Source organism: Embiotoca jacksoni, unplaced genomic scaffold (assembly GCF_022577435.1).
Source record: "Embiotoca jacksoni isolate LCO1_2020_lvr unplaced genomic scaffold, fEmbJac1.0.p SCAF_18, whole genome shotgun sequence".
Lineage (NCBI taxonomy): Eukaryota > Metazoa > Chordata > Actinopteri > Embiotocidae > Embiotoca > Embiotoca jacksoni.
In genome coordinates this window covers 5147670-5219758 of record NW_027185318.1, presented here as the reverse complement: position 1 = coordinate 5219758, position 72089 = coordinate 5147670, and positions in this window count along the sequence as shown.

Genomic DNA, 72089 nt, shown 5'->3' with positions numbered 1-72089 from the left:
CTTTAAAGCAGTAGTTCACGGACCAGCGGGTGGGCTGCTACTTGTTTTGTAACTACAGTAAGTTGTCTGTTTCCACACTTTTGTTCCAAAATACAAAGTTCGAAGTCTAGTTAATTTAAAAACAAGCCAGCAATCCTGGTTAACATACTGTGTACTGTAACCCCTAAATAAACAGTTATCCTGACTGCAGCTCCAAGTCAGAAAACCTCAACCTCAGCAAGTCCAGTCACTTTCAGTGCTTGACACCGCAATGTGTTTCGTTCCCAGGTTTTCAAGTTGCCCTTTCCTAAGCTGATACATCCCAAGAAATTCAAGTAACTGTGTGGCCTTTCTCTTGCTGCCGTGATCATACATAAAGTACAATCATCAACAACTTTTGCAAAACACCACAAGCACTGTAATATAAGAATTATTCTCCCTCAGAATCCGTAACATTAAAGCAAAAGTTTGAAAAACATGTTAATAAATGTCAAGAACGAAGTCAAAACTTTATATCGAAAGCTACACAACACATGCAGATATACATCTGGAAGTGATGTAAAAGACAAATGCAAATGTCATGATCGTTTAATAAATATTGTGCGTACCGGTGAAAAAAAGATTATTATCAACAGCTGTGAAAACAAAAGAATTTTCTGGAACAGAAGGTCTCCTAAGTTATAATATAAAACATTTGACTTGTAAATATCTACGTAAATATTTTGGTGTTCTACATAAGTTCCTATAAAATCACATATGGTATAATACTGTTTAAATCAAGAACATATATGGCAGTTAAACCAATAATATAAAACTATAAAACTGGAAGAGGGAAAAGTCCTTTAAATTTTCAGACCTCAACAGTTATGAAGTGGGTAAGAGGGAGTAGCATGGCAGTAACAATGCACCTCAAGAGCAATTTATTTTAAGGGGATGATATTTAGTAAAAGTAGGATGGAAATAAAAAATTCTCAATATGGATTTATTCAAGCTTAACATTGATATTTAAATCGCTGCTGCAGCGAACTCTCGGAAATACAATCTACACAGCTAAGCAGATGCTATTCATCCTTGCACATTTCAGGCCCAGAGTGCATATTACACTTAATAATCTGGCGGATAAATATGTCCCCAGCTCAGACAGTTTACAGGTGCAGGTGGAACTTAGTATTTGCTCATACGTGTGTGTTTGTGCATACGTGAATGTGCATATCGGTGTGGGAACGATAATGCAGATGTATATATGTACCTACCCAACGTGACTTAATGTTCCAGGGGCAACAGCAGCAGTGGTCTGCAAAAACGCCCCCTGTCTCATCTACGGGTGTCTGGCGCCTGGCAGCACTATCAGTGACTGTGTGCCTACATGTCCAACACACACACACACACACACACACACACACACACCAACACTATCACACAGAGAAGGCCCTGCAGCTGGTGACAGGCTGCTTCTCTCAGTCTGCTGCCAGCCTGTTCAACACACAGCTCTCTATCCAACTCTTATCTCTATTGATTTCCTCCCCTGCCTCCAAAGTTAGATATGCACCCTTTAAAAACAGGCCAACTGCCGAGTTTGGGCCCTGAGAACGATGGATATCTCACAACTTGGGTGGCGAGTCCAAGGCATCGACGCTACTGCATTTAGCTATCTTAATTTTTTTTTTTTGGTGTGATTAGCTCCAAAGCGTCAGTAGAGGAATAAAGGCTCGATGTTGCTTGTGACTTTCGTACTAAACGTGTGAACTCACAGTAACCTGAATTGGTTTGGATGAAAGCAGCTGCTAAATATGCAGCTGGGGAGTTTCCGGTGATGTATGTGTTAGAAATGCATTATGTCCATATATTGACACGGTCATGAATTTCCATGTCAAATGTCTCAGCAGGATATTGCTGAAGGCTGTGATTCAATCCAACTGAGATTGGAGACTCAGATCCCCCTCCCCTTTACCTCTGCATCATTTCTGCACTCCTCTGCGCTACTCCAAGGTCTCTCTCCTTTCACAATGCTTCTTCGCTGTCCTTCTCCATCTCCATCTTCTTCTTTTATTCCCTCTTAGATCTTGTTCCTCTTTCCCACCCCACCTCCTTCTCGTTCCCCTCCCCCCCACCTTCCCATCTACCCATCCCAACACACATACACACCCATACGCATGCACACACATACACACACCCTTTATGCCGGCAGACTTCATCGATTGATTTCCCCTCACTGTGACACATTTGGTGCAGCCGCATGTGGCCTATTAATTATATCCACAGCAGACTCTCGTCACGCTCCCCTTTTCCCAACAATGCAACAACCCCCCCACCCCCACCCACCACACACACACACACACACACACACACACACACACATAGATTTACTACCCTCAGAGCAAGCAACCACAGATCTACTAGACAGCATCCATGACCCTGCAGATCACCCTGTAACCACTGGATTTCAGTGAGAATCACACGGCGAAGGGGGAGGACTCAAACCTGGAGCAAACAGACAGTGGCAGTTGAGGCGAGGTTAGGCCCATGTTGCATGTAATCTGGCTAACATCTGTTAGCCATCATGTGTGTGGCTCCATTTAAAATCCAGAGTGGACTAAGAGCCCGAGGAGGCTCCCTGCATCCCCGCTCGCAGGCTTTTAGCGGCGTTGCTCCAAATGTTTCCCTCTGCACGGACAGACAGAGGGACCAAGAAAGAACAAGAGCAGCAGAGACAGAAGCTGACACGCACTCAGCAGAACACAACAGCACTTAGCGCATCAGACGCTTTTTTTCCTCCATTGTGTGCACATGTTCCTGTTTGTGCATTTGCCTGCGTGTGTGTGTGTGTGTGTGTGTGTGTGTGTGTATGTGTGTGTGTGTGTGTGTGTGTGCATCTGGCAAACAATACAGTAAGCCTTTGCTGCAGGCCTCTTACAGCCTCAAAATCCCGGGTTTTTATATTTAGCTCGTAATCACTATAATTTCCAAATTAGATACAGGCTGGCCAAGTACACATTCCTTCTGTACAATAGCCCTAAATGGTTGTCCTACCATCTCCAGAGACAATCTCAGAAGACAGACATTTTAAATATTAGAGTGATATGCAAAGACAATCCATAGTGATAAAAACAAGCAGAGCGCGCTAAACAGCTGCTGTTGAGGATATTGAGTGAGAGGAGGGGAGGGAGACACAGATTAAGAGCAGATTACAGAGCCTTTTCCTCTAGGGCCTCTATATTCCAGATTGACAATGTGGTGGTATTGGGAGATCAACCTGGAGATTTTCATATGAAAAGATGTTTTCCACCAGAGATTAACGGCTGTTATTATTTATTAACTTTTTTTTCATGCTTCTTAAAGCCTTGTTTAGCCTGCTGCCAGCACTGTGAGCAGAGTAACAGAACAGAACACAGTATATATTCAGTGAGAGGAAAGGGGGAGGGAGGAGAGGATGGAGAAGCGCACGTTGTACTGAGAGGCATTTCTTGGCATGAGAGCAAAATACTCAGGACCATGCTTTACATCTTACCATAAACAAACACCGGGGCTCATGCATTATTTATTAGCAAAAATACTGAAGGGTGCGTGCAGAGGACAAATACATTAATCGTAGGATCATCTGGAGTTTACATTTTGCTCATACTGTATCTGTTGGTTTGTTTGCGTTCACTCACTGATTAAAATGCTTTTTCGTTTGATCATTACAGCCTGGGTTGTCCATACAATTACATATGGGAGGATAAAAACGCAAACATGTTGTTTCTGCGATGCTTTGTGGAATAACATAATTACGTTTTGAATATTTTAATCTATTAGAATTATGTCAAAAAAATAATTAACTTCTTATCAAAGAAAGAATGAAATACTATATAAAACAAAACAGCAGTGGAAGTGAGTTCAATACATAATCCTTATATTGCTTCGTCCAAAGTAAAAAAAATAATGAAATATCAAACAAACAGAGGCAACCAGGAGTTTTCTGAAGACAAAATAAAATCCCAAACCATGTTTTAATCCTATTGACATTATTTGATTCATTTTGCAAGCTGTCAAAGTAATTATAGCGTCAGAGATATTCTTTATGGGTCCTTACCCATTAGCATGCTCTATAATTAGAGAAAACACAACAGCACAGCAGCAGCACCCAGCAGAGTGAAGGGGGTACTCCCCAATGTCAGGAGAAGTGACGATTAAATATAAAAAATAGATATGAGAAAAATAATATTAAAGGCCTCAGATCACCCTTGAGGATTGATTTTAGCCCACGTTGGTACAAATGTGTGTCTTCCATTTTTATATGTTGTGCATACATCGTTCACAGCCCTGTGTGTGTGTGAGTGTGTGAGTGTGTGTGTGTGTGTGTGTGTGTGTGTGTGTGTGTGTGTGTGTGTGTGTGTGTGTGGGTTGCACATTAGAGTGCTGGTGTGTCTTTGCAGATGATCTGATGCCAAAGAGGAAAAATCCCACAGGGTGAATCAATAGATAGTGCTGGATAATGGAGGCCTGCTCAGACAGCTGTGTTCTGCCTCTCTGTGTGCCTGGCTGACTGACTGACTGACTGACTGACTGACTGACTGACTGAGTGGATGACTGGCTGGCTAACAGGCTGGCTTCGGGACTTCAGTTAGCCCACGTAGCATCCCATACCTGCCAAGGCATTGCTTGCTATGTACCAGTCAATGGACAACACCCACTCAAAGCTCAGTTCGCACAACAATCCCAATAACAGACACACACCAGGGCATGCACATTTGCATGAGCAGAACGATGATAAATAAACTCACAAACACTAAAAAAGGATGAACTTCTCATTGTCACAGTGGTGATTCTTTTTGACAAAGTTCCTGTGCTCTTGAACTCACTATAGTTCCCGACAATACAAATTAAAGTGTACTGTCAGGGCCATAATATGAATTCTTACATGGAATTATTCTGTTTATTCTTTCCCTCATATCCTTGGTTTGGTTCCATTAAAAAGAATCTGAAATTATCCAAGGCTGGTGAAACAAAATGTAAATACAAAAACTAAATCAGCTTTTTGGACACCTTTTCTCCAACATTAATAAATACTGAAGCAATCCCCTCCCTCTTTGCCAGACTACATAATCAATACCAATAAAAACAAATCCTTTATCTAATTTTCTTAAGTGCCCTCTTTATTGATCTACAGTTTCCAACTTAACAAAACAGCCAATAAAATTTAGCAAATACCCCAACACTGATGGAAATTACCAACTGATTACAGTCGTGTATCAAAACACGCATGATAGATTCTCTCGCTTTGTAGTCCCATTAAAAAGTATTATTTACAAAGATCCTCTGACTGAAGCTTTCAATTAAATATCTGCAGAGACTGTAAAGGCATAAATGATGAAATGGTGCTGCAGCAGCAAATCTGCATGTAAGATGAAAGCAGGAGATAAAACAAGAAATGATTATGTTTCAGATGAATTTGTACAAACACTGTCCACTCTGCAGTTTCACTCTTTATCGTCTTCCCGACACCCGTCACTCCCCTTGGTTTGGAGGTTTTAGTTGTGGTGCCATAACTGATAAAGAGCTGACAAAAAGAAAAGAAAAATACTCCTTAATTAAAGAGGCATGAAGAAACGCTGAAGGTTTGTATGGTACATTCAAACACACACACAACGAGTAACACAGCTTCTGCAGGCTTGGTGTGTTGTGGCTAATAAGAAAGGACAGTGGACCACAGTTACCATGTCTCTTCCTCTCCAGAAAAAATGAATTCTTGGTTTCACATCATTATTCAGATCAACCCCCTGATTCCTAAAATATTTGCATATTTAAAACCGGCTGGCTTTTTTTCTTGCCTTGGGCTGACGCAAGTCACAGTGATACAGAGGGAGATGATAAACGGGTTGCTACTATGAAGGCAGTGCAGAAATTTTTCACATCAAATACAGTGCAGCCACAGACACAATGAGAGATACCTCAGCATCTTAAATGTCTCTCTGTGGGAAAGTTCGTCACGGGCCAGAAGAAAGCTCACCTCGATCATTTATAATTCATGGCACGTCAGTCATTGGTTGTGAATGCTACTCAGCCAACATCCTGCTAAGTCACAGTACTGTCACAGCATGGCTGTTTCAAATATACATCATGTGAATAATTTTCTGCCTACTATTTTTGACTATTATTAACACAGATAAACTGTGAAAAAAAAAGCACACAACTGGGTCGACAACATGAACTATGAAAACACAAGCATAATGTTGAACTGCAATCATTTTTGTATCTTGTTTTGTGTACTAATTACTGTTTTGATGAAGATTTTAGTCTGCAAAAGGGCAGAAAGTGGTCAAATAAAAATATTCATAACAGCAAAATCTCTTAAAGCTCAAGAAGAAATCATCCAATGTCTTGTTTTGTCTGAAAAAGAGTCCAACCATCACATCTGACAAACAAAAAGAAAAGCTCCACACTTGAAGCTTTTCGTTTGAAAAATAACTGAAAAAAATAACCAATTATTCAACTTTCCTTTTTTCTTCTGGTTGATCAACTTATATTGAACTGTTTTGATGCAAATTTTCACAAGTGCTGTGTATGGTTTGAAAAAAATGCAATACTCTCAACAGTACAATTTCTGAGCTTTCGCGATAGAACCAATATTACATTTTGTTGATCCCCTGGTTTGAGGCATACACTTTTTTCAATAGAACCAAGTAGACACAAATATTTTGGAAAAACGAAACAGTATAAAATACTTCCAATCAGATCGCATAAAGAAAACAGGTGATGAATCTGATCAGGTAGTTAGTGCCCACTTTTGGACACATTTTAGCATCAGCAGAAGTATTCACCCCTTATACTTAAGATAAAGGAGCACTGTCGCAGTACACCATCACATTACATGCGTTCAAATTTTACTCTGTTAAAAACATGGAAGTATTATTCCAGAAGTACGAAATACTAAACAATCAAAAGTTGAAATACTCATTTTGCGAAATGACCGCTTTCAGTGCCATAATGATGCATCACTCTGTCATTATTTTAATGTGTTTAACATTTTTTGCAAATTTTAACAGTTTCAAACACTGTTCTATCGAACTGTGCTTATACACAGTTAAGAAGCAAAGTAAGTAGCAACTAAAGCTGTAGCAGGACTTAAGTGGAAATAAGCTCGACATGGAAATAGTGGAGTGCAACCTCAAACGTATAGGTATAGTAACCTACTTGAGTATATGTCTGTCATACCCAAAAAGGTTTGTTTTTTCTCGAAACTGAAGTTCATTTTTAAAACTTTCTTTACTGAACTTGTAGCATGACCCTCAGTGAGAGGAAGAAAGACACGAGACACTGGGTCTCTGAGAAGCAGATCCACCACCTGATCCTCTGAATGGAGCTGATACTCAACACGGTGTCACTGTCCAAGCAGGTCAACAAAGCGCCAGGAACATATGGGTCATATTAGACGTGCCATGAATGTGTGCAAGGCACACCGTACAGTGCATTGTCCTGAGCTGCTCGAGTGTGTGCAAGTGTCTACATATCGCGTGTTGTGCGTGTTGTGTGTATGTGTGTGTGTGTGTGTGTGTGTGTGTGTATGTGTGTGGATGGCAAGTGTGTTGTTCACATCAGCTAAATGGAACATCACTGAACCATGTCACGGCAACAATCAATAGACATACAGACATCTGGTTAGTGAAGGTATGTAAAGTATGCATGTGTGTGTGTGTGTGTGTGTGTGTGTGTGTGTGTGTGTGTGTGTGTGTGTGTGTGTGTGTGTCTGTGTCTGTGTGTGTGTGTGTGAGTGTGTATGTGGGCAAAGGGTATTGTCCAGAGTCCTCTGAGTCATGTAACATTGCACTGCCTTCGTAATCAAAGAGGAGAGTTCCTATAATATTTTATTCATTGCAACATCAAAGATACATCCAAGCACAGGTGTCAAAACTCCCATATTCAATGTCATGTCCATAGAGTGCACATTAGTATAGATTTACTTCATTTATGAGACATTTTTTCTGCTACTCAAAGCAGATCCACTCTTATTTCCAGAAGAACTAAGTTGCATTAGTTTCAGCCTAGCCCCTGCAGTACACTAAACCACTAAAACATGATTCACATGTAACAAAAAATAAAATAAAACAAGAAAAACAGAGAGTGAGACCGCCCGAGAGACAGACAGACACGCACGCACAAATACAGAAGCAGAGAGAGATGAGTGCTAGTGTGAATAGGAGGGAGAGAGAGTATGCTGAATCCCACTCAGACCACCTGCTCATCAGTTCCTCTGGCACAACAGATACTGTCATTGTCCACACAAACACACACACACACACACACACACACACACACACACACACACACACACACACACACACACACACACACACACACACGCATTTACTAAGCTCAAATATAAAAATCTCCCGGTGCGCTCACAGAGAGCCTTTCCCAGTCCCTCCCACATCAGATGCTGGGCACACAGACTTGATTTAAAACTGTTAGGTGCCATTCAATATGGGCTTGGTTTGGAGCCAAGCCTCGGACATTTCTCAAAGGTTCTGCTCAGTTACCTGTTCAGTTATTTGTTCCAGCACACTTCAGAACACTAGCGTGCAGTGTGTTTGCACGAGCAGTGTCGTTTTCCGTACTTGGGCCGCCTCGGGTTTTGTTTTTTCATAGTTTGGTTGACGTCGAGAAATTATTTCGGCTTAATTTAAAATGATAGTTACCGATCAGGAGGAAACAGACCGTCTTGTCAAGGTCTCAGGCTAAAATACAACAGTGATAAAGTAGGTTGTTTCATCATAGTTTTGATCGAAAAAGATTTTAGCACATTATTAATAACATTTTTGTTCCCTGTAACAATATGTTATACAGTGGAAAACATTGTCTGTTTCCACGGTGCCAAAGCTCAATACCACATCCCCCATTTATTATTCTCCATTGAGGGGATTCCATTGAAGAGACAGGTGCAGCTATGCACCAACCCTACCCCCTAGTAAAGAAGAAAGTCCACAGTGTACATGCAGTCACACAAACACATGATGTCATACAATACATAACACACACAAGCATATGTACAAGCACCCTCCACCCCCGCCGGCTGTGTATTGTTTGGTCAGGGTGTTTGTGTGTGGGGATACTCAGGTACCCAAGGTAATGGCACCTGGGGTTATTCAGGCCTAAATGGCAGCTCTGGCTACACTGCAGCTCACAAAGTGCCTGTATGAGCACCGCGGAGACGAATGTGCACACAATGTCTCGCTCAACTACAAAGGACAGGTGTGTGCGTGTCACTAAATTGTCCCCCCGTTGTCTGGGCCTCTCCGAGTGGCAGGCCCTGTCCATTAGCCGCAATTTAACAGGATGATCAGAGTGCTTGAAAAGGGCCACATCAAACAGGTCTGGAGAATCCCAGGTGCCCGACGCAAACGCAGGCATCAGCAATAACCAAGCCCACTTACAGGCCCTAATGTATTCTGTGAGGGAAATGAAGATGTTCCTCCTCCATCCAAGGCTCTTTTGTTCTGTGTGCGGACAGACAGGAGGGATTGTTTCGAAGTTCACATGATGTCTGGGTGATGAGAGCAGTGAGGGCAATTATCTTTCTGAGATGCATATTAATATTTCACTAATGGAAGGCTAATAGTCCTGTTATGGTAAAGTAATAACATACTGTTGAGAGTGCAGAAGACAAAAGCGGATGTTAAGTACAAAGGCAAAGCAAATGCTCTGATCTTGCACCCAGATTTTCACCTTATGAAGCCAGGTTACAAGGACGTGAACTCACTAATCACTGTTGTGTTTATGCTTTCAGGGAGCTTAGGACAAAGTGGTCGGACCAGGTGCGGATTTAGATTTTACTGCGAGTTAAGAGGACAGTGAGTGAAGCTGAAAAGTGAATAGTCAATAGTTAAACGTACTGTGTATTCATGTAAAGTTCTTCTTCCATTATCCTCTTTATATAGTGGCCTGCCTGATATTTGAAGTAGATCTATTGGGTGAAGATGAAGAAAATCACACCTTTCTACTACTTGGGCCAGAAAATATCCAAGTAGTTTTGACAAGCTGCACTCACATCACGTAAAATATAAGTTATAAAGCTCAGAGAGAATCACATCCCTCTGAGCCTTCCAGGAGAGACATACAGCATTTCAAACTCAATGTTGGAACACTGTCTTGTATGATATCATTTCTCTTTCTGAATCTAGGGCAAGGCCCAAGCAGGACAGCAGAATTGGGACCAAAAGGACACCATGTCCCAAGTTACCTTGTTGATTTATGACCAGGAGCCTGCCCCTGCGGTGACCTTTATAGGTGTCACCCAGACGGGGATGCAATGCTCAGGCCGAGATGACAAAGCTTCTCTCCGAAGGTCGTGCCCTGCCCCGCAGCCACGTTCTCTGAAACTCATCACAAGCCCCGGACACACTTCTCCAACTGCATTAACTTCTTCTGGGAAAAGTGTCTAGCCGCAGGCCATAGGATTGTGACACTAAAGCAATCATAACCACCTGCTCATTGACGTGCCCCAACTGTGCTGAAGTGCACTATGCTCCATTCTCGGTTTCACTTCTCAGCTAGTATTTGTCAGGCTTCAAACAGTGCTGGTCCACATCAGCTTAGCAAGCCGTTTTAGTCATCACATGCTTTAGTAGTTTAATGTAATTTGAAAAAAGACATAAAGGATATGAAGTCATGACTACAATTAATAGAGTTTTGCAATTAAAAAATGTACAATGAAAGCAAACGAACGTGACGTAGTACTGAATCCAAAAAAACGGAATAATTGTGAATTTTCTTTGAGGCAGGATCACTCATCACGCCTGACCACAGTATGTGACTGATGAGATTCAGACACACAAGCATAAAGAGATGAAGAAAGAGGGAGAGAGCGAGAGAGAGAGACACTGGGTCCTTATACACTGACAGGTGTGCAACACTGGCTGGCCGCTTTGAAAAGCATCCATTTCCTTAGCAACTGGACGTCAGCTCAATTCAGCCAGGCGATTTTAGCAGATGGCTTGGTAAATACCTTGCCATGTGTTCCTGAGGAGAAACTATAATGCATCCTGACAAAACACGCGCACATTCACCCAAGCTCACACACAATACCCACATAATCCACACACCATCCTCACTCTTCTCCCATTTAAGGCCTGTTCGTATCCCCAAAAATTGTGTATAAATCAAGGTTTCACACTTTCTGACTCCTTTTATGGTAGCCATTCCAAAGTTAATAGTGAATATAACACGCAGCCACATCCAAAGGTCTCCTTTCATTCAACTGCGTAATCATGGTTACCATCATTTTGTCCATATTGAACAGAATCAAAGGTTGTTCTATTGAGAAAAAGAAAATATTCCAAGGTATACGCAGGGCCTAACGAAATGCCTTGAACCATGGGAGACAGACAATAGCTCCTTTCATCTGACAAACTGTGGAGACACGTAAACAGGTTTGCCAATGAGATGCAGTTGTGAATGGATGTTTCGATAGGAGAGACCAAGGTCTCTATACGAAGCATTATTCTTTGCTCCCTTTTATTTACTCTCTACCATACTGCTCTGACCTTGGCCTATTATGTTGACAGTCCTTGACCCTGCCCTTCACTTTCGCTGTAAGCACAAACATTTCAACGTGCTGCCCACTCTCTTGCCTTCACTATGTTTTCATTCTCCTACCTTTGCTGTTTTCTTCAAACACTTTCTCTAATCTATTGCACTTTATCTATCCCCTCTATCTCCTCCTCCTCCTATGTCATGTGTTGCAGCTGCGCAGGGCAGCTGGGACCAGCTGTACAGTTCAGTTCAGCTACAGACCCTGTCATTAACATTAAGCCCCTGAGTGGCCCAGTACTGGGGCCTGTGGTCGCCGTGTATGTTTGTGTGTACGAGTGTCTGTGTGTTTGTGTGTGCATGTGTGAGAGACAACGGCAGTGCGCACGTGTGTCGCTCATACAACAGGCTGGCAGCAAGGACGTCTCCAATGGCCTTCCTTTGATATTGAGTTGGGTCAAATAATAGTGCTGCTCGGCCTCCAACTTACCGAAACACATTGATATATTAATTTCAACTGGACAAATACTTTTTGGAACAGAGAGAATTGGATGTTGATTTACTCAAAAATGACAATTTGTTAATCCCCAATCCTGGTATTTCCCCAATCCTGCCTTTCCTGTTATCTGTTCCATGATAATAGTGGCAGGGCTGTATTGTGTGTTTTTAGTGTAGAGCTACTTAATAGCCAGAACAACATATGATCAGACTACTGTTTAATCACAACATACCCTTTTGCAGCTGCTTACCTTCCACATATGTATATCTATATTGCATGTTTTGACTCATAACATTGCAAGAAAAAAAACTTTGAATATGACAATTGGGATAAATGTGAGCAGAACACAATCTGCAGGAAAGTTGTCTGGGATTGTTGGAGTGTAAACTACCTCAAATCAAACAGGGTAGAGCTGCTGCTGTCACCATCAACTGTGAAAGCATCCAGGACCAACACCCTGTGGGAAAATACTACAACACTAGTCATGATCTATTTTTTCTTTTTCTTTTACATGAACTATAAACCGACAAAGGAATTTTATTGAATAGTGATCTGCCAACTCCTGGCTTTGGAAGTCACCCTCTACTTTTGGTCATAAGCCAGTCAATCGAATGTGCTGAAGAATCTCAAATTTAACATGCATGTACTGCAGAAATATTTAAGAGAAGCGTTAGATCAGAATCAGAATCACTTTATTGTCCAGGTATGTTAACACATACGAGGAATTTTACTCCGGTTTGAGCTTCGCTATAACGCGATAACCGGGTGTGTCACAGGACACTCAGGTTTGTGTCTTGCTCCGCATGTTAATGTGAGGTTTAGGCTACTAAATTAGTAGCTGATCACAATCTTTCCAACCTTACCGAACATGACAATAAAAATGTCAATTGTGTCAGTAGCCATATTATAAAGACAAAATATATCTTTTAGGTATATTTAGTGATATTTAAATGTTACAGCAGTAACCGAGACACTGAGCAGGATTGTTTTTGCAGTTTTCACTCAAGTTGTTATTTTCTCTGACAAACCTGTCAAAAATTCAGGGGTGTGGATATTTTTCAGGATTTCTTTACTGGCAGACTTTTACAGTATCATTGTTTTCTTGGTATGTTTGAAAGCTGAAAACTAGATGTCTGTAAACACAGCACAGTTGTATGTCCATGTGAGCAAAATTTAAATTATGTGCATGATAATCCAAAAAGGGACACTATATATACTGACCCAATAATATATCACTATCTCGTGAGTCCTGACATGGCAAGAGCACTTTACAATAGCACTGCTTAGTACCTAGTGAAACTAAAGGTGTCTTTGGTTTTCCTCTAAGGATCTTAGATAATGACATTTGTGATTTATATTGAGTTGTAACTTAGACAATTGGGCCATTTTTATAAGCACTGTTTGTCATTTTAGTTCAATTTTGGCACATTATCTATTTGGGTTTGTTAAAAAAAAAAAAAGATCCCCCATCCCTCCCCCCATGAAACATCATCTCTGTGTCTTTGTAAAGTCTAACAGAGAAAAATGTAGTTAAATGTTTTCAGTATAAACACAGCCAATGAAGAACCTGTCTACATGTCTATGCAGGAGTAGAGCTGGCTGACTGCTGGCTGGCTGGCTGGCTGGCTGTATGTGTGCCTATTGCTATTGTACAGCATGTTAATGCACATGAGCAGAGCTTTGTGTCTCCTTCCCTGCCCACTGCCTGTTCACCACTCAGCTCCCCATATGCCGCTCCTCTGCGCTCCTCTCATCCAGCCACTGGGAGCTTGATTAAGCCTGACTTGTCACCAAATTACACACACAAAGTTTACATGCATTCCCTGGCTCTCCAGCTGTTGCAGATTTGTTACAAAGAATAAATCTTGAAGCAGTTGACTGAGCAGGTCTGGGATGTCTGCCGCCTCATTGATAGGGAGAGATGGGAGAAGGGCGGGGCGGAGGGGTGGGGGAGGACTGAAATAAAGAAGGAGAGACAGAAAATGAAAGCAAGACAGACAGGCAGCGACTGCATGAGAGGAGCCGGGTTGATTTAGAGACTGACCTCACTTTGTACTGGCTTTGATTAGTTTTATAAAGCTCTTATGAGCAAAGAATATACCTTATTAGACCGTTATTCTCTTGTGAATTCCGAGATTACAATTAAACATAACAGAAGAGCCTTGAGTGCAGATTTTGGCCGTCACCATTTCACTATGAAGTGACCACATTTGGACGAGCCAGGGAGAAGCGAGCAGTGAATCTGGCTCGATATGATTGGGAAGCTGAAGACGCAACGCTCGCCCCATTTAGATTAAAGACAAATCTCTGAAAGCAACTATATTTGTTATTGGAAGTCATATTGGAATTGGAAGCCCATTACTCTTTGAGAAAGTTGTTCAATTAATTTGTCAAACTCGACTCAAGCCCAGATTTAGCAGCAAGAGGTCGATGACAGTTACGGGAGATTTTTCTGAAGTCAATGTACTTAAAATCTACAGTTTTTTATCCTCAGATAATGGCACGCCATTCTCTTTTCTGGTGTTTCTCCTCCACCTTTTCCGATTATGATTTCTCTCTTAGATCATCTAAATGGCTATGGAAGTAATTGCTGTGTGGGCATCATTACCCAAGAAAGCATGAATAAGACACAGTAATGAGCAAAAGCCCCAGAGCTCGCTAGACCGTTGATCAATACCATTAAACAATGTGCACTTTGAGCTGAGCTGCTTTCGAGAGCTCCGACACTCAAATGGATATTCCTCATAGCACTAATGGCTTTGAACTAGGCCTCCATTACCATGTATAAAATGCAGCTTATTAACATAATCAAATCTCTCTCTGTGTTTTTTTGCATCAGAGATAATATGAAAAGACAGGAGGTTGCTAATGTAATTAAGCGTATGCTATAATTACTATCCCCTGATCACATGACCTCTTCTCCTAACAAAGCTGAATAAATAGTCCTATTACCCTGACTACTGCGTTGTGATTTGGTGCATTGTCGGTTTACATGTTGTTTGATGTTCGTACGTAAACAACATGTAAACAACATGGCTCCATGTACCAATCCTGCTTCCAGATCACGATGCCGAATACCAAAAACGTACAGAAATGATCCCGACTCATGAGGTAGAAAATCAGCACGTACCGTATGTTTTCAAATTTTTAAAAATTCAGTACCAAAATCTGTTTCTGTTGCCACCAGAACTAGCAAGACTGAAGCAAAGCAAAAAAAAAAAAAAAAAAAAAAATCCCAAATATGATCAGTGGGTTTAATTACAAACATTTTAATTTGCATCTCGGGGCTCTATTCATCACATCCATCTCGGCTAGCAGCCCTTCTCTCCCTCCATATGCCCAATAAATAAATAAGAAGCTCAAAAGGATTCTGGGGCCTGAGAAATGATTACTATTTCTCTAACAATTACCAGGATGCTAATGGCTAGTGTATTGATTGCTCTGCCCTTTGAGATCAAGGTCATATGAAAATGTAATCAAAAAAGCTTTGACAATTCCTGCTGAGCCATGAAATTAGAAAAGGCAGTAGTGAAGCTTGGCTGAAATGTCTTTGTCGCCATTAAACCTGACTGGAATGTGTCACACTGTTTCCAGTAAACATCACAACAGTCACTTTCCCTGCAAAGATGAGCTGAATTGTCTGATTTCTGATAACTATCGTAACCTTTACGTTGAGATTCTCTTGGATGCAAATAGCATTTAGGTCTGCAAAATCACAACATGTACATGGGAGCACAAAGACAATACATCTAGTGTGTGTTGTGTCATCATTAACATGCATCTATTGTGTAGTTCAATAACTTTAATACGATGTTAATTTGATGCTAAGAGCTAATAGAATGATTGATGAGGTCGTGAAACTGATCAGTGAAATTGTGTCAGCTAACAGTCACCAAAAGCACAATGAATAACCGAACCATAATGATGCGTCCTCATAACTGCAGATGGTTCTACTGTACGGTAGAATTAAACAATGGCTTCATAAATAACCATTTAACCCTGGAAGCATTTGCTGTCATTCACATTTCGAAGTCATTTCCACAACTCAAATGTGAACCTCACTCATTAATTCACTCAGGCAGACGCCCAGCCTCAGTATATCAGTTCTGTCAACTCATTAAAAGCGCATTCTTTAATAGAGGGTTGTCCTGCAAATGAGATATAGTTTGCCAATATATTAAGATTTATATTGTTTGTTGTGCTACTACGAGTGCCTGCTCTGCTGCTGGAATAAAGATGATTGTGGCACTATCACTGGGTGAAACCAGCAGAAGGTAATGTAAGGATAGAAATGAACACCAGATATTTTCTGAGCATGGGAAAAAAAAAAAAAAAGTATCCATATGTTTTGATGCAAAACATTTCCTCCTTTGCAACAACTAAGAAATTCAGAGTACACGCCAGTCTCAGCTCTGTGCATGCCTATACCCTCCAGACATCCTCCCCCATATCCCAGAAACCTCTGTGTGTTTAGGAATCAGGCTCCACCATGACTCTGCGTAGCGCCTGGGAAGATATCGCCACACGTCCAAAAATTTCCATCAATGGCGGCTCAACTCCTCCGCAGCAACTCTCTGATAGGTTAATCCCTGTATCACACTTCAGCACCAGTTCACTAAGCGGCTTAAAAGGACACATTAGAACGATGACAATGACCCGCTAATGGTGTTACATTTCTCTGAAGCATTATGAGCTATCTTTGTCACATTTATCTTATAATGAGATCTGTCAATTGGGGGGAGGAAGATCCCATGCAGCAGCCAAGGACGTTGATATTTCTCATAATAAATAATGACCTAGAAAAGGGAGAAAACAAACCTTGATCCCTCTCCCCTGATCTGTTTTCTTTGCAGGCGACAGAGCGGGCAGCCCCATGGGGGCCTTGGAGCTCAGTGTCACCATTTAGATTACTGGCTGCTGTGCAGACCCAAGTCCTCAGGGCCACCACAACACCCCCAACCACACCATGTGTGATTGATGACTGCCGGTTCCCATGGGCGATTTACAACATTTCCTCAAGCAATGTCCCCCGAAGAAAATGTGCCATAATTCATCATGCTATTACTGTACCAAGTCCAAATAGTAATTTCGTCCCCTCTAATTTCATTATGGTATGCATTTTCAACATCCTGTATCCTTTTATGATGGAGGAGAGCACATTCTACACCGAGGCAAGACTGCCATCCCTCAGTCTGGTTTGGTATACACTGTATACGCCTGCCTTCAGCCCAAAACGACATTGTTATTATGAATAAAGTAGTCAAGTAAAGGATCTCGTAGGGATTTCTTTCTGAATAATGGCTAAACTAAATCCAATGTTAGCTCAGACTAAACAGTTTTTGCAAAGCGCAGAATTCAAAAGTGCATTTTTGAGATAAACATCAGCTGATTCATAGTGTGCATTGCAGCAGTTTCCACATCCTAACAAAGTATTTTTAAGTGTTGCTGCTCAATGACTTGTTGGTTCAACCTTTCTCCCTTATACCCACCCATATTCAAAGTATTGCTTTTAAATAACAAGTGTTTTGTTTTGGGGGGTTTTTAAGTTCTAACCTGCTCTTCCCAGAAACGTTTGACATCTAAATCCGGAGGGGAGAGGATGAACCTTCTGCAGATGCAGCAACAGCTCAGACCTCGCATGTAGTTACACATGTTTGTTTTTTTCTTGGCAAATTACATTTGAAATATAATAATAAATTCTACCATTAACGTGCCAAGTTTCAGCTTAAATTGAGTGGGTTTACTTAATGTTGAAAAGAAATGTGCGTGAGATATAGTCCTTAAACAAAATAGTGCCCGAACTGCAACGATTCAAAAACAATTGGACAGCTGGCTGCTGAATGCTACTTGGGCAGCTGTGTGTCACTGCACAGCTCGCACGCGGCATCGAGTTGATTGAGAGATGAGAGTTGACATTTAGACTGACGTGGAGTTGTCTGTCATTATGAAAAGTAAAAATGTGAATGCAAGTGAAGAAGATAAAAAGCATAAATATATCACAGAAACATTAGAAGCAGACCAAGGAGCACATGACCTCAGAGGATTAACCTGAAGATGCAAACCCCCTAGTGAGCCTCAGTAGCACAAAGACCATGGTGCAGGTCACAAAAACATACAGAAAACGCAAAGAAACAGGTAACGTCTGGAAGGAAAAAAAGAAAAAGTCTTGACCCAAAGCACCAGCTCATCTGTCAAACATGGTGGCGCCTCCGTTATGGCTTTTGACTTCTAGACTTATCAGACTTGTAAAGGAGCATTCTGTGTGGAATGAACGACTTCATCATTCAGCACCACAAACCTGAGTTTACACACAAAGCAAACAAAGAGTTTTTTGGGGTGCTGTAGACCAGACTAAAAATAGAGAGAGAGCCCAGAATAGATATCTGAAGGCAGCTGCAGGGATGAAAGGACAGAGCATCAATAGGGAAGATACGTAAGGGTCAAAGACAGAAGGCAGCCACTGACTGCAAAGCCATGTAAAACCTCCACTCGGATGGTTTTGTTATGAGTATCTGTCCAATTGCTTTTGAACCCCACAACTTTGGCCTCTTTGGGGCTTGTTGGTATAATTCAGGGAGGATGAGGTTTGAGACTGGGAGGTGACGAAGGGGTTCCTTGGAAGTTTTTTTTTCTTTACTGGAATCACGTGGTTTTCCCCTAATCGATGAAGGATCTTTAGTCCCAACCCTTACCACGTATTTTTTCCCCCTCAACCTTTAACCAAAGTTTGTTTTGTTTTGCAACAAAATATTTTTGTTAATACCCATTGATATCTACAGATATTTCTCGTTATTTTTTCCTTTTTGTTGCCAAGCCAGTTTATTAGTCTTAACAATTTACTGCTGAGATACATAACCCTTCTTTTACCCACCAAATTATTTGAATGGAACAATATAAATAGCTACACACAAACCCTAGAAAGCGACTCTCCACTGACATTAGTTAAGGCAGGAAGCTCAATCAGCAAGGTAGCTGAAATAAATTACATAAATTGTGGTTAAAATCTTTTGCTAAGAATAAAACAAATAAAGACAATAACAGACTCATTTTCTTTACAGGATCCATAAAGCAACAAAACAACTAATCATTGAGAGTAGAAAAAAAAAAACAATCCAAATTACTTGCGGAGTAGAGATTGATGGCTGAAATGACCGAGCAAAACCCAGTTAATTATGCACCATGTTTTTTACATGTCCTCTGTACATTAATTATTCTGCCTTTGTTATGCGTTTTACGTGGGTTACTGCACAGTCTCAATTAACTTTGCCCAAGCAACCATTTGGATGATTGAAGAACTGACTTAATGGGATAAGAGGACTTTGTTGTCTTGTTCTTTCTCAGATACACACACACACAGACAGAAGGTTAGGCTAACACACATTATCATTAGTTCTCAACAATATGAATGATGTGTCAGTATGTTTTTGTGAAGATCCATTGGAAGAGTAACACATGCTATATAGAGGCACATACAGTCACACACAACATTCAAGCAACATAAATAAAAACACTTCTCCAGACAGTAGTATTGCTGTCTAGGACACTAATCCAAAAAGCGCTAAGCTCTATTACTTTTAATTATCCCTGACAGCCTCTTGCTTTAATCTACACAAAGCACGTGCAAACGAGCTGTTACACTCTGCCTCCAAGAAAGGGGGACAGGAGAGGACGGCAGGCTGCCTGCCTGCCTGCTGAGAAGGCCTTCTCTGTGCATGACATGGACATGGGCTTTGGTGACCCGGCTGGCGCTCGCCTACGTCTCCTCGCCGGCTGAAGGCTCTGGGGCCGCCATGTGGCATCTGCTGCCATGGGGCTGCGCATGAGATCGGGGCTGGGACTGGCCCTCTGTTCACCAAGCCTGTCTGTGCTGCAGCACATTTCGGGGACCTGGCGCCGTGTTGCGAACCAAACCGATTCTACAGAGGAAGTGGCAAGGTCACCCCTCGCTCTGCCTGAAGGACCTCCACCTGCCACATTCTGCTTGGCTGTCATGCTACTCAGCGATGGGTGGGGAGTTAGAGGGGGGGGGGGGCACTTTGTTCAAAATTCAAAAGGTAATCCATTGTGTACTCTCTTTTCATGAACAATATTATTCACTGCAGGAATACATCTAATGAAAAAAAAAACAATGAAAAATTGTGTAAAAAAAAAATTAAGTCTAGATAGAGAACTGATGAATTTTGTGATGCATTTGTATCATCTGAATATAACTTGACACATTAATCTAAAGGCACAATGTGTACTCCCAATAGGAATGTATTAGTGCTCTCCACTATTTATCTTGATCTGTGTCACATCTATAGTCTATAGTCTGGTGAAGTTAGTAATAGCACACATCCATAATGGTAAATATTCCCTGGTGAGTGAAGGGGGGCGTGTTTACCCCTGAAGGTTACTTCTTGTAAATCCTTGCATAGTTTATTCAAATAGTGCCCTAACCATGGTCTCCAGGATTTTCCCCTTACAGCAAGCAAAGCATGACCTTTACATTTGACGCTTGACAGTTCTTCAGATTCGCCCAACCAGAACAGATTAATGCATATTTATGTGTTTGTTACTGAGCAGTGGATGCTCTTTATCTCTTGGAGAACAAAAGACAAAAGAGCTCTTTGCAGACAAACACATGTGCACAGTATGCATCCATGCACACTCACGTAAATGCAAGCGAACAACATTAACATTACCTGCAATGCAGAGAATCAACATGGTTAAAAATGTAGGGCATCCCTATTAATACTAATATAATAGGTCCCCACTTAAAATCTAACTGATAAAATGAGCAGTCTGAAATTTACAGAAGTATTAGTAAACCATACAAACTTATTCTAGTTTTGCTGCTCCTGTCCAATGTTCATTTTGCCTTGATTAGGCTGCATAAAGCAGGCAACTGTATGGTTTTTACATAGTTGGTCCATTTTACACATTGGCACCTGGTTGGGAGAAGATGCAGCCAAGATAATCTATTTAGATTGGCCAGGTTGAAGGCTGTCATTTATCATGAGTATATAGCCCCTCCTCAGATGTCAGCCTGACTGAATCAGCCAACCCGGGTCCAGGTCCAGTGGCCTTTATGTCTGTCACTGTATGGATGACTGTGAATCTCCCCAGTCTGGTCCGAGGATTAAAATTTCACAGCTTGAGGAAGGACCTGGCAGACATGTAGATTTCACTAAGACAACATCAGCCTTCTGTTTCTCGCCCAGTGCCACTCCTTGAAAAGCCCCTTGCTCAGAAGTTTTAGGCATCTCTCTTTAAAAATATTTTGGTGGAAAAAATTTGTATGGTGTCACACTTAAAACAAGACAGGAAATTGAGTTCATACACTCGCAACATCTTTTTTCTTTAAGCACAAAAGAAAATAGGAGGGATATTAGCTCTCTTATTTCAGCCTGCGCTGTTTTATTTGTGCAGCAGTAAATAATTTCTTGCCGTGTTCATGCGGTTTCTTCACGCTCTGTGTATGTTTGTGTATGTTTCTCTGTGTGTAAGAGAGAGAGAGAGAAGGATAGACAGAGGCAGCATGCATGTCAATGTGTTCACTCGTTTGTGCTCGTCATTGAACGGACTCAAGGTTAGCTGGGAAAGGTCCAAGGAAACAAGGTGCAGCAGTCTACACACAGGGAGCCTTTCCCCTCTATCTTATCAAGGTCTGAGATGAGAGATGAGAGGCAGGACAGAATTAGAAACTCAACCTCACCCTTCCAGATAAAAAGCACCAGGGAGCCAATACAGAGCTAACATGCAGTAGCAGTAGCCCTGTAGCTTTAATGCATTATGATAGCTTCAGTATTCCAGCAGGGCCCCTTCTAATGGTTGAAATGATATGGACAAAATTTTATATATACTTTTGTGTTAGAACAGATTCAATGGAAAAAGTGGTGAAATAATAAACACTACAAATGGCCCTTTCAGTGAAAGGTAAAAGTGCAGATCACATTCAGTTTCACAAAAAGCTATTTCTGCAGAAAGATTTCTGCATCATTGCCGAGCCACCCACTACCTCAGTTATTTGGACGTAGTAACCTCCACGCCTCAGTGCCACAGAGTTCTCTGGCGCAGCAAAAATCTAAGCCCCCACATGTGTGGGAGCTCAGAAATAGTGCACCATTAAAAGGTCCTGACTCACCTTGTTTTAAGCACAAGGTCTAATTGCCAGCCACTTTTCTGGAGGGCCAGAGCAGCAGCTGGTAGTATCTAAAGGGATAGCCACTAACGACGGTGGAACTAGTAAAGAAATAAGGCCAGTAGGCGCCTGGCTCACTCACAGACATTCACTCTATTCTGAGATAAGCAAACACCACAGGAGACAAATACTCAGAGAATGCCCTCTGCGACTTCTCACCGTACGTTTGACTCGTAAATGGTGCTATTATTCAAACTCCAGTCAGGTCAGGCTTAAGTGTCTCATATTAAAGAAGTCATTATTCAGAATGTGGTACTCTGTTGTTTACTAATTTAAATTAGCAACATTTAAACCCTGCTTAGTTCACAAGAGACTCATTTTTACAGGATATTAAAAGTGGTGATAAAGGTGAACAGTGGTGCGTTGTTTATTCTTCAGGTGATACATGGTTGCTATTAAAGGTTTACGGTTGCAATGGGGTTTATTTTAGACAAACTAAACAAGAACCATCAGTATTAGGCGTGCAGTGCATTATATACTGTCTTCCACTTGCTTTTTCATTTTGCCTTGTTTTGTTTTACACAGTGGTTCTCCTCATTTGCTTGTGTCGGAGGCGTTTAAAGGTTAGATTCAGTCCAATACATGAACAATGACTACTCATAAAAGACTGAAGGCAGGCAGAGACAACGAAACAGAATAACACACGGTGGACGTTGGGTAAGGTTTTCAGTAAAAATGATTTGTTTTCTATTCCAACTGCAGTATTTAGTGCTCACAGCATGGACCGGAGAATGCTCAGAGTTTGTATACGCTCCTGAGCCTCCAGGTTTTTAACCCACAATTCAAAGCGGACACCTCCTTGGGGCGCATTTGACCACATACACGTCAGGAGCAGGAGGCCATCCCACGCAGTGCAAACACAGCACACTGTTGCCTTTCTTTCCCTGCTGGCCTACCATCGCAAAAACACCCAACACAGAGGTGTAACTGACTCCCACATTGGCTTGCTTTCTGTCTCACCTACATGCACCCTCAATTACTCTCATTCCCAAAACAGCAAAGCCGCATGGAGGATCTCAAGGAGGATTTCAGTGTAAATGGCCCCAGTTTAGAGATATTTTACTCCAGCTACTTAATCTAACTTCTGCCACATTGCCGGTGGGCTGAGAAAATCTCTTAGGCCGAATAATTTAAAAAAAAAAAAAAAAAAAAAAAAAAAAAAAAAAAATTAGGCAAAAAAATAACAGCACAGATTTTAAACCTGCGGACGTGGTTTAACAGTAGAAATGCTGAGACTCTGTCCAGCTGGCCTTGTAAAAGTCATGGGCTCCAGCGAGGGCTAGGACAACGCCATTTGTCATAACGTCAGCAAATTCAATAATTAATGGGCCGTATCCTATCACAGCTCTCCAGTTTACCCCCCACAAGTCTCAGATCTCTGTCCCCCAACGTTCAGGAGCATATTGTAGGCTCTCTCAGTAGTTCACCATGAACATTTAATTCCTCATCATTAAGAGATGTCCAGTTGCATCCAGACAGTTATTTGCTCACAATGACAAATGTACACATTTGCTGTTCCCATTCACAGGGGCTTCTCATGAAGCATCCATCCTAGAGGATCCCAGCAATAAATTATATGTTAAACATCTTAAAATGTGGAAAAGATTGGGTCTGGTGCATAAAGTAAAAATATGTGCAGTTCTGCTTCTGAGATTGTGAATTTTTATACACAAAAGAAAAAGGGTGGATTTCCAAGGCTGAAGGAACAAAGACAACATGGGATGAGGGCCAGGTATGCCAACAGGGCCCGTCCCAAACACAGCTGGCACCAGGGGACGGCGAGGTGAGCTGGGAACCACCACATCCCTTTTGATTAATGTGAGAGCGAGCGTGGGAGACTGGGAGGATCGCAGTTCTGTGCCCTGCTCTGCTCTGCTCCTGCCAAGGAGGTGCATGTAGGTGAGGAAGGTTTACCATTGGCCCAAATGTCTGCCTGCTCACTGTAGCCTTGAATTGTGATACAGTTGACAATGATGTACGGTGTACATTTCATTAAAACTTCAGTCGCAACTTTGCCTCAGAATGGGACTGTCAAGCAGACAGACTGACCAATATAATATATATATATATATATGTCCTAAAAACCTGTTCTAAATGATACATGAACATGACAAATGTATTTATTCATTTATATGATTTTATCCTTACTTAGTGTCCATGTATCGATACAATATTGACATGCAAAATACAAAAAAATGTCCCCACCCTTATTTCCTAATGTAAAGAGAATGAATCGTACAACTGCTACTACATGGGTCCCCACAGGCAAATGTATAAAAGCCAAAAGCTGCACAGATACAGGTTCAGATTTGACCATTTGGATGTTTTGGCGCTATTATGTAGTTGTTTTTAAAATAACTAGGGAGCTTTCTAACTGGCTGATAATCAAGCTAATATTCTATTTAAATAAGACACATTGTAAATTAAAATGATAAGTGCGAGATTGTGCTGAACGTCTACTTTACGTTACTTTGTATTTCTGAAACTAGTTATATTATTATTATTACTAGTTTGTATATTTTCTGTGGGTTAAGTATAGTATTGTAGCATTGCTGTGTGACTAAACTATTCTGAATCATAAGAAATTAAGAGACACACCTTTGTTTACTATGTTTAAGGAAGCATCAAACAAGACCTTTATAAATCCAGCCAATGCTGAAAATTCTGTGGCTGAGCCCAGTGGGCGACCTCTCCCCTTCATCCACCTCCCCTCCTAAACTCTATGACCACACAATTCAATAGAGTCCCACTTCTGTGGGGAGAATCTATGAGCACAATCACCCGGTGTGAAAATGTCAGCCTCCCCTCCCTCAGTTTCTTTGTGGATGCTGACATTTAGCCTGACACCAGAGGGGGTTTGCTATAGAGCATGCATCAAAGACAACATTCAATGCCACTATATACAGGGTCATAAATGTGTTGCATCATCCGATATGATCCTTGTTTTTGACTTTCTATTCTCACATCCCTTTTCAATACAGCAGGAAGAAGATAGACGTGTTTTTTTCCTTCAGCATAGCATCAGTGTGCTTCGCTACAGCCGGTACCACAACTACACTGGATGCCGTCTCTAAGAGACCGCATTCCCCTCGCTGCATCTTTCCCACCTCTCCACCCCCTTTCCCCTTTCTCTATCCCTCTTCATCACCCCCGCCCCCCTCCTCCTCCACCCATCACCCTCTCCCCCAGGTGGCTGTGGGGCCGGCCTGTCTGAAATGTGATAGGCATAATCCCATTTAGCCTAATTGCATCTGCGGGAGAGCAGCCCTATGTGTCCCATCGCGTGCCTACTGAACCCCTTAGAAAACATTATACACACATATCACATAGAAACCTCCTCAAAGCAGAGTCAGATATGTGCGCACGCACGTGCACAGGCATGCATGCTCTTGTGCATACCACATATACTGCACTGCACATTTCTTTGTTTGTCCTTATTGACAAATGCTCCAAAACAGAAACACTGATCATTTCATTCGTTTTGAGACACATGCCGGTCTGGAGCCCAGTCCGCATTAGCACGGATGAGAAAGAGAAGTCAGACAACCATATTAAAAGAAGAGTGCCACAGTAAATGGCCTGATGGAAAGACTGAGGGTTTCATTTGTGCATGTGGATTTGTGTGGATCTGCCTTCGGGGGGTCTGTGGTCCAGTGGGTGAAGGGAGATCGTCATTGCTGTAGGGAGATCTGGGGAGTGGTCCACTGCATTGGAAGCTATAATGAGACTCTGTGTTCTCCCAGGCTACTGCTCACATATTATCACACTCCAGTGGAGAGGCCAGAGGCATTCGGGCCAGTGGCATAGCAAGCAGCACATTAAGTGGGTTTGTTTACGGTCGCTCATAACTAGCTTGTAAAGCTGGATCTTCATAGAAAGCATTTCGGTCACGTTTTTTAATCATCCATTTCATGTGCAGCTAATCAAAGATACACACTCCTATTTGAAATAATATAATCCGCAACATCTGCAAGTGTATTTCCTGTGCTTTGGGTGCATAACTGCAGGGATTGTGAACATATTGGAAATATGTTAATAGTTGTTTCGAATGGCCACATTGAAATGCAGAATCTGAATCCTGCCGTCACAGAGAGGGGGAGATGCAAGATCATTGCAACAAGAATACATCACCACCTCGTACAGGAGAGGCGGTTTATGAAGCTATCCAACAAGTAGTGTGAAGTGAGTATAAAGCTTTATGATCACGTTACAGTCCAAAGTCGCATTAGCTTTAGTCTGAGATACATGCTGAAACCTGTATTTTTTTTTATTTTTTTTTTTTATGACATTTGATCCACTCTGCCCTTTTTTTATTCGAGTGCATGTTCATGCATCTGCTTTTTATTGTGGCCCTTATGCAGGGAGGCTGTGACATATTGAGCTGTAACAGGCCACAGATCAATCTGCAGCACAAAGGAAATCAATGCCCCGGAACTGAGTTACTCTGACAGGCTGAGTGCAGATCATTAGATTTGAATGGAGGAATGAAGGACCATTACAGTAAATGAAAATAAAAACAAGTTTCCTGTAGTGGAATTTAGTTGCGTCTCAGGAATAATAATAATTGTGTTGAAGATACAGATCATCACAAAGATTGTTTCTGGAGATGGATGCTAATCAAAATAATGACTACTTTGCTGTTTTGGTATTTTATATTAAATGGCACGCATCACTGCAGCCAAGCTTTGTGGAAAAAAAATATCCATGTGAGTCACAATCTGCAAAATGAAACTATTATCTCGAAAATAATAAATAGACCCACTCTGCGCAATGTGATATCACACATATAGAGTGCCATTCAGTACATCATATTGAAATAAGTCCCATATGGCCACATTCCTTTGGAGACAGGGACAAGGGAACGCTCAATCACCTGTTATTCTTAAGTATGGATAAAACTGCAACGGCGGTTTTCAAATGAGACAGCTTGGGTGTACCTCTACTGTATAAGAATAGCCACTACATTACAGCGTCTCCAGCTGTTCCTTTATCCCCTACTCAATCCAGTCATTAAAACTTTCACATCTTTTCAAAAATTGTTGAGAAAGCTGCCAAGCCATGCTCTGATGTCTACGCGGTAAACACATTTCATAAGAAAGAAAAAAAAAAAAAGTTTGTGAAGAAATGAAAATATATGAAGGAGAGGAGAGTTAAAGGGGGAGCTAGAGAGCTTGAATATAAGCATCTGTACATCTGTGTTTTCTAAGTATGTGTTGTGTGTGTGGATTTGCGTATTGTTATGTACTGTACATCATTCCACATGCATGCCCTCCAGGTCCTAGAGTCAAGGTGTGTGTGGGTGCAAATTTGATTACACTCAAGTTAAAGCAATTTCCTGCAGAATTCAATTCTTGTCCTCCGTTGCAGGTGAGCTCCCCGCGGACATCTGTGTCTTCTCAAAGAAATAAAGCACCTATAAACAGCAGCCTTAAAGGGGGAGAGGGGTTGGGGGGGGTAGAGCCAAAATGCAATTAATATGCAAATTCAGGGGGAGACTTAATGGGGAGCCTTAACAAACATTCGTGTGTTGGGAGATAAGGCTGTTTTCAGGTTGTTTTCCTCTAACCTCTGCCTGTCCAAAGTCAAAGCCTTGGGGAGCTGAAACTCTTGGAAAGGCGTGGATGTTTCTGGTAATGGATTATTGTACTGGGAGAAGTAGGGCAGGCTAGGGCCATGTTTTAGAGCGCACGCTGTTCGTCATGTCACACAGTCGTGCAAAATGGCAGTCAGTTAACTGAAACAATTCACTTTCTTCCTTTTATTTTATTTCTTCCAGGGGTGAGCAATTTGCTCTGAATCCCATCAGAGTTTGCCATGGGTGTGACGAGGGGAGTGGGAGGAGAGGAGGATAGAGGGAGGAGAGGTAGAATAAGTAGCCTGAGGCGAGAGATGGAGGGCAGCAGAGAGAGGAGACAGTATGCATTCAGATTGGGAATTCATTTGCCATTCTCAGGGCCAGCCATACTTCAAGAGGCTTAGGGAAGACATGGAGGAGGAAAGGATGTGGCCTGTGATGTGGAATGACATGCTTGATGATAGAGGCAGAGGAGAAAGAGGAAAAAAGGAGAGACGACTGTGAATCACGGTGACAGAGGAATAGTCCAACAGTTTGCAAAAGGGAGAGAGATGGGAGATAAAGACGGACAGGTTTGAGCTGCAGTCCTGCAGGTCAATGCTGCAGTCGAGGCCACAGCAGCTCTGTCTGATGGATCCAAGTCCCCCGAGACTCTACCCCCTTTTTCCATCTCTCCATTCCCCCTACCCCCACCCTAATGATTCATCCACCACCTCCACCCCCCACGCCCCACCCCCCTGTGCCTTCACCATGATTCACACCCACTCCCCAAGCTAAATTATTGCTGCGATCCTTTGGAGCGCTCCATCACTTTCCCTCCATCTTCGGTTATCATCAAACAAGTATATGAGCTGAGACTGGTGCCTGATTGCACTGAAGAGCATAGCTCAGCAGTTTTTATGAGACTATGCGCGTTTCTTTGCACATTCGAACTCGCACACCGCTGGCTTTGATAGCACTTTCGCAGCAAGACTTTTCCATCTTAAAATGCTTGAGTGTTTACAACTGATGATGCAGTGTCGATTTAGTGGAGGGCAGTGTAATTCCACAGGCAGGACACTATAAATGTTGATTAGATGAAGGTTGAGTGGAATATCTAATCGTCAGGGACCCATTGGTATTCTTTTCATATCATGTAGCCTCAGTGGTACTGACACAGAAACAACCATAGTTCATGTTCTCCACCATGAGGAAAGTTCCCAAACACAACTATGTGAAAAGAGTCTTGATGAATCGATCAAAGGTTACAATACGGCAGGTAGGACTCAGTCCCAGATGATGGTAATTACTGTAAACAATCAGGGATCAATGTAGGCCCAGGTCTATACCAGCACTTTGAGATTCCACTGAAACAGGATTTATATATCCGTATAACAAAACAACACGGCTCCAATGATGCCCAGCCATGAAGAAAGTAACGAATTCAATTGCAATTTTGGTTCAAATGGTTGAACCACCATCAATTGGTGCAAATTTACATTCCCATCAGCGTTACCGTTTTTTCGTGATGAATTAATCATGTTAGCTAACACACACTGAATAAAGCAAACATGGTACACAGTCTACCTGCAATACATCTAACTTCAGTATTTAGCTCAAAGCCTCGCTGTTCCCGAAGCCACTAGCATGGCTTGTTGACTCGTGTTTGGATGTGATTTTTCAGTGCTGTCATCATTACAAACTGCATGCGAATAAAATCTGTCTGCATGACAGAGGTAAGTGAGAAAATATGTTTAATTTGAAACCTGGGTGATCCAACCCTTTAATGCATCCACACACAAACACAGATCACCCCTCCCTCTCTGCCGCCCACCACACAATCACACAGCCATACAGAGGGGAAGATCTGGCATGTACTGGCCCCATGATTAAAGTCTATTGCGCTCACCTGCCCAAGTCCAATCAGGGCCTGTGCTGATTGCAGCAGCTTGCAGCAGACAAGAGATGGGGGGGGGGGGAGGGGGGGGGGGACTGGAGGGGGGCTAGTAGTAAAGTGACACTACGGTGGAGCCATGGCAGGGTGGCAGGAAGCTTGCAGCCCCGGGGAGGATCCAGCTCGGCTCTCCTCTCCACTCCTCTCTGGCCAGACGGGGTGAATCAATCATCTCCAAAGATGTCAGCATCTGCCCAAGCAATTTCAGATTGGAATAAATGGCAGATGGGGATGTTGTTCCCTCTGTTTAATCAGTTCCACCAAATGTGGTTTTATCTCTTATAAAATGAAACCATCTGTAGCACGTAGGTGTAAGGATCAAGTGAGGGAGGACGGAGGGAGAGGGTGACAGAGGGAGAGAGGAGAGATGTGCCTGCGTTTGGAGTGTGCACGCACATGTGCATGTGTGTGCTTTTTAATGCGCGCGTGTGTGGTGATGGAGGGCAGAGAGAGAGATGGAACACTGTGAAACAGAAGCAGAATAGTGGGAGTGAAATAGGAAGAAGAAAAAAAAAAAGAGAAGCACTTATCCATTATAAAGAGGGAAAATGTAATCTTACTGCGAGCTCACACCTCCACTCTAATCTCCTCTTTCTCCCTCAAAGGAGTACCACCCAGGGGCCATCACCATTATATCTAGACCCATCTATTTCCTTCTCCGCCTCCAACCAGACACCAAGGCTGTAATTTGGTCCCCCTAGCCCGAGCCGAGGCACAGACATCCCTGATAAATCCTCTTGTTTTTTAACCAGGGATGATAGTATAAGTATTATAGCTCTCAAAGCTTTTGCTTTAGGGATTGTCTTGGTAACACTGTGCTGTAGGATGGCCTTATTCCAATGTGCAGCCAACTAAGTCTAAGTAGGATACACACAATAAAACTGTGTTTCAGTGAAAATCCTTTGATTACATGAAGTTAATGTAGAATGGCAGGCAGCAAAAATGTCAAAACAAGCAGCTACATCTGCACATTTGCTCTTACACGGTGTCATTGCACCCTCGTAAACACATTACGCACAAGAGAGACTTATATTAAGCACCATAAAAGTAAAGTGTTACAAGATTTTTTTTACAAGGTGGAGAGAGGCTGATGGGAAAATGGGGGGGGGGGGGCAAGGGGGAGGAATAAGAATGAGGGAAGATAGGTGGTGGGAGAAGAGAGAAACACTGTCCCACTGCGGATGTTCCTCACATGTTCTGGCTTATAGCTGTCATTAATGAAAGTCTGACAGGGTAATTCACTGGAGACTCTGAGGCAAGAAAAATGCAACACCTCCAGCTAGACATCGTCACTCTATCATTCATATCTATAAAGAGAAAGACCGTGTGTGGAGCAATTTCGCCAGCAGAAAACAAAATGTAATGCTCATATTAAAACAGTTTCAGATTTTTAAATGCATAAACACAGATGAAACGTTTGAGAGGAACAATCTGAAATTGAATACAAAATCCCAAAAGAACCAATATTACTCCCTGAGTGTCGACTGGAAGGCAGTCCACTCTTTCTACACTGCCAACATTAGGATTACACCCTTCGCCAACAACAAGTGATGGGCAAACTGTTCCTTGATCATTTTCTCAGCCAATCATCAAGCCTTATTTTTTCACTTGGCAAAAGACTTGGAAAACTTAATTGCTCGAGTCATGAAAATTATGTTTATCAAGGGAAACTCATTAACGCATACAGTCTGTATAGTATATAACATTTTCCTGTATGCCGCTGCTTGTGGTACATTAAAATAGATTAAAAAAAAAAAAAATAAAATAAACACACAAGTTACATTATTGTTAACATATGGGCTTGGAGCTCGAATCCAAATTAAGAAACTCAACTAGGAGTGAGAACAGTAAAAGGAAATGTTTATGAAATTATGACATTTTAATGATTATCAACATGTTTTACTTACTTCCAAACGTGGCCACTTTTAAAATGACTCGTCTATCATACTTTTATAAGCATTAAATTAAATAAAAAATGTGCTGTTATTTATCACTTCATGGTAACAGATGGTTTGAAATTATTGCTTTCACATTTTTGTCCATTTTTAGTTTGAGCACATTCGTTCTGAAGCTCTGACTTAATCAATTTAAAACAACATGTAAAATATTTCTTAGATTTCTGCTTTAAGCTTTCATTATCTTAAATACGACTTGGGGACTAAATGTTCCTTAACATTGCTTGAATGTTGTACAAGAACTGAAAGTTATTTCACGAGCACAGGTTTCCCATCATCATCCCATCTGGTAATTAAAAATAAATTTCGATGTTCAAACATTTAGAAATGAGTGTTTCATATTTTTTACAATATTTTAAATTTTCAGTTACAAGAGCACAGATGTAAATGCTGTTTGCTAATCAAGCTTCTACCTACAAAATGCAAAACCATTTGAATAAATGTCATTTCAACTAGACCAATTTTTTTTGTTCCTGTTTTTTGCCAAGACCACTGCACACATACGCGTTTTAGTCAATGCAGATTAGGCCGCATGCTATATTTAGAAATCCTTTATCTGTTCAAATTCAGTACATGAGCTACTTTAATATTTTGAACATCTAAAATATTTTTAGTACATAACTGATCAGGAAATGCCTCATGACATTATTGACTTATTGACGACATCCCCCCCATTTAAAAAAAAAAGTCATAATTACATTTTCTGCTTGGTTTTAAGAGGCTAACTTCTGACCCTCCCTCCATCTTGTCCCTGTCCTGCACCCTAATGCGACTGGATGTATCGTGATGATTGTGAAAATGACTTAAGACTCATGCTGAGTGCTAAATGGACTCTATAAGCTATATCTGGACTGCCAGTTCACATCCACTTTATTTCCTGCTTTTATTAATTTTTAATATTAACAGAGGCCAAAGCGGCTCAGAGCTTTATCGAGACAAAGAGACCCTCCACCTCTAACGTTTTAAATGGATGTCAAATGAGGTGTGTCCATTCTTCAAAAAAATATTTTTAACCTGTGAATCAGCACAAGGCATTACACAACAGATGTACATGAGCAACACAGATTTATGCAAAGAAGATTTTGAAGGACAACAAACACTAAATCAGCGGCCCTCTCTTTTTGTCTGTCTGTCTTCTCTATTATCTCACCAAGTGGGGTTATTACTGTTTCAGAAATGATTTGTTAATTAGACTGTCTAGACGTTGTTCAACTACAGCTGGCCGAGTGGAGATTGTGCCGTATGTGACCATTAAAAGGATATCAGGCCTTTATCAGGCCATCATAGACAGCTCAAGGCTTACATTTGTTTTTTTAGGCTTCACTGGTGCCCACAAGTGAAACGGAATTAAGGAAAAAAAAAACAAGCGTGTCCCCGCCGTGTCCAACACTTTTTGGTACCCCACGGAAAATCGTAGTTTTTGGTCTATGCTATTTGTAACATGTCTGTACTTGGTTGTCTTTTCTAAATTTGCAGGTGATTTTTGTACTTGTATTGTGTTTCTGTATTTTGTTGACTTTTCTGTATTTGTTTCATATTTCTGTTTTTGATTGTGTTTTCTGTATTTGTATCATGTTTCTGTATTTGGTAATATTTTCTGTTTTTATGTCCTGTCTCTGCGTTTTGTTGTAATTTCTGGATTTGTATCACGTTTCCGTATTTGGTTGCGTTTTCCATACTTGCGGCATTTTCTGAAGTCGCAGTGATTTGAGCTCTCAGTGCCATTTTGGTGCACCAAATGTATTGTACTGGAGAGTGACGAGGGGATGAGAGAGACACCAAGTGAGCTGCAACCAATAAACCAATAAACTCTATTCCCCTCACAAGGCTGGGATAATTGCTGCTGTAAAAAGCATTTCCAATCCTCGTCTGTAGTACAGCCAGCAGTGTCGGGAGGGATAATAGGTCTGTTTGACAGGACAGTGTGGTAATCAGTTATGTACTGATAACCCACACCAACTGGTCGCAGACCTAAAAGACAGGAGTCTGTTTGTGTTCCTCCATCTGCAAATAGAGCCTATTAGCTGCTGCTAGACATTCAGACGCATGGCCTGAATAATCACTGTAAAACCATCCTGCTTGTCCTTTTTGCCGGCCATGTCTGCTACTCTATTTCTACCTTTGCAGGACGAGAAACCAATTTGGGCTCCAGCAGGCCTTGAGACAGTCAGGTAGGCAAGCAAAGAGGCAAGAGCTGAACAGAATGAACAGCCAGCCATACATATGGATCAGGTCGACAGGCTGAGCATTAATGGCCTCCCTCTGGAATCTAAAACACCGGCACAGGCCAGAGAGGAGCTCCTGAGGGAAATCAGAATACCAGCAGCCATTCAGGTCAGCTTGTACGTGTTCACTGCATGTTACAGCTCCATTTTGCTCCCCCACCCCTCGCAGCCAGAGAGCCTTCTCCGAGGTGATTTATACGCTTGCATTATGTATTGAGTGGAGAGCATTGTTGACTGCTTTCTGGTATACAATTGGGTTTCTGTTGAGCGTGATGTGTACAAGGGTGAAATATGTTTTGCGTGAAGGGATTGATTATGTGTGAAGAGGAAGAGCCATTTTGGTTGTTGGAGAAGTATTGTTACATCATTTTTGTGGTCACATTTGTGGTGGCACAGTGGCTCTGCTCTCTACACACAGAAGTGGCGAGTGTAAGGAGCAATAGGAGAGTAGAGGGAAGCACTACGTTAGTTGATTAGTCAACAAACACAATTATTTTTTGACATTATTAATAACTGACAATTATTTGCTGCCTGGTTTCTGGTTTCTCAGATGCGAGGATTCTCTCATTTAAAATTAGTTTAGACTGTTTAAGAATTTACTTGGACTAAATAAGACATAAGTAATGGACATGTAGACACAAGCAGGACTGGTGACTTCACTGGCGTGCCACTGTTGGGGCAGCTGTGGCTCAGATGTCTGAGTGCTGAACCCCAAGTTTGTCCTGATATGGCACGCGAACACCTTGCAGGGCAGCTTGGTTGCAGTTGGTGTGTGTGTGTGTGTGTGTGTGTGTGTGTGTGTGTGTGTGTGTGTGTGCGTGCGTGAGAGAATGGGAGGCAAACATTTTTAAGCACTTTGTAAACCTCCAAGATAAAAACACGTTACCATTCCCTTCCACATATCCACAAATAACCACTGAAGTTCTTGTAAGTGCTGACTTGAGACTATGGCGAGACATTAGTAGCTATTCAAAAATGTTATATTAGCCCCCAGAACTTCTACAGTTCCTAAACTAGACTCATATCCTTAAAAACATTAAACATGACGGATATATGCCTTAGGGACCGAAGGTTCCGACTTTATAGGACCATATATGACAACATGAATCAAGTCTTGGAATGCTAAGTTAGGAATTTAATTACACTTTATTTATTTTGACATCTGTCAACAAAATGCATCACCCCACTCACAACCAGAAACAAAATAAAAAATGCAGCACTTACGAGCCTTGGTTTTCCTCCAAACATTCCCTAAGCTATGCAGGATGTGCTTCCAGGTCTCCTGTGTGTGAGTGTGTGTGACCCAAATAACCAGGCAATTTAGGGAAGGTGCGTGTGTTCATGTGTGCGTGTTTGTTCTTCACATGTACTTTCAATATATCTCCAGTAAGTTAGAGCACAAATGTTTTAGATGTCATCAGTTTTGAATTATCTAAAACATAAGCAGTAAAATACAGTTTGTCCTACCAACAACGCACAGCAATAAAAAAGGGAGAGTCATTTCTATAAACCATAATTAAAGCAACACAAGTAGCATGTTGAGTAAGGGACTTGTTTTATAACTCATGCCATCTTATAAAATCAACAGTTAGATGTACAAAATTGTTAAAAGTCATTCAAAGAAATGTGGGAGCTCACTGACTGAAGTAAATCAAAACACTAACTCACAACAGGACTTCTGAAATGCTGTCATTCATCACCTAATACAAAAATGCTTTTCTCACACCCTAAACAATCTGGTTCCTGTATGACTTTCTGTTTTTACTGTTTAACCTTGCTGTTCTGTATACGTCACAGACTTTTAACCCATTTCATGCCCCATCTTCAGCAGTGGGTGTTTTGTGAAGAACAAAGGGCTTTATCCGCTTGAGTTAAAGAATGCTGACAATGTGACTGTCATAAGCAGGACTTGTGACCTTGCTGAAGTGCCATTCCCTCCCACACACCCATCGTATCAATACCGCCTATGTCCTCATCACTGAACTTCTTGTTAGCATCGACTTGTGACAGTGGCCAGACATTCAGAAATTATTGTCTAACTATGATTGCACTGTTTTGGTGAAAAGGATCTGTAATCCTCTGAATGACTAAGATTATATTACACACTCAAGAAATAAAAACCCCAAAGTACAATAATCTGGTCTGTAATAAAGAAGCATTTTCTGGAGTGGCTCACACAACACAGACTTTGCGAAAATAGCAGAATGCAAGAATATTTACTGAATTCAATCACACACAAAACCCACGAATTACCATACATGGCTTATGGATATGCATTCAACACACTCCAGATAACACATACTGATCTTATCACCTATCCACAGTCGATATGAGTTTATACCAGGTCCACAAATGTGGCTCTTGGGCACACTACTTTATTTTGATCCTTACTTTGATCTTTGTCTTTGTTTTCACATTAACTATGCATCAATCCATTATCTATACCTGCTTTATCACTGGGCAGAGGGGGACGGGATCAGGAACGGTCCGCCGTCCATTACAGGGCTAACACAGAAAGACAGCCGACCATTAACACTCACATTAACACCTACGGCCAATTTAGAATCATCAATTAACCTTTGGACTGAGGAGGAAGCTGGAGCACTTAAAGAAAGGCCACACAGGCACTGAGAGGACACGCAAACTCCACACAGAAAGGCCCCACCCCAGAACGTTCTTGCCGTGAAATGACTGCTAAACAATGCAGCACTGTGCCACCCTCACACTAACTATTGCTAAGTTAATCGTTCTACTATTAGACCAGGAAAAAAAACTAAAATGTGAACACCAAATGTTAATTAGGGTGTGATAGCTTAACAAAAGCTATTCTTTTTTTTGAGTCCAACACTGTATTACAACAATGAAAAAACAAGAGTTCTGTATCCCATACATTCTCAGGCACTGCAGTCGTGCACGATTGTGCTTCTGATCCGCACGTCTTTGACTGAACACATCTCGGTGATAGACTCCAACCGGTCACCCCTTTTCTGCTCACTCTTCATCCATCCATCCATTCCCATCATCATGCTTCTCTGTCTTTATTGCTGTCCACTCGAAGTGTGTGTGTGTGTGTGTGTGTGTGTGTGTGTGTGTGTGTGTGTGTGTGTGTGTGTGTGTGTGTGTACGTATGTGCCTCCTGTAGACGAGGCAGGCATGGCCATGACTTGACGCGGCGGCGGCAGCAGCAGTAGCAGCAGCAGCCTGTGGAAACAAAGGCAGGTTGATTTATAGCCCCGTACTGAGAGCATAAATCACACCTGCAGCGCCGCGCCTTTAAACGCCCTGCGTCCTGACAGCATTTACCTTTTATAAATGATTGGGCTGAACCTCCCATGGAGCCTGAGACCACAAAGCTCACTCACTCCCCATCTAACTCCTCCTTTGTTTCACCTCTCTTCCTCCCTCCCTCCGTCTCATTTCAATTTTCTTTCCCTATCTATCTCACACGTCATTCTCTCCTTATTCCCGAATCTCTCTGCTGCTGCCGTCTCTGTCTAAATTCCAGGTTTCTCCTTTTGTCTTCCCTCCTTCCTCCTATCTGTCCTCACCATGGCCTCCAAATTCTCCGTTTGCAGGGCGCGATGGGATGCTCCCAGTGGCGCTTCGCTCTCTGTTCACCCAGTGTCGACGTCTGTAGGGGATATATAGCCAAAGCTGCTTAAAAGGCGGCGGCGCTGCCACTGCATCCACAGCCGTTAAGGAAATGAATGTGTCAGTCTGGGCCCTATCTGCCTTCCTCATGACCACTTTTGTGTGTGGCAAATACATAAGGAGGGGGAGGTGTTGTGGGCTAAACGGCATTCACTCTCTCACACACACACACACACACACGCATAATGCCACACCTGTGTATCATGGAGGAAGTGTGAGGCAGGGAATACACAGCCCCAGCTGCAGGAGTATGGCTACAGATAAAGGTGACGTCTTGAGGCCATTACTTATCCAGCACAGCAGCAAAGGTTTGCAGATATTATACCTGCTGTCTCCACATAATAGCTCTGGGTTGGAAACCACACACACACACACACACACACACACACACACATTTGGATGCACACACATGCAGACAAAACACGCACAAACAACACCGTACACAGACAGGCCCACACAAATTCAGACACGCAAATTTGTACACGTTTTTGCTGCTAAAATCACAAGCGCACACATCGGCACACACTGCGATACCTCGCCTCGCTGAGTTAAAACAGATGAAAGAGCTCGTAAATGAAATCTGACTCAACAGTTTAAAATGCAGCACTGCAGCACCGCGAGCATCAGTAGAAAGAAAACGACAATATTTCTCAAAGCTGCCACAGTAACAACCAGCAGGAGCATCTAAATAAGGGGTTTGTTTTAAGCTCTCGCTTTTCTTAGGAACACTTGCATGTCTGGTACAGATGTCTGAGAAGGATTTCTTTGTGTGAGTGGAAAACATACAGTATAATATTCCCTATTTTAGACAAGTGGTAGCAGATTAGGACTGTAAAAATACTGGGGCAACAAAAAAAGTGTCTTCATAAGCTCGTAGATTTCTTTTGAAATAAAAAAAAAAAAATACATCCACAGTAAAACAGGTATTTCCTTTTTCATTGTTTACCAGTTCATCCTGTAATAAATGGCACAGGTGCCTCGTGACCCATTCAAAAAACACATAAACATATGTTTAAAACATATGCGTGTAAAAATGAGAAATGAGAAAGTTAATTACATTACATAAATTTTATTTTTCAATAATCAGATTTTCTGTAAATTATCATCTAACAAAAGTGAAATCAGATATAATTTCACCACGGTGCAACCCATTTTTAAAAAACACATTCTCCAGCTCCTAAAATTTGAAATCAACAACTAACTTCCACCTTGAAGAGAAACCATCTCATCCTGTCCCTGCACAACCTACAGCCTGCACAGTGGATTCATATCATCCATGCATTAGCGCTTCATTTAGTCCCAATTCCATCTGTTAAATCCTTACACACTTGATCTTCTCCCTCTAGCGTGGGGTTCTCATACAGTTCCAACTTTTCATGGCAGCGAATGAAAAAGAGGGACCCGGACAGACAAGATGAATCGAAACGCAGCCAGTCATTTCAGCTCCAGTTTGAATGTGACAGTTGTTCTTTGTATTTGCGTTGGACGGTCTACAGTGGAAACGAGAGATGCCCTGCAAATGTGAGCTATTCCGCTGCCAGGATGCCGGTTGTTCTACTGTAACTGAGCAGGAGCCTGTGTGTGTGCAGAAAATAAATACCAGCACCCTTGCAGCGAATAAAGCTTTGCAGACATCCTCAAGGTCTAAAAGAGATTTTTTTTTTTTTTTTTTTTTTTTTTTTTTTTTTTACTTGTAACAGACAATTATAGTATATGTTTATTAGAAGAGACAGTATATGGCAGTGCTTTATGAATTAGCAAGAACATGGTTAGGTCTTTATGTTGTTGGCAGAAAGAGCTGTTTATCGACTGTTATGTATACTGTTATGATGCTGATCAACAGGGAGGGAGATGAAGGATGACAGCTTGTCATGGAAGTCAGTTAAAGATTGACAGTTGTAACTTTTTTTTTTTTCTTCTTCCCCTTTGTGGAACATATGAACCAAAATGACTCACTTGGTAAGTGAGACTAATTATTTCATTCAGGCGGAAAAACAAACTCAGACGTTCCTTTCCTCTGAGGACAACCTAAACCCTCCGTGGAGGCTGAGAGGCTAATGTTGGGCTGCTATTAGAATGCCCTCTGTTAGCCTTGCAGGGAAGCCTTGCATGTAGCAGACCTGACCCCCGTGTTGAAAAGTACACCTCGACACGGAGCAGGGTTTCCACTCCCCTGAACCTAACCTCGCTTTGTCTGAGGTAAGGGATCAGTAGAAGCAACGGCCCATACTGTAGCTGCACACACACACAAGCCGCCCGACAATGTTTACAGCCCTGGGTTAATTGGTTTGATTGTTGCCCCAGGCTATGGAGCATTCTGTGAAAGACTTCAGACTTGCAGTTGCTCGGGCATATAAAGCATTCAGATGGTATTAATTAACTATTCATAGGAGTTTAGCCCTCTGCCTAAGGTATGTGTTTACCTCATCTTCATCACCCCCTGAAAGATTTCCTTTTATAGTTACTAAAAGCTACACCTCTCCACCTTCTTGAGTAAAGGTTTAACTATTTCAGCTATGCGGTCAAACTCGCCTTGCCACATCTGGTGCGAACACACAAGATGTTTTTTTTTTTGGCTCCACAAAAAGAAAATCATTTGATATGACTGATCAGTCAGATCGACAACTTCACTTTACCAAATCCACGTAAAACAATAAAAAAAAAAAAAAAAAAAAAAAAAAAAAAAAAAGGCCAGTTATATAACAGGTAAATGTTGAATGTAGCTTTGAAAGGTATGAAAATGAAATCCTTTGATGGTTGATTCTGAACTCAAGTGAAAGCAGCAGCTATCATTTGATGAGATTAAAACATAAAACGTCAGTGTGCTGGTCAGGTTATAAATACCTCTTCTATCAAGGAGTGACTCGTCTTTTAATCACTTTTTCTTGGGAGTTTCGGGCAGCAACCACTCATGCGTGAGCCAATATTGTCAGGCAGTGACTAAAAGGTGAAGTTGCCCTAATATTCCTATCTCCAACCATTAGTGGAATGAATTACGAGGCTGAATAATTTCAGCTTCCGAGGCCCATGTACCGAACACTGCGCTGTGCCATGCGGTGCTGAATTCAAGGGCGCGTTAACAGTGTGGCAAGCCCTAAAATGTCAGGTCATCTTAACCTCCACCGGTGCCAGTTCAATCTGAGATCCCACAGCTCTGAGAGGATCACAGCTGCTCCACAAGTCAGCAAAACTTAACTCGAAAGCAGCGGGACAAGTTGAAGTGCCAAATGACTGTAACTAAACTCAGTAATGAGCACAAATGCTCTGACACTTCTGTACACAATCATATCCACTCTTACACACACGGCGCCTCTGCAACAGCACAATATTTGTGTGATAACGTTGGCTGTTTACAATGAGCGCAGCCTCCTCCTCCTTCTCCCCCTTCGAAGCTGCACCTGCTGAAGCCCCCAGCCCTCCGCTATAGCCGGTATACATTATGTGGCTCAACATCAGGGGTAAAGAAATATATAAATAAATATAAACACTGGCTCTGGAACATGTTTTCTCCCTCCCTCTCATCCCTCCTCTTCCCTGCACTGAGAAGTAATGAGGGGCTACCTGTAATTACAAGCAGCTGCTGTCTTCCCTGACGAACGCTAATTGCCAATAATGATTTTGGAGAGCTGTAAAAATTCACCGGCTGACGCTCTCTCTCTCTCTCTCTCTCTCTCTCCCTGTGGTTTGTAGAGGAAGAGAAGGAGAGTCAAAGGAAAGGAGAAGATAGAGAGATAGAAAGAGAGCGAAAGAGGAGTTGGTGGTTTATTCTCTCCCTGCCTGTGTCACAGTTGGGAGTGCAGTTAGTTAATTTCTGTTGCTGACATATCAGAACCCTCAGTCGCCCGTTTTGCCATTTCTCTCCCTCTCTTTCCTCCTCACCTGTTTGCCGTCTCCTTCACGGCCTGATAACAGCTTTATTAGAGCTATAATGTGCAGGTGGAAGTTTAAAGGTCCCGTATGAGCACGGCGAGGAACAGAGGGGAGTGTAGACAGGAAGTCTTAGGTGAATGGGTGAGGTGCCTAATAAGCCACATGCATAATTAAAAGACAACGATGCCACTAATTAATGAATGCTTGTGTTTGGCTGCGCGTAGTAATGGAGACGGCGTCTGTGTGCGAGAGTCTGTCTGAGGGAAAATTGAATTAGCCCCAAAATAGAGAGGGAGAGGAAGACTGGCAGAGTTTGGGGACTGATGTGTCTCAGTACAGCATCCCAACATAATGTGAGCTGGTGTTATAAATCTTTTTTGGCAAAAGGTCTTTGCTTTTCCTGATATTCTGATTTCATTTTAAGCGAAGCAGATCATACACTTGCCTTGTTCTATATTTTTTACAACATGAAAACCTACAAATGTGTCTAATGACTCTTTGGTTTCACAGTAAAGCCTCTCGCTGTCTGCGGTTGAACTACGGCCCGTCCAAATGTTTTTTTTTTATTTTTTTATTCTCCTTGATGTAGAGCGCTATGTTATTAAAATGAATCATCTCCAACTTTTCTAACAAAGACTCTCGGTATGAAACAGTGAGCAGAAAAGAAAAAAGTGCCGTCCAAGCTCTTCATCTTTATCTGCTGTGGCACCGAGTGTCATCTTGTCACAGTAATAAGTATTCAACCACAGAGTGAGCAAACCTGTTGATGGGGCTGGACGGCGTAAAGTCCACACATGAAAGAGTTTGTCCGTCAGTTTTACGGCACACAAACCCGCCCACCCCTGAGCTGTTATCAACGACATTATAAACCTGACAAAAAAAATCTGAGTTCCCACCATTCATGACAACACTTTTATAGACTGTCCTCTCAGAGTAATGATCACACAATATGCACCGAGTGAAACTGTTTTTTGTCACAACTTAGTACTTGCCGTTTTAACTCACCGCACATAAACTACACACCGCACATAAACACATAAGTATATTGATAATCATTCTATCGTTTTAGTCGATTTTTAGGAGAAAATGCCAAAAATCTGTTCCATTTTCATTTTTAATGACTGTTACCATCATTTTTTTGTTTAAAAACTCTGTCAAGTATATAAACTATACCAAAATGTTTATGCCATGTGCTGCTGCTCCTTGTTCCCTTGTACTGAGCCACATATAACTACATAAATGTACCTCGCCTTTGAGTTTTGCAGTTGCATGTATGCTGGGTAGGCTGAGTAGGTTGCAAATGAATTCCCCTTCTTGAATTCAGTAAAGATGTCTGAATCTGATCGTAGCTATTTGTATTTTTTGCCTCTCAGTTTAATTTCGTTGTAAATGACATATATTTGTGTTTGCTATGGCTCAGTCAGAGCAAGACATTAACAGACTTCACTCTTCAGAAATGGGATGCACATTTTTCACTGTTTTCCGACTCTTTAAAGGCTGAATGATTAATCAAGAAAATAATCAACATAATCAAAATATTGGCTCGTTGCAGTCCTAACTGTGCATAAACTTTCTGTCACAAAACAGGCAAATCCTATGTCATGTCAAAATGTCCCTCACAGCAGGACATACAGTTTTAAGCTTAGAAATATTACAGGAAGAGGAAGCTGAGAGCACAAAAGGTCCTTCAGTATTAAGTAGTATACATAAAGACTAAAACCGTCAAAATATAAATAAAAGCTAGACAACAGAGTACAGGAGAACAGCTGGTTCAGGGTGGTTGCAGTCGTGTTAGCACACATTTACTTGATGACTTTAATTCTCTTGGTCAGAAAAATAATTCACACAAGTCATTCTGTAGCTGGGTAGAAATACCCAATGACTGAATGCGATGTGCCTTTCAAAACTATTTCCCTTCATGAGAACTTTTTTTTAAAATGTTGCAGTTTCCAAGAAACAAATGGGAAATGGATTTATTTTAATTTCATAGTACAAATTCTGACCCAAATTAATTGTTTCATAAATGTTGGTCAAATATTTACATTTAGGAAAAAAGACAGAATTTTCATTTTTGATTCACAAAGCTTCCAAATACGCTGCATGGAAGGCAGAGGCTAAAACATTCACGTCAATCTTATAAATAAATCAAATAATATAAACTACATGTGTGTGATTATTCTAGAATGTGAAGCACTGGTATTCATTCTTAATCACTGCACATTTTCATGTTTGATTTCTTTTCATATTTCTACTAACATTTTTTAAATCAAGATATAATTAATCATCAAAGTTGGATTTTCAAAAATAATACATGGTGAAACACACACACACAAACAAAATTTAAAAAAAAGGTGTTCATCCTGGATTAAATGAAAGATGTGGCTGTTTGCTTGGAATCAAATATGTATTTTCAGTTTATTTTACAGTGTAAAAAAAACAGTGATGGTTGAATTGAAAATGAAAGGGCTGCCTTCTTTTAACCAGTGTAATCACCAGTGGCTCATCTATGACATATATTTATTCACTCTCCGCTTTGATCAAGAACTGCTGTTTTTTTCTGGACATCTGTGGTTTTGTAAAAGACCTTTGAACACCCTGAACTGTGGGAACCTCTTGCCATAAAAAGGTGCTTAAACACTATCTTATCTCAGCTGCCTTGAATAGCTTACATGTTTATTGTTGTGTGTTCATTACTCTGTAATTATTATGTGAGTTCGAGTTCCTTCTCTGTGGGAAAATTGTCACGGCACTGACTCATATTGATGCTATAATCCACAGAGGGATTTTTATGTCATTTTCAAAAGCAGAAACGAATATTACTTTGAGCTTTTGGGAGGCAATAAAACAATGTGATATCACACCATTTGATTGTCTCATTGTTTTCCTTGTAACATTGCACAATACCCAGTGGCTGTATCCAACTTCTTACCTCCTTATTCTCTTTCTGTAATGGGTAGGCAACCTGGAAAAGCTGCTTGCAATGATTTCATTGTTTGGAGAGCTCAGGCGAGTTCTCGTCTTTGAATCCACTGATGTCATGACAGCTCGGAGTACAGTCCCATGTAACATGTGGCAAAAGGCACTATCGAATTACATTTCTGGATTTAGCTTCCTTTTGCACGCCATTACATACATTCTCAGATTGCAAATTGCTCTCATCTTCCCAGATGCGGAGTAACAGATGCAGAGTGACTGTTAAACTTGGATTGTGTGTGGAGAAAAAAAACAAACATGTTTTTTAACAAATTAATTTTGGAATTGCTGCAACAAAAAAAAACAAAAAAAATACATTTAAAATTTGCAACATTCAAAGCCAATTCCCTCATCTCACTGCGTGGGCTTCATCTGTCTGTATAGGCCAGTGCAAAACTCTTAACAGGCTGAACCAGTTTAGGCATATTCCCCACAGCCAGCTACTTTGGATTTGAATATGGTGCCTGATATTTGGTATGTAATAAGGGGCCTGCAGCCTTTCCCTCTCAGTGAGCAGTAAGGGCCTGTCTTCCTGATAATACCATGCATGGATAACTGAGTGAGACGCCATCAGATACTGAAACCAGCAGGCTTAGGGGAAATGAAATTTATTTGGAGGCAAGAGAGTGAGTGCGGCAAGGAAAGCGGCGAGGATAATTGAAACGGGGAGCGTTCAGTTGGGGAGAGAAATTGAGATGTTGTCACCGAGTCCTCCTTATCATCATCAGGACCACTGTGCAAAAGCAATTAAAGAGCCAAAAAGAATATCTGGAGTTATGCAGAATCCAAGAGAGCAGAACGCAAGTCAACAAGGTGCCCTGCGTACATGCAAACACACACACACAAACATACATACGGACTGTGAAGAGGAAGAAGACGAGGACTGGAATGACAGATTGTAGTTATTTGTTTGTCCTGATATGTTTCAGTGTCCAATTTGAAATAACAATGCAAGCTGCTTATTATGGGTCCATCAGTCGTTCATTAAAGTCAGACTGAAATTTGTTTCTGATTATCATTATTCTTAGTCCGCAGCCTGGACGTGTCTCAAACACGTGTGTGAAGCCCTCAAAAATAAGACATGTTTTTTACATGTTTTAAAGACTTTTAATTGCATTCCTTACATGCACAGCCCACAATGTCACTTCCACAGTTAAAAATAATAATTGGCTGAATTGAAATATGTACCACATTATGTACAATGATGGCGTAAGCCCATGCCAAGTTGCTCTCACTGTGGTACCATATGAGAGACTGCGGGTGCAATTTGTTTTTTCTTTTTTTTCCCTTTTCTCTCTCTCTTTTGTCTTGTTATGGAAATATAATCATCGTACAGAAAAGTTGAAAATATATTAAAAAAGAAAAAGAAAAAAAGCATCCTACTTCAAAGCAAACGGATGGCTGCTTTGATTTTTATTCTTCAAAGAGAATGCCTAAACTAGTTACGGAGACTTCTGTGAGGCTGTCAGAAGTAGAGGCTATTTCACCTCTGCTAAATAAATGATCAGACATGCAAATGAGCTTCAACAAGTACGCAGATTATTTAGTCCTTTTCTCACACAGTAACAAAGGGGGAGCGATGATGAGAGTTTAACAATCTCATTTATTCCCATGTCTGATTTTCATGATGTTCTGGCATACCTCAATAAGCTAAATCTTGTCATTTCCTTTCTCCAAATTGAATTTCTAAAGGGATTTAAATGGGCCAACTATGAATGATGCCATGGGCTAGAACGCTCAAATTACCAACAATGTGGAGAAAAATGAGTCTGAAAGCAGACAAGAGGCATCGGGGGGTTTGAAGATGTGGGTAGACTGATGCACTTTCACTCACAATTCATCAAAAGCCTCTTTTTCTCCCCCGTCCACGCGTGTGTGCCGACCACTTCGGTCTCCTTCACGCAAGTTAAAACAACCTGTCTGTTGTTCGCTTCCTTTTGGAGAAAGACCATCGTTCTATTAGCTGCACTGATTTTTAACTAAAACTAAAAGCATCACTGGGAAGAGACAGTGAGGAGAGAGAGATAACAGCACACTGCTGGGATATAGAAAAATAAATAAATAAATAAATAAATAAAAGAAAGATGGAGAGACTGGGTTTAAAAAAAAAAAAATGGAAACGGCAGGATAACAAAGAGAGAACTGGAACGAGCAGCGACAGACAGAGAGAGAACGAGAACAAGGGAGCGGGTGAGAGGAGAAGAGCAGAGTGGCGGTGGCTCGGTGGGGGGGCCCATAGTAATGAACAGGTGGTGGGGGGAAGAGAAGGTTAAGCCTGTTTCTGTGGGTGTCGCTGGAACCTACCCCGTGCTGTGTGGACAGATGTGTGGACGGGCCGCTAGCGAGCTCTCACTGTCTCTCCCTCCCCTCCTGCCTGGCCGGTGCTGCCAAAGCCCACTAGCCTGTGCTCAAAAAACTCACTCATTTATCCGCCTTTGTTCTTTGTTATTTTTGGACTCGGACGCGGCAGCGAAAATTGTCTCTCTCCAAGGAGAATCACGTTCCTGTCTCCCCGTCTCGTTAGCTTCTGTCCGTGTACGATACACAATAATGTGACATTTGGGAACGCTGTGATGTTTGGTTTTGTTGTTTCGACGTGGCTTTGAATCTCGTCCGCCTGTGGCATATAGAAAGAAAGATTAGTAGAGTTAGTTGCTTCTGTTTGAAAAGCCAGGTGGCGAAGGGAGCCCCAGACAGGTACTATTCTAATGAACACACACCCCTATACTGTTGTTGCTTCAGGCCTGTTGACAACCAAGAGAGGAACAGGATGTTGTCACTCAGACCTTCCACTGGGTGTGTGCATGTTGCTCAGGAGTGAGGCGTTTTACTAAGGGCTGTGTGTGACAGGTGTTTCCTTGTTTGTCTATCGGACTAGTTTTACATTGTCAGCTCAAAGGCAGCAATTTAGAATTTATCAGTGAGGGACCTGGTGGAGAGAGCGTGGAAGTTCAAACTCTCTGGATAATCTAAGTAATCAAACTGCCATTTAGGTCTTTAAGGCATTCTCGGTTCTAGAATGGAGAGAAGTAAGAAAATAAGCAGGAAAGATGCGTGTTTGTGTGTCTTTCTGGGTGGAAATCACCTGTGTTGGCACAGCAGAGTCTGTATTTTGTCAGTGCGTAGAGATCTGTTCTGCACCTGTTGTCAGACACACACACACACACACACACACACACACACACACACACACGCACACACACGCACACACACGCACACACACACACACGCACACACACACGCACACACACACACACGCACACGCGCACGCACACACCAGATGAAAATCAGTTGACAGCATGGCCAGCTTCATCAGATGTGCCCACTCCTGTTCCGTTCATTAACGTCCAACCGAAGGCGGCTGGCCTGGGGCCTACTGCAAGTCCCACTCGGCTAAACAGCACCCCCACAAAGCAAACACGGAGAGAAAGACAGAGAGAGCGCGAGAGAGAGAGAGAGAGAGAGACGAGCAGGCTGAAAGAAAGACATTCAAACAAAGTAAAGCACAAAAAGTAGAAAATTAGATTATTTAACTGAATATGTGAGTGCTGCTCACAAAACAAGAGCACAATAGCGAGAAAAAAAAAAAAGATGCACGCAGACACAGAAAACCAAAACTAGCGTAAGATTGGCGAGCGCTCCCGTAGCCTTGGTTTGGAGGTCAGCTGGGAATTTTGGATTGGCGTCGCCTGTGTGACGCCCACGCGCTCTGCCCGTTCTCCCTGGGATGCCAGCGCCACCTGCTTACATTGTGGATGGCAGCTTTGGTGCCCAGCAGGAGGGCTGGATGGACGGACTCACAGACAACATGTTTCAGCTAGTTTGTTTGGAAACCTGCGGCCGCCCAGCCAGAGAGAGGAAAAACTTTGGGAGAGAGGGGTGAGAGAAACAGAAACAGAGAGAAGGATTTTCTAAGAGTTTGCCACATCTCACTTGGTCTCACTGTCTGACTGGTAAGACGTGTGACAAACAGTGACCTGAAATGATTGGCAAGTCAGTTATAGACTGATAAAAATCCAAGAGATTTTCTGCAGCTCATTTCATCGGGCATGGGAACATCGGTGGCATTTAGCCATTCTGACAGGCAGGTTTATCATATAATCATACAAACCCCGCAATATCTATCTCAAACCAACATTATCACACCATATGAAACCCTCTGACCGGTAAAGGGAAGCTGCTACAGTTTTGGCCAATACATGCACCAACAGTTCAAACCTGTGGGAATGAGAGAAAGAGGTGATTTCCTGAAGCCTCCCACTGAATGTGAATTCTTTCTCCACCATTAGCCTACAGAATCAGCAACTTGGCCTGACTCATAACAAGTGATACAACCCGAGAGGAAATAAACATGACATAATCAACGCCAACATCATCGCCGGCGCCCGCTTTCTCTGCTTTATCATCTACCTCCTTTGACTTTTTTGAGATGAGTGAGCAAAAGAAAGGATGTTAAAAAAAAAAATGCACATACTGCACGCCCTATTTTTATCAGTTATTGGAAAACTATTTGAGGACCACAGTGTAGCATGTGTGTGTGTTTTTCCTGAGGTGAGGGTGAAGAAGGTGTGGGCAAGAGGAAGCGAGAGAAGAGAGCGAAAGGACCGGAGGGGAAACCACCTGCGGAGGAGCAGAGAGCGCCGAGGCCAGAGGAGATGAAAGAGTGAGTGTTTTGATAGCTTCCTTCAAAGCCCCTCCAAAAGGTAAAAGTATCCCGGAAGACACACACAACCACACACTCGCTATATCTAGAAGTAGGCATCCGGTGTCAGAGGAGTTTCTGAGAAGGCACTCTGAGGTACATCAGATTTTTTTTTTTTTTTTCTTTGAAACTCCACTTCTCTCTTTAGCAGAACGAGGTGCTTCTTTTGTTCTTGAAGCAACTCCCAGACAGGAAGCCAGGGCACCAGATGAAAATCAGTTTAAAAAAAAAAAAAAAAAAGGATGTCAAGGTTTTAGTGCTCCTGCGCAGTGTCACACCTGCCCTCAGCAATATATTTTAGGACTCATCACAAACAAATAGATTTCTTATTATTCCGAGGCTTCAGCTTCACAGTCATTTACTTCATTTCTTCTCCTGTGCGGGACTGTATCAATTATAGTCAATAAAAAGGGAAAAAAGAACAACTACAAAATGCCTTTCGGAGTACAAACCCTTGATATTTATGCACAGCCATGACAGATCTAATCAATCATTAATATTCTACTGGTTATAGCCTCCTCAAACTCCTGCATGCAGACGCTCGCGCACATTCACAAAGAGCAGAAAGGTCAAAAGACATCTGTAAGCTTCGATTGAATATGGCAGATGATACTTGAGAACCCCTCATTCGTTCTCTCTTAAAATCACTTTATTTGCATGAATGGATATGAGCCATCTACTGCATAAACAGTGATGGGTCTAATGAAAAATACATGACCATAAATAAATAAATAAAAACATGAATAATCACTTACGGTAATAGGTCAAATGTAAATATAGCAAACCTAAATGTATATATTTATGGCAATACAGTATAACATAAGGTAAATGTATATATGTTAATATTAAGTCATACTTCTGTGTCGAGATGATTTAGTACAAATCTGAATTTTAATCTCATTTGGCCAGTACTCATCACAAAGCTGTTATCATGAGGCTATGTTCATTTCTTTGAGGACTCCTTCCCTCCCAAATCAAATCTGCTTTATTGGCATGACTGTAATTAAGTACAGAAGCAGGATATTCATAAAAAAAAAAAAAAAATAAAAAAAAAACTGTAGAAAGAAAAGACTGATTTATAAATGAATAAATGATTATATGTGACGATTCTCACTTTTTTTTTGTGCGCGTGTCTCTCACACTGATATCTTGTTAAACTCCTGCCAATGGTGAGTGCTGGCGGTTTGTGTCTGTCATGTATCCAAGCTGCTGTCAACACTCTCCTGGTGTCGTTTTAACCTGCTCATCTTCCCTCTTTGTCCCCAAGGCACAAAGTCAAATCATGAGAATTGAAATAAGGGAGACGCAAAAATAGATGGATTGAAAGCGAGAGAGCGAGAGTGCGAGAGTGGTCACATCACACAACACTGCAGGAAGTCCTCCTCCAGTCAATCATAACCATCAGCCTACTCAGCTTCCTGCGTGGCAAATCTCATTTGCTGCCTGCTCTCCCTCGCTGGTGCGACTTTAAAGGGGGATGTGGGGATAATGTGCATTATTACTTTTATCCAATGTAACTGAGGCAGGCCAATAATTGTGCGATGTTGGGAGCTTTATTGTTCCCAGCTGCTGTGAGCATTACTAAACGTCAAGGAGATGCAACATTTCCTGCCGACTTAACGACAGTAATCACTTCCCTCTCCCTGCGCTCTCCCCTTCTCTCCACTGACTGCTCTGCCACCCAGCCCAGCCCTGTGAGGTGCGGAGATGAGGCTTCTTCATCATCTTTATTGGATTCCTCCTCCAAACCAAATCATGGTAAACACACACTGCATCATTTTCCCATATTTTCTCATATAGACTGACTGCCTGACTGCAGCTGCTGGAATTATTGGCTAATAATAAACTTCTCTGTCCGTTCTTAGAAACGTTCCTGAGTGAGTTACAGTCTGCTGCACTCCAGTACTTAACGCAAAGCCAAAAAAATATCTGTCACGAGCAATGTGGAGGAGCTTCATAAAAAGTCTGTTTATTATTTATGTTTTCCCCCGCCCTCGCTTTTTAAGGCAGGTGTATGCCCTGCAGACATCGAACCAACAGTCTGACTTTATTTTCTGAAGGTGTTTGGGGGGTTTTGGGGAAGCTTCACAGGTAACACAGCCAAAGTGAGAAAGAGGGAGAAGAGGATCTGAGGGAGATTGTAAAGTTGAAGTAAGTAGCACCTAAGGTTGCACGCTGGTTTGATGAAAATGGACCGGGAGGTGGAACATTAGGGAATGATTTTGTTCTCGGGTGAGCTGCAGAGATAGTTTCCCTGTGGGTTGAACAGGCGTTTTTTTTTTTTTTTGTCTTTTTACAGCAATAAAAAAATTAGGATGGTTTCATTTTCAGTATTGTTTTGCTCTCAACTCTGGAACCATAATGGCCTTTTACATACGGTTGACACACACAGTCCCAAAAATAGCACTTTCAAGCAATTTTTAATGACAAGAAATTCCAATGCTATGACTACTAAATACAAATGTTCAATGCCGGCAGAATAAGCTTCACCTGACTACAATAAACTAGATTTTAATTGTGTTTGGCTCGACCCAACTCAGTCCCAGTCATGCAGAAATCTTAGTCCCTTATGCTGTAGATGAGGTGTGTTCTCATCCAGAGTATATGTGTGACTTCCACCTTCCCATCCAACTGCTGACGACATGGTGCCATTTCTAACGCATCTGGGCTTCGGCAAATCTTTTTACCAGCACAGAATATTGTGCCTTACGCTGGGAACAATGGTGAACCACTTACACAGATGTCATCTTCGACTTCCTCACTCTTTCACTTAGACAAACACAAACCTTGTTTTCGCCGTGTGGTACAGAGGTGCTCTCTTCCTCGCACAAACAAACATTCCTCTGCATTACCGCCTCCCACTCCTCCTCCTCCTCCTCCTCCTCTTCCTCCTCTCGATGTGTGTGTTCATTCTAAACTTTGCCTAGCTTTTGATCTGAGCTGCGGATTGTACTCCTGCCTGCTGCCCTGTTCCCAACACCCACATATGGGGTGCAAAGAGAATTATTCATTCTATTCACCACACAACAAAAGTGTTTGAGCTCAAAGAGCAGCTGCCTTCACATAGTTAATTTAACATTATTGGGGTTCCAAGCCACACTGATGATTGGAGGTGTCCCGCTCGTTGCTTTTCTATGACAGACGTGTGCATATTAAAAATCGATGGTGGTGAAAGTTTGGCAAAATAATTAGATTTCAGATCAAAATGCAAAGGTACCATGTGATCACCAATTAAATCAAGTAACAGAATATTTTATACTCCTCATCATAAAAACGCAGCAGGAGGGTGCTGTTTCTGTTTAATCATTTTACCTGGAAGAAAAAAAATTATTCAATGGGTCCTTTAGAGTCCTGATGATTTCTCAAAAAACTGATATGCAACTTTCGACTTTTCTCATCACATTTTCAGCAACTATTTTGATAATCAGTTAATCATTTGGATCTCAAACTAATATATCCAACATTTGCTGGTTCCAGACTCTCAAATACAAGAATTAAGTAAATTATCAATATAATTGTAAATGTATTTGAAGTTTTGTAGTATAACTTGGACATAACAGGCACATTGGCCTTTGGAAAAGAGTAAATTATATTTTTTTACTTGGCAACTTTTTATTAACAAAATGTGCGATCAATTATTTGAGAAAATAAAATGAATAGCTATTGCAGCTTTATGCAACTTTGATTTCTTATGAAGATTCCTGGATTCGGTACTAATAAAAAAAAATGTATTCCCTGACACAAACGATGAATGAGATACCAGGCCTATTAGCTAAACAACAATATAATATCCCGGTTCTATCTTAAAAAAGTATATAAAATAACCAGGTATTTGCAACATGTACAGTCTTCGCACGACGTCTGTTTTCCCTACAATAGTAATTTCCATGAAGCTTCATTGGAAATTGTTCTGATATTACAAGGTCCACAACATGAAGCCATACCAAATACAAAACCCTTGTATGTTTCTGCTCAAAGTGAAAAAGACAGAGGCCTCCCTTCTCTCGGGTGCAGAGAACACAAAATAGTGCTAATTGAGACAGGCCCGACAGTAGCTGGTAGTAGTGCTCAACGCTGCAGTTCACTGCTGAGGAGTGGAGAAGCTGCTGAAAGCCTGTGCCAGATCTCCTCATGCACCACTGATTGCAACTACTTGGCCTGATTTTGGCCTGGACTAGCCTTCCACTATTGTGTCCCAACTCGCCGCCCAGTGCCCAGTGCCTGCTGCCACTGGCCCATTACTTGGAGCCCAGTACCCAGCGGTGGGCTGACCTGGAGTCCCACAGGCTTTCACCCAGCACAGAGGAAAGGGTTATGCCAACAGTTAAAGATGTGCAGTGGTGTGCACCATCGGCTGCGAGAAATGATCACCAACTTCACAATAACAAACAGTGATACACAGTCAGGAAACGAGTATCTGGTTTATGAAAGAGGAAACAAAAAAAGACGCTTTTGTCCCAAATTATGAGTCTCCTACTATTAGATTTAAAATGAAAAACGTTATTATACAACAAGCTTTGTCACAATAACAATACTTCTCAAAAGATATGATAATTGTGCATGCTGTCAGCTGTAACAACAACCCAGCCGTGACTTCAGTCCATCACAGAGAAGCAGTCAGATGCTCAAGCTGTCAGAAAGTTTGCTGCTACACAATCCCAGCAAGGCAGCATCTTGTAACTTCACTTCTTATTCTGTTCCTGTGCCAGACTCCTTCCTGAGCCAAACTAGGAAATGAGACTCTCTCTGAACCTGGTAGACTGAACAGAATGTGAGAATTGACAGGTATGGCAGCATCTGCCAAACTGTGAGGCGTCCTGCCTCTGCCATCCCATCGCACTCAGGATCAATCTCCATGACTCACTGAGCTCATATCCACATGCCGTTTCCTATCAGCTGGGAAGTTAATGTACAGGTTAATTATCCAGGCAACTCTGTTTGGAGAAAACAGAATCTAAGCCAAGTGTAGTTTGTTAGGCCAGCATTGTTGTTGTCATCCCTGATATTCTTGACTTACCACTCCTATCTGCTTGTGATAAATCAGTTGATAAAGAAATGCCAAAAAGAAAGTATCGTTTGCGAGGCTGCTGACTTGATGGCCCGGACAAATGAAGGCAGATGTTGTAAAGTCACTTCGCTGCATGCTTCTAAGTCTACAGTAAACACCAACAAATCGGCAGCCAAATACGGCTTGTGTAGAGAATGCAATTTGTCATCTTCATCCAAAAGAAGCCTCTGCACTGAAAGAAACCTGAGAAATTACCATTTCATGATTCACAAATCCATTTTCACACACACTATGAGACTTCTATTGTTTTCATCCATCCCCATCCCACGCTGCACGTCACAGAACCATCAAGGACTGTAAGATCACCAAGCAAGGATACAGACACTTCCATCTTCATTTATTTCAAAATGACAAACTGCAGTTTTAACTAGTACTGTGTACAGTTTCTAACTCCTTGCTCCTTTTTCTTTCCTCGCCACTGCCTCCTGCTCAGCTCCACTGTTCCTCCAATGTTGGGCCTGATCGCAGCTCAGTGCTTAACAAAGCTTTAGCCTATAGATGAAAGAGGGTCTACAGCAGGATTAGGGAACTGTTGTACATGCCCCACTGATTGAGGAATGCTCTCCTGCCCCACTCAAGGACAGGCTCAAACACTTCAGACTCCAGGATGTCTGTAGCAAAAAAACACAAAAAAAAGACGGCACTTTCAGATCTGGACTGCAGTAAGAGGTCTTACTGTAAGCCTCATGTGAAAATGTTCTCGTGCATATACTTTGGAGGATTCACATTCTGCGTATAAAAGAACACTTACAAGGCAATGGACGTTTCGGTTTTGCTTCACATTTGTCTAGTTTTAATAACCAGCGCTGCCTCGGGCTATGAACTTCAATAAGAAAAGACTGACACAGTCCATGTATCACAAGACCAAGTAGCTTCATTTTCTTCATCATTGTGAACAAACTTTGATGATGCCACATTGTCTACATCAACTGGCACAGTGGTTGAACTCTGGTTATGGCTATCCTTATCTTACCTTTAAGTTATGCTCATTAGGAATATAACATCATGAGCATAACCGAGCTTTAGTAGCCACAACCTCATTAAGATGCAGACACAGGAGTATGCTAATTTTACCCTACATCCTAGAGAAGTAAAAAGACAACAAAAAGGGGCTTCATTAAAAAAGACCATGCATTATTCAGAGAGCAGCAGGCCAGAGGAATGGCTTAAGGCCAATTATCCTCTGCTGGAATCTTCCCGTGGCTGGCTGCAATGCTCTACGCTCAACGTCTCTCTCTTGCTTTCTTTATACTTGTATACGCTTATACTCTTAGTCGTGAGAATTTTAGGTACATGTAGGCATATATTTTGCCACAAATCCTCACCATGAAGCATATAATCTTTAGTTTTTCTGAAAACCGTTTTAGAGAGGTGTTGACCCAACTCTAAGGTAATTTTGGGGGATGTGGTTTGAGTTGAACTATTCTGCAATTCACATTTTCTTTTTTATTACTTTTCTGATACGTAGCTCTTCCTAATTGATTTAAACAGGGTGAACAAGATCATAGAAAAAGCTGTCAGTATAACACAATGCAATTAAACAGCACAGTTAACACCTCTCCACATCTGTCCCAAGAAAAAAAAAAAAAAAAAGAATTCTTCTGCTTTCAATAATTTATGATTTTTATTTTTTTTTGCTGTACAGTTGTATCAGACTGCATTAGATTTAGTTAGAGTATATAAATAAATGTTTGAATACAGTTAAATAAAGTAACAAAAAGAGAACGCAAATAAGGAGAGGGAGTGATTAAAGGTGCAAATTTCATTAATTAAATTGATCAAATTAGAGGTTCACTGTTTGCTGCGTTTTTGGTACAGCAGACAAAACAAAAGGAATGAAAAAAGTTTTTTTTTTAATTAAATCTTCAAAAGTATCTTAATTGCACTCAGTTTGTTTGTTTTTTGTTCATGCATCACTTTTTTATATCAATACTTTAGGCAGTTTTGGTTAGTCATACAAGGTCATATATTCTAACTCCTCAGATTATCATAGAAGATTGAATTTAGTCTACAGCAGCATCTGTTAGGGAGTGACTAGTTTGCTTGTATTATAAAGAGCAAAACAAACACATTTATGTATCATAGAGCCTGCAGCTTTTTTCTTTTATTATCAAGGTGATCATACACGCCTCACACTTCGATCAGAGGTCTATACCCTCAGACACGAGTAAGTGTGCACAATGTTTTTGTAAGGTTTGTACATATTCAAGCAGAGCTAGGATACACAACAAAGAAACAAGTACTTTAGTGACCACTAATTACTGTCAAAAAGTACAACGGTCTATATAATATTTTTTTCCAAAAAAGTTTCTTCAGTAACTGAAAACATTTTAATCGTGATAATGGTATCACACTATGTTACATGCGTAACTTCCACACAACAACAACAACAACGACGATGGCTGAAAGCAGCTCGACGCGGTGGAGTTACCTCAAAAAAGCAGAGTGACTTTAGTTGTGTGGTTTGGTTACAAAAGATCAGATGGACAACAAACAACTGTAATATGTGGGTTTTTTTACTGAGTGTTTGAAGGCAAACTGTTTTGTTTATGCTGACATGTAAAACTATAACACTTATATTGTTGCAATTGTATGTTCTTGAAATTAATAATACAATTTTCTCAGTATTTTCTCAAATCCTCAAGATATATTTCATCTCTGCTGGGCAGGTTCAGACACAGGAAGAAGGAGAGTTGGTGGTTACAGGACGTCATTGCCATTTCAGAATACACAGCCGAGGGAGGCTGCAGTCGGAGCACACAGCTGCTGAGACGCAATTTATTAACACTGAAACATAGGGAAGTGTGTGTGTTTGTGTGTGTGGAGAGAAAGGAAGTCATGTGGCAACAGCCTGTCCTTCTGTCAGTCATCCTGTCACAAGACTTGCACAGTGTGTCCCATTGTGGTTGTGCCGTTGTGTGTGTTCTCGTGTGCATACGAGTGTGTGGTGCGGGGGTTAACAAGAATTTTGGCTGTAATGTAAAGGTAATTCAACATGCATCAATCCGGAGCAGTTTTCCAGCCGTCTCCTTCACTTTAGGCAGATTCTTCCAGTGTTTCCAGCCACATTTAATTGTCCCAGCAAGACTGTGTGTGCGTGTGTGTTTCTGTGTGTTTGTCGAGCCTGGGCCTGCTCCTGGGCCTGCTCAGTAATGAGAGCAGACAGTACATCAGCAACAGAACCCCAGACCTGTCTGCTGCATTGGAGATGTATGGGGTGACCGGGCATCTGAACCCTGCTTGACACACACAGGCAGGCACACACACACACACACACACACACACAAGTGCATATGCATACATGCAAGCTTGTACACACGGACAAACAGACAAAACTGCAGAGCAGGGCAGTTGAGGACATCTATCTCACACTCACCAGAGGCTACAAACAAACAAACCCTTTCGGTCGGTCCATCTCTCCAAGTAATTTAACTTTACATTTAAGAAATCTGAGGCAAAATGCCAAAAACATCTTTACATTGCAAAACTGAGGTTTGGCTGAGATAGAAATATTGTTAATGAGAATGTGACAAAGATTAATATTCATCTTGACACCGCAATGCCTTTTTATGATAGGCTCCATCACTAAAAGACTTGGAGAGCACAGACCTCTGCCAAGGTCTACAGTCTACTCTTCTATGACATCTTCCATTGCAACCACTATACCATCCATTATTTTAAATTGTGGCAATGTTAAAATTCTACTGGTTCCAGTTCTCTCCTATGAAATCACTGCCATGAAAGATCAACATTAGTGGCCAGGCCATTGGGAATTCCAGGGCAGCTGCAAAACATCCATAAACTTTTTACTAACCATATCTGCCCCTCTAGCAGCCTTTTCTGTGTGCCCGTCACTCGGGGTGCCCATGAGAGCATGCTGCGGGTGATCTGCTCCCAGCAGATAAGTCCAGTACATCACTGGTGCTCCATAATGACTGCTTATGTATTTTTATGTAAGTTTGATCAAGTACATGCATATCCCAGAGGATTATAAGGACCCGTGATTGTGGATTGTGTTACGGAGCCATTGTATTTCTAGAACGGCTTATGTTTTGTCACTGGCGAACTTAACTGCCATCTCCTGGACTTTAAGATATCTCGTAATGTTTATAAAAGTGAAAAATAATTAGTGTTTTTTCCCCCCTGTTTTCAGATTCACACCAATGTTTAGTAGATTCTTCTTTGGCCCGTGCTTCACCCTTACATCAAATTTCATGATCATCGGGCCAGTAGTTTTTCCACAATCCTCCAGACAAACAGAAAAAATAAACAAACAAATGGCACTAAAACCATAGCCTCTTTGACGTGAGTAATAAACTCAACGACAATCTAAAGTATGTCATAGATTGGGTAGATGAGGGACAAATTAGTTCACAAATTTTCTGGAGAAGTTTGCAGGCAAAGGTTTAGTTTTACTGTATTTGTAAATTGAGATATATCAAAGCCAAGGTACGAGTGTCTTTATCAAGAGTCAAATACGGTGACACCTGAACTATCAATCTTGCAAACCTGTACTACCTTGTACTATGCATTGTTGGCTTGCTGGTAGTAATTTTTTTTAAATTTTATTGTACTCTATTAATCCCCAAGGGGAAATTATTTCGCTACAGCAGCATCCCAAGGGGGAGCTGCTGCAACAGGCTGCCACGACCGCGGCGCCAACCAACCTGAGGTGCATGTTTTTTGGGTGATGGGAGGAAGCCGGAGAGAACCCACGCAAGCACAGGGAGAACATGCAAACTCCGCACAGAAAGGCCCAGGAACGGATTCGAACCCGGAACCTTTTTGCTGTGAGGTGACAATGCTAACCACTGCACCACTGTGCCGCCCTGTGAACTTGAAGTGGCTAGTATGTATACTTTGATGCTACGTTAAATGTAATACCAATAATCTTTTAATCATTAGACAGTTGATTTTATGTTTCGATTTCAGGTTTAAGTAGTAAATATATACTGAATAAAGCAGATAATCATTTCTTTATATGTGTATGTGTGTGTACACACAAGTGTAAGTCCAAAGAAAAGGAAAGAAGTGAGCTCACACAGACCTCTGCCAAGAACTTGCAGATTCAGAAGCGTGTAAACATCGGCAGTGTCCCAGCCACCATCCCCACAAGATGTATTACACACAAGAAACCCTGGCACACCTGGTAACAATACTTTTGTATACACACACACACACACACACACACACGTACACTTTGTGTAAAGCGGAGGAGGATAATGTGCAGGTTTAAATTACTGTAAGTTTGTTTGACTTCATAAATACCTGCATGCATATGTTCAAATATCTGAATGCGTTTGAATGATGTAATGCAAACTGTCACAAAAAAGGAATTTTTTTTTTTTTTTTTTTAAATAGGTTAACTAAAATGTGTCCCAACCTCCAGGCAGCTGTAACTTCAATTAGTCCTCTGAAATCACCAGTGTCCTGGATTCATAGATAAAACTAGGGGGGAGTTAGAATTCCTGCTCCAATCTTCCCTTCCAGGCAATTTTCAGCCAAAATCTGGACTGACGATTAAGTGGGATTATGTGCTCTATAGCGAGGTTTAGCGACAACCATGTCCTGCGCTCAAACCCTGTGAGAGGGTGTGAGTCGTGGAGTGCGCGCGTGTTAATGTGCACGACAGTGAGCGAGAGACACCCAGCGAAAGGGAGAGCAGAGGAGAGCGAGCTTTTGTTCCAACTGAGCCCCTAATTAGCCAGGCTAATTGAGCTGTTAATTGATCTGTTGTCTTAATTAAACATCTCCTGATGCTTCTTTGCTCCTTGTAGTTGGGAATCTGAGGGATATGTGTGTGTGTGTGTGTGTGTGTGTGTGTGTGTGTGTGCGTGTGTGTGCGCGTGCGTGTGTGTGTGTGTGTGTGTGTGTGTGTGTGCGTGTGTGTGTGTGTGTGTGTGCGTGCGTGTGTGTGTGTGTGTGTGTTTTTCCGTGTGTGTACAGGAGTGTGGAACACAGAGGTAGCTAGCCCAAACAGATGATGATAATCTGAGTGGGTTGATGACTCCATTAGACACTTTTGGCTTGTTTTAGTTTGGGGCTAAAGCCATCATAATAGATTTGTTTGGGATTATCGTGGTGCTGAAATGCATTTAAAGTAGAATCAGATTACATTAATCTATGCAAGATGTACTTGGATAAAGCTGCCAATTTCAACAAAATCTATTGACTGACAGGCGAGGGCTTTAATCACTTACTTAACCAAATCTGATCCTGCGGTTCAGAAAGCAGACCCCTGGTTTATTTGTGCAATAGCGTTTCATTTTAACTCACCTTTTATCATTTCCAAGTTGTGGTAAGCTTAGACTGAGCAGAGAGAAATTTTCCTTAAGATCATGCAGCCACAGAATTAAGACATAAAAGAACTGAGCTGTTGAAGTGCAGCAGAAAAAAAAAGTGTTCGGTGAACCGCTGGCAGTTTCAATTATTGTCTTTCAATCTCTTATTGCTTCTGAAATTGAGGAAAGTTCACATAAAACTGCTGAAAAAAATAAATAAAGTTATAGTTGCGGAGTGGATAATCACCTGGGTACTGCTCTTTCTTGAGAGAACATGGATCAATTTATACTCTTTTGTTTTGAAGAAATCAAAAGTCTAATTTATGCTAAATACTTTCTTAAATCTTTTATTTCAAGGGCCCAGTACAGCTCATAGCAGCCACTAAAGCCCTGACAGAGTAAAAAAAAAAAAAAAAAAAAATCATGCCTCTTTGATATTTCAAGTCAACAGCAGTCACGCCTACAATTTATTTCATAATGATTGATTTTCTTTTACCAGCGAGTCACCATTTAAACAAACCCCCACCAGCGCCCTTTTTTTTCTTCCTCTTGTCTTCTCAAATGATTCTTCACGTGTTCAAATTCTGTCCCCATTATCCTGCCCCCCCCCCCCCCCCGCCCCCTCTCCACCACCCTCTTATTGCACGTGTTTCCCCTCCCTCTCATTTTACTCCGTGTTTTCTGTGTCCACCTCTGTGGTGAACAAGAGTCGGAGAGCAGTCAGGTGGTCATTTCCTATCCAAGTACACACACGCACACACACACACACACACACACACACACACACACACACACACAGATATGCTAATATTTGGAACATACTGTGTCTGCTGTATGAGTTTGTGTAGGTGTGTCTCCATGTGTGTCTGTTTGTCCGTTTCCAGGGGGAGGATGCAAAGCAGAGATGCTAACTTTATCATCTGCTTGGAGGGGCGGTGGCAGATGGCGCTCCGGGGCGCTTGCGACACCGGTGTTTCCGAGCAGGCTGTGGAGCACATGAAAGGCTGGCTTTGTCGCCATGCGGCCAGCGGGAGTCAACAAGGATGTGATGAAGTAAGACCAGTGGCATGAGGAAAAGGAGGAAAAGGAGGAAGGAGGAGGAGGAGGCAGGCATCGTGAAATTCTCGTACAGGCTCAGAATGATTTGTTGAGTATGGTAATGGTTAACCAGCATGGAGTGATTGTATCTTCCTGGGAATGCCACACAGATTAACTGAAGCATTTGACTGAGCTGACCCTTGTGCTAAGTGGGTGGAACACAAACTTGGGTGGAGATGTAATTTATAAAACAACACCGAACTCGCATTCATTTGGGATATGCTGAGAAACGGTTTGATTGATATCACTACGACCTCATCAAAATATTAAACCACTTTCTGCCCAATTACATTTGTACAAGACACTGAAACTGTGAACAACACAAAAACAAAGTAATAATGACTGTTTGGCAGTCTGTATTCTAATAATAATGCAATAATCATACATATATATATATTTAATATTTCATATAAATTGATATATTTATTGTGACTGGACTGGATTTTTCAAGTTTTTGGAAAACCAAGTGTTTTTTGGCCCCTTCTCTGTTTTTAACCAATGTGCTTTTGCTCAGGCTTTCAATAATCAAGCAAGCCAAGCACACCATGGCAGATGTCACATCCATACTCTGGACTATTAAAGAGGTTACCATGGCAGCACAGGGTGGTTAGACACTGATGCATCTATTATAGCAGTAGCTATTGTCTGCCAGGTTGAAGAGAGTGAATTTCTATATGTGAGCAATGTATAATGAATGGGTAAATGGTAATCATTCAAAACAATACATATTGTCATTCTTATGTACAAGCATGAGTGAAAGGGTTTCCATGGCTCTCCGTAAAGACACATTCACACGCTGTCAACAGGAGAACCTCCCTCGTCTGATTGCTTTTCACAATACTGAAACGTGTCCAGTGCTTTTCAGACTTCTGCTCTCCCAGTGAGCTAACTGCTAACTCCTTACTAACTTCTAACATTATGTTTACGAGCTGGGCAAAGTAACTTTAACCTCCGATTTCTGTGTTCATGACAAGCTCAGACAGCTAAATGCACAAAAACTGCACTGCAATGCTCCACACACAGCATCTCCACTGACAGCATTTCAATCTTAATTGGATCTTTGTCAGGTAATAAAAAACACCAGATCTAGCTGTGTGATTTAGAACTTCCCTCTGTGTTGTGCCACAAGTTATCACAAAGTACGAGCCAATAGGATTTACCATCAGAGAGAGAAGTGCAGTATATCGCCTGGCACATCAGCACAGAAGAAGACTGCATGGCAGCCTGCTGGTGCAATGTTGCACGTCTGCACACGGCGGAACTGTTCTGTTTTATCGACGGAGACGCTCAAACTGCACTGTTTACGAGAGATATGACCACAACTGTAACTCACAACCTCCTGGTTTTCATCTTAGGTGTTGCAGATAAATGCCAACGTGTCAGCAATATTTCTTCATGTCAGGTAATGTGCGATCACCGTCCTCACTGACAAGTCACTCCGCTTCACTGTGTGAAAAACAGCAACGGGCCAAGTGTCACAGCTCGATATTAACTGTCCTCTCATGTTAGGGCAGGAGGCTTCATGCCGAGGCCTTAACCCACTTAATGTAAACAAATAAGCTCTACTGGAACGTATTATACATGTCAAAATAAGGTGCACTAAAAGGGTTTTCAGTTGTTGTTTTTTTTGCCTTGCTTACAAGTGATAGTTTGGATGTGCCTGCACGGGTCAGAAAGAGAAAGGACAGATTAGATTAAAGAGAGGCAGAGACTGTTAATGGAACAGATTGATCAAGGCATCGAGGTCACTTGAAGTTCAAACTAACCCAAAAGTATCCTGTCTAGAGTGTCACGCATGGAAAATGCGGATTAGCTACTGTGAGAGAGTGCCAGACTAGACTGGGTTTAGGATAATGCCTGGTGATGTATATTTGACTTTTCAGTCTGTCATAGGTTTGTGCCGCTGTAGTTGTGATGGAGCTGGTTCATAAAGGACCACATGGCCGGCTGTAACTGGTGAGTGGGTGGGGGGAGGCGGAATAAAGAGGAAGTCATTAATATACTTCCTGCAGCTGCTTTACACCTACTGACCACATGGACTGACTTCAGTAATGAACTTAATATTAACAGGTGTTCCTCTCCACAAGCACAAACACTTCCACAAGGTTTTTTGTTTTTTTTACCAAGTGCCTCATTTAGTATTTTTTTTTTCAGGGAACTATTTCTGAGTTTACAAAAAGAGGGAATATCAAAAACTATGCTCAGATGAGCCATTCAACTAAGAATGAGAAAGTCCATTAGACTCCAGAACAGAAGGAAATAAGTCCAAAACGAGTGTGCTTATGTGGGTGTAATGTGTGTGCGTATATAAGTCCGTGCCGTTCTGCCTGCATGCGTATGCCTGTGATTGAGTCAGGGTGCATTTCTCTGCTTGAGGGAAACTTTGACAGTCTGGTGTCTTTGTTCTAAAGTTCAGACAGAGAAGCAGATGGCTCTTCTCAGTATGATTTAGCAAGCTAGCTAGCTTTGGAGCACTGCCTCTGATATTGCTCTATACATGGCGGCAGCCAAGCTATAGGTTAGGCCTGTCCGCCGTAGTAAGACAACCATTTATTCAAACTGAAGAAGTGAACAAGATGTGATTAAGAGATGCAAACTCATCATCACCATCTTGGTGCTTCTTCAAACTGACTTACTTACCAACTGTGCAGTTGTGTAAATAGTGATCGAGAAATGTTTTATTCATGAAGTAGATAATCATCTGAGGAATTTCTTGAGGTAAACTAACAACGTAGATTATTCAAGGGTAAAATTCAGGAAATGATTTATACTAAAACTACTGCTAAGCTAAACACTCTGTAAATGAACAGGGATGTTGTATTCAAAGTCAAAATAGACCACAATGATGTGAAGCAATGGCAAGATGGTTCAGTGTAATAAGAAACTCCATCAGAAAAACACTGAATGTTACAGTCTTTATTAAATCAAAAACATTTCCTTTACTGGATTTATTGTGTCACATTTGTTGGCTTCTTCCTAACTGTAAACCAGCTGCTTCTGCCACATAATCAAAAACAAATTTTATTAACCGCCGAACAAGAAATTTCTCCTGGTCGTAAAAAGCTCTCCATTTAAAATAAAACTAGTTTGAGGTTGTTCTTTTTTTTTTTTTAACGGTTCTGTTACTCCTTTGAGCCACATGACTCTGATCAGCTGATTCATCCCCCCCCTACGGGACATTGTTTCCAAATAAAAGATCACAGAAGTCAAGACCTCTCATTCCTCTCTTGATTTGAAAAACCCCAAACTTTATCTACAGTGGTAACATCCTGCCTCTTTTACTCTCACTTTTTCCCCCTTCACAAGACGTTTGGTCTTTAATGTATTTCAGAGAACATCTGCTAACTATCAGTGAACCTCGTGGGATTTCCATTTAGCCCAGTTAATTACTCTATCAAGCCAGGTTCATTATCATATTCCTCCTCTTAAAAAATGCACCCGACACTGTGCGACTGTGTGTGTGTGTGTGTGTGTGTGTGTGTGTGTGTGTGTGTGTGTGTGTGTGTGTGTGTGTGTGTGTGTGTGTGTGTGTAGGTGTAAGGGTAAGTGTGCACCCAGACATGTGCACACACACTGGTGTATGTGTATGTGTGCTTGTATGCTCATGGCACCGTCTTAAACACATTCCTAATTGCAAGTGGTTCAGCCATAATACTGGTGTTAATGAACCAGAGCTGTCTATAGGAGCCAGCTCTGGAAGTCAAGTAGGGAATCTGTTAGTTTGCCTCTCTGGGGAGGACAGTGAGCTGGTATTAATCTTGATGAACAACTGCACTGTGACTTCTGCTCGTCTGCTTCAGTCCCTGCAGAGGTTAGTCCAGGTGACTGATAGCAAAGCCTCTCTGTCTCTCAGGAATAGTTTGTGAAGATTTCCATTTGAAAATGAGACGCCTGCTGTTCAGAAAAAAATTCGACACTTGCTCTTAAAATTGTTTTTGGCTTGATATTTTTAAGAGATGAATTCATATACGTGCCAGTGGGGAGCCATAAGAATACTATGAAGAGGGCAAGACTCGATGGACAGGGTATTGCAACACTGATGACCAATCTTAATTCAAAATATCATTGATCTTTACTACCAAACCGTTCCCGTATAAATAGTTTTAGAAGAGCAGCGGGATGTGGATAGCCATTTTTCACCCAGAAGGTTAAATTTCTCCTTCAGGGATCAATACACAATCACAAACAACAAAACTAAGACGTGAAGGAAATGCTGTCTACCCTTAATATGGATACCAAGTACTTTAAAATGAGGCCCTTTATAATGACTTTATTGACATAAAATTTATAAAGTGCTTTCAAGAGAGTGACTATTGTTTTCTTTGTAGAGGTCACGGGATTTAAAGCATCGCCAGCTGTTCTGCTAAACAACCATCAAAAGAAAAGCAATCACAGATCCATCTACTAAAATGTGTATGAGGTTGGCCGGATCAGTGAAGTCATCGAGAATTAAAATGTTGCTGGTTCAAAAACAAGCAAGATTTGATCTAAAATGCCATGGCAACAAAAAATGATGTACAAAAAGCAGAGAAGCGGCATGAGAAGAGGACCACAGTCATCATAATTAGGTAAAACAAATAACCTGTATGAGGAGGTTCATTTTATCACCAAAACATGCCTTTTACTTGAGAAAGGTTGATATTGTATAACGTGATGCTACTTTCAATTGCTACTCTCTATAACTATAGGAGAATGGCTTTACTGATATTAATGCAAAATTTAATACTTTTGTAGCCTTTCTCTTGAAGTTTGGCCGAGCTTTAACATTTCTTCTCAAATGTAACATCATTCCTCTTAAAAAAAAATAAGGAGTTTATGGAATTTTACTCCAAATTGATTTCCATTATATAGGAACTATTTGAAGGCCCAGCTTCTGTGTTATATATATTTCAATCCATCATCTATAATTGATCATCTATCTAATAACTGCTTCACCATTTTCTTGAGAAAATCAACACCTACACTGAGAACTTTCCAGTACATACAGCCTGACTTCCTGTATACGAGGGTCTATATGGCAGTGGGTGATCGCTGAGTGCAGAGCAGTAAAATCTACCCTTTGATGAGATTAGCTGAGTGGTGTACTTGAAATAACCTTTCATGCGCTGCCATTATTGTATTAATCTATTCTAAAACAATTTGGTTGAATTAATTAGGCCCTACATATTTCAGCAACACTCACAGGCTGCCTGGAAACAGATGGCTCTGAGGGCGAGCCACTCTCCAATGGATGTGTATGGCTGAGGAGTACAAGAGAAGAAAGACGAGAACTGGGAACCATGAGGAAAAGGCGGAGAAGAGGAAGGAAATGGTGGTGCAAAGGGAAGGAGGAAGAAAGGCAGTGAGATGCGTCATCATCACCACCTCTGTATTGTGTACCTGACAGACTGACCAATGGGAGAAAATGACTCAAAGATTCAGCAAGGAGAGACGGAAACAGAGAAAGTTGCTCAGGGTCTCAGGTCCTAATGCTTATCAGTTCCCCTGCAGCTGACAGGAGATTGGTAGCTTAACAACAGTTGGGCAAAGACAGCTATTATCTCAATCCTACAGTGTTCTGGATGGGTTCAACCTTGAACAGCTTGTAGATGATGAGCCTATCCATATGGTGTTTAAATCGCTCAGCGTTTCCTCAGTCATTAACCTTCAGGACACCTTGCTCTTGTCCTCCACTTTGACTGACAGCTCCGTGCAGATTTCATAAAACATCCCCACTGTTGAGTCAAATTTCATATGCAAAAAATGCACATGCAACCAGTGAGTCTGGACCTTTTAGTATGAAGCACTGTCTAGCTATGACCCCTCATCACAGGTTCTACCCATATTGTGTGCAGAACTGGGAACATTTTTTAAAAAGTTTTGAATTTTTACCTCTTCCAGAGCCTAAAAATCCATGAAATGAAAGCATCTGGAATTTCACAAGAAAAAAACTCCATTTAGATTAAAGTCAGAAAATAAATATAATTATTTGTCACAGAAGTTGTTTTTTGTTCTTAATCATCAGGTGACTCCAGCCACAGCTTGCAATATCTATCATGGTTACTGTAAGATGTGTGAATACCCATGCTGACTCACAGGCGGAGTTTCACTTTGGAAGGGATGTGCAGGAGTGTAAAGTTGCGAGGACAGTCAAGATGTTTTACAGACTGTGAATTTAAGAGCTGAGGCAGCTCGAGTGCTGAAGTGCCAAAGCGTTTACAAGCCGCTGCCGCGTCATGAAGGACGAGTTTATGGGTGGGCAAAGAGGAGATGGATCATAATGCACTCGGTGGCCCGGGTCCAGCCAAGTTCCGACTTTTTCACAGGAATCTCAACCTTGATGATAAGGATGCCCTCAGAGAGAGAGGGGAGAGAACGTGAGAGCAAAAGAGGGAGGAGAAAAGCGATTAAAGAGGCCGCGAGACCATAAGAAAGAAGATCCAGAGGTTGTGGGGTTAGGTAATGCTGCCACAGAGTACTTAACTCACTCCAAGTTTATGTCAGCTCTTGTTGCAGAGCTTGGGTAATGGACATCAAACCTCTGGCACTGTCTCCAGAAGTAGGGAAATTAAAGTATTCCTACTCCTGACTTGGCAGGAGCTGCGTTAAATGATACTTTTCACCTGAGAGGGAGGAAGGGAGACTTAGCTGTGAGAGTGATGTCACTGACAGAGCCCTCTCAAGCCATTTCAGAAACATCCTGAGCTGGAAACAAAACACAGGAAGCCAAATAGGGAGGGTGTAACATGCCAGGCTCTACCTATTGTACGTTATATTTCTATTACACAAGCAGGTAACCTACAAATTACTATCTCACGTTGCCCTAACTGCCTTTTCTCTCTCTCTCTCTGTCAGTATGGCAGGCTGCGGTCCATGCCAGTGTCTCCTCTCTGCCCGCATCACTAGCGTTTAAACTAACATGGACATCCTGCTGCCCAACACGCGTCAGGCAGAGCGATCCCTTGTGCCTGCTTTTATTACCTTGTTGACACCAGCTGCTAGTTTTAAGCACTTTTAAATGCTGAGTCTGAGTGGTGGCTCAAATCACAGAATTAATGCCGTTATTCCTGCCCAGCTTTCTTTTTGGCAGTGCTTTTAAGCCCCAGACTTAACAACAAGCCTGGGTTTTATGCATTGAGACAGCTGGTGGGAATAAGGCAGTTGCCAGTGGCATAAAACACTGAGCGTGTATGTGTGTGTTTGTAAATGTAGTCAGCGTGTGCCTTCGCGTGTGGGAGGGCATTTGAATATTAAAAACTGTCTTTTAAAAGTTGCTTGTCTGCAGTCCAAATATTAAAATTGCACATTTGTCGTATTGGTCAGTCTTTGTAAACAAGGATTTATCTCTCATGCTCAGTATTTGGCATTAATAAAGGTGATTAAAATGCGGTGGAAATGTGACATACTGGAAACCAAATGTTACAGATTCCTCCTTCCTCTTCACCAGTTTGACACTCAACTTCCACTCTCTCCACACTGGCACGCTTCATTACTACTACGCTTGTGTGAAGTCACTCGCCCCTGCATGCACACAAACACGCAGACACACGCACTCACACACCACCACATAAACACACTCGTGAAAGTGTGCATTCCCGTGTGCCCCCCAGCACACACACACACACACACACTTTCCCTCACTTCACACACACAAACTAAGAAATGCTATCTAGCAGCTGTACCTCTCCTTATGTGCAGAGAGTGTTGATCCCAGTTCTTCTCTCACACACAGTGAACATATGTCAGTCAGAAACAAGGCAGACTCTGTATTCCATCTTCTGAATAAAAAGTTTGCCTCGTTTTTACACGGCACTTCTAAAGTCTCCCCAGACTCGTGTAAGACCGTGAGTGATGCGTGGAGGTGACCTTGTTGTGTCTATGTGCCCGTGTGTGTTTAAATGTGTGAATGTGCATTTGTGTGTGTGTGTGTGTGTGTGTTCTTACAAAGGGAGGATCTGAGCAGCCTTAGGTAAAACAAATACAGACTCTGATAGATGCGAGCAGCACCTGTCTGATTTACATTTCGTAATTGCAAATGAGTTACCAAAGAAACATTTCACCAGCACCGAAAGGCAGCACGACACCGAGACGAGTTGTAGCTGAAGGAGACGGCGTTTCCACAGAAATATTTATAGGAGGCTTAGAAAACTTCCACAGCGGTCCTCCTGAAGCCTGTTTAAATGGGCTGCATGTGGGAATGCAAATTCAGTACTGTACTATATTTGTACATACATTAGCAAATTCAGACTCTATGTACAAGCTCTGCAATGTGAGAGAGAAAAAAAAAAAAAAAGAAGCTCAAAACAGAGCTTCCTCTACGCTTCCTGAGGAAAGTTGCAGTGATGCTCAATCAATGTCATACATGAATACAGCCAAGCTGACAGCTTTGGCTAGCTGCCATAACCATGCTAATACGACTAACCGACTGATGTTTATGCCGTCAAAGTTTTGCATTTTTCACATGTCAGTTTTGTCTGTATTTCCTCATGGACCCGAAATGTCAGACCAACCTGGCCAGATTACGGCACACTGTTAGGCAGGCAAAGTCATTTGAATTTATCCACTATAGGAGCCCAGGAGCAAATTTCAGGGACAGTTTTCTGGTGGTTATATTTCTATTTCACTTGAAACCACAAATGTCAACCCCACTAAACCAAAAGTCAGATGTTCACCAGAGACAATACACTTCATCCCTGGGAGAAAGAATGTCTGCTCAAAATGTCATAGCAATACATTAAATACTTCTTTAATGTATTGTTCCGTTTAAAGTTATCATAAATAATTAAAGATAAATAGCTTATTTTCTCTTCTAGTAATACAGATAACATACAAAAATGAAAATATGTGATTATGTTATAGAATTTGATTAAACAAATTGCCTAATGAAAATCTAAAAAACTTTCATTAATAAGCAAAACAGTGGTAGAAATTCAGGTTTTGTAGCATCTCTATTATGAGTCAACCTTTTTTTTTTTTTAACTCAAATGCACCATTTTCCTACGTTCAGCTGCCACTTGAGGTGAGAAGTTTTCCACGTACAAAACAGGTCCAACAGGTTCGGACAGCCAAAGAACCTGCAGGCCCGCTCGCCTTGACTCCAGGTAAACAACAGCAAACAACACCTGTTCTGATGATGTCATGCTCTCACTGGTATCCCATACCCGCCTGAAGACATTCTGTTCTTAACCTTCTTTCCCCTTCACCTCTCCTTGCCCTTCCTGAAACTGTATACTTCCTGTTCTCATTTTTTTTTACCAACAGTGATCATCAACTTAAAATCATTTCCCATTACATGATAGTTTATTTTGGTTATCTTTGTACCGGGGAGGATGGCCAGGCTCAGACTGCAGCCATTCAGACAAATTTCCACATCAATATTTTCGAAACTACAATTATTTTTTTTGTCATTCTGCAGCAGGAAATGAAAAAAAAAAAAGAAAAAAAAAAAAAAAAGACAGAACATGAAGGAAAGACAAGCAGGAATGCAGGTCAGAAGGTTCAGGTGACACAGGTGGATCTACCAATGTGATGTGTACGGCCAAGCCTGCCCACACTTTGTGCATACATGATGTATTATGTAAAGAAAACAGAGGGATGAAAGTAGAATATTAACCTGTTCACTCGATTACATCGAAACTTGTTTCGTCTCTGAAGTCAGAAGGTGCAGCTAGTCTTTGATTTCGGAGCATGGCACTGCCACTGGCAGGCACAATGACACCGCACAGCAGCATGTTCACACACACACACACACACACACACACACACACACACACACACATAGAAACACACAAACCACGCAGCGGGAAACAAGAGAGGAGCAGCTGTGAGTTGCACTCATCAGTTCAGATTGAGGGAGACACAGGCAGGCTGGTAAACAGACACAGATGTACGGAGCTGAGCAGAACAGAGAGTGGGAGAAAGAGGAAGGTCACCCTTTCACAATGGGAAGGTAGTGACAAAGTCAACAACACTGCTGTGTGACTGCAGCTACTGTAGAAAAAACAGGCAAGTTTATAATTGACTTCAATGTCAAGTAAGAGCTCGTCCTATCTGTTTTTTTGTTTTTTTTATAAAAACAAATAAATAAGTGAAGAGGGAAAAACTTTTGTTATTTCTTTTAATTATGGTTATTTATTTTCTATACTTGTACTTTTTTGTCTGACTTGCACAAGAGTTTCTCAACAGTGACCACAGAGTAAGTCTCTTAGATGTTTACAGATGTCAAACCGTCATAACTGCATGCCAGAAAGACGTCAGAATCTGTGCAGTCCTCTAATGAGCAATACACGAGGAAACTAAACTGCCAAGACCTTCTCATGTGACACACACACAGCTTTGTCAACAATTGTTGCCTCCCCTGAGGGTGACACCCCACCTGGGAGCTCAATCCTGTCAATGCTCGCTATCTCAGTTTCCCTTTCCGTCTCATATATACTCTCTTGTTACACTCATTCTCAGAGTATTCTCCCCCGGCCCAGGGTCAGTATCAACCCCAGTCACAGCGCCAGATAGTCAAAGAAAGAACCAGCAAGGTGGCGTAAGCATTCTTTAACATGAAGTTCAAAGGAGTTTAAGCCCACTTGAGAAAAGATAAAGGATAAATGTCCTTTCGG